General features: G+C 41.4%; 4 protein-coding genes across 4 annotated transcripts in view; 2 read left to right on the top strand and 2 right to left on the bottom strand.

Moving 5' to 3' along the window:
• lrp2a (low density lipoprotein receptor-related protein 2a) overlaps positions 1-16,890 on the bottom strand; it is a 46,034-nt gene extending 29,144 nt beyond the window's left edge. The window contains exons 1-31 of the mRNA XM_029459377.1: positions 16,872-16,890; positions 16,133-16,240; positions 15,717-15,839; positions 15,362-15,478; positions 14,858-14,968; positions 14,624-14,737; positions 14,422-14,538; positions 13,752-13,895; positions 13,533-13,652; positions 13,003-13,131; positions 12,329-12,498; positions 10,635-10,858; positions 10,052-10,258; positions 9,702-9,904; positions 9,124-9,264; positions 8,750-8,953; positions 7,847-8,039; positions 6,928-7,053; positions 6,691-6,821; positions 6,334-6,471; positions 5,953-6,234; positions 5,596-5,835; positions 4,567-4,686; positions 4,027-4,143; positions 3,529-3,909; positions 3,168-3,182; positions 2,544-2,792; positions 1,760-1,971; positions 864-1,048; positions 537-765; positions 210-387 (exon numbers count right to left, since the gene is read on the bottom strand). Of these exons, the coding sequence (XP_029315237.1) occupies positions 210-387; positions 537-765; positions 864-1,048; positions 1,760-1,971; positions 2,544-2,792; positions 3,168-3,182; positions 3,529-3,909; positions 4,027-4,143; positions 4,567-4,686; positions 5,596-5,835; positions 5,953-6,234; positions 6,334-6,471; positions 6,691-6,821; positions 6,928-7,053; positions 7,847-8,039; positions 8,750-8,953; positions 9,124-9,264; positions 9,702-9,904; positions 10,052-10,258; positions 10,635-10,858; positions 12,329-12,498; positions 13,003-13,131; positions 13,533-13,652; positions 13,752-13,895; positions 14,422-14,538; positions 14,624-14,737; positions 14,858-14,968; positions 15,362-15,478; positions 15,717-15,839; positions 16,133-16,240; positions 16,872-16,890 (5,047 nt within the window). The remainder of the gene's footprint in view (positions 1-209; positions 388-536; positions 766-863; positions 1,049-1,759; positions 1,972-2,543; positions 2,793-3,167; positions 3,183-3,528; positions 3,910-4,026; positions 4,144-4,566; positions 4,687-5,595; positions 5,836-5,952; positions 6,235-6,333; positions 6,472-6,690; positions 6,822-6,927; positions 7,054-7,846; positions 8,040-8,749; positions 8,954-9,123; positions 9,265-9,701; positions 9,905-10,051; positions 10,259-10,634; positions 10,859-12,328; positions 12,499-13,002; positions 13,132-13,532; positions 13,653-13,751; positions 13,896-14,421; positions 14,539-14,623; positions 14,738-14,857; positions 14,969-15,361; positions 15,479-15,716; positions 15,840-16,132; positions 16,241-16,871) is intronic.
• Positions 16,891-23,065: 6,175 nt separating this feature from the next.
• zgc:172182 (coiled-coil domain-containing protein 89) lies at positions 23,066-24,725 on the top strand. The gene is given in 7 exon segments (XM_029459485.1): positions 23,066-23,110; positions 23,112-23,536; positions 23,726-23,856; positions 23,940-24,085; positions 24,182-24,258; positions 24,344-24,443; positions 24,539-24,725. Coding segments are annotated over 7 exon segments (1,011 nt in total). The 3' UTR covers positions 24,626-24,725.
• Positions 24,726-26,883: 2,158 nt separating this feature from the next.
• On the top strand, positions 26,884-49,729 carry col28a2a (collagen, type XXVIII, alpha 2a). The gene is given in 37 exon segments (XM_029459376.1): positions 26,884-26,908; positions 28,936-29,082; positions 29,333-29,907; positions 30,436-30,456; positions 30,583-30,642; positions 32,296-32,349; positions 34,101-34,145; positions 34,236-34,262; positions 34,346-34,390; positions 34,506-34,550; positions 34,756-34,809; positions 37,212-37,280; positions 37,391-37,459; positions 37,622-37,690; positions 41,878-41,946; positions 43,171-43,239; positions 43,346-43,414; positions 43,529-43,597; positions 43,687-43,758; positions 44,198-44,266; positions 44,361-44,432; positions 44,606-44,674; positions 44,846-44,914; positions 45,079-45,147; positions 45,245-45,313; positions 45,388-45,456; positions 45,633-45,701; positions 45,942-46,010; positions 46,098-46,178; positions 46,298-46,333; positions 46,414-46,450; positions 47,208-47,765; positions 47,884-48,179; positions 48,287-48,412; positions 48,414-48,537; positions 48,881-49,069; positions 49,150-49,729. Coding segments are annotated over 37 exon segments (3,729 nt in total). The 3' UTR covers positions 49,155-49,729.
• A 1,199-nt stretch (positions 49,730-50,928) lies between these two features.
• Positions 50,929-68,342, bottom strand: map3k13 (mitogen-activated protein kinase kinase kinase 13). Its single transcript, XM_029459498.1, is given in 15 exon segments — positions 50,929-54,058; positions 54,180-54,471; positions 54,689-54,756; positions 54,964-55,732; positions 56,942-57,085; positions 57,610-57,726; positions 57,941-58,050; positions 58,209-58,317; positions 58,444-58,602; positions 58,745-58,903; positions 59,675-59,866; positions 60,031-60,214; positions 61,128-61,206; positions 61,208-61,838; positions 68,213-68,342. Coding segments are annotated over 14 exon segments (3,042 nt in total). The 5' UTR covers positions 61,766-61,838; positions 68,213-68,342; the 3' UTR covers positions 50,929-53,956.
• Positions 68,343-72,089: the final 3,747 nt, after the last annotated feature.

The following is a 72,089-nucleotide window of genomic DNA, read 5'->3' as shown; positions in this document are numbered from 1 at the left end:
TAAATGGCACTACAGGTAAGAGGACAAATATGTATTTTTGGCTTTTGGGGTGAACTGTCCCTTTAAATGTATTTACAAAAACAATAGACCTGCTGCATATTGGCATCATTATCAATATACAAGAACCACCACTATAGGGCACCAACACAATGGTCAACATCAGCTGTAATACTGATGCAGCTTGCTGATGTAGCATGTCTTTGCCATACCTGCCGGCTGCCTGGCTGGGTGCACTGCCACCAGACCCATGGGCTGAGGGAGGTTGAAAAGCATCACTGTCTGGTTCCCCCCGTGCCACTTATGGGCTCGCATCACACGGTTGATGTATCTGTCGGTCCAATACACAAAATCCTCAAAAACGGTAATTGCGTGGGGATGTTGCAGTACCTTTTCACAGAGAGTAGCAAAAGAAAGAAAGTGTGTCTTACACATGCTATTCAAAAGGAAATTGAATGTGCTTGTGTTCACTTTTAGATTATCAACATAAATCATATTTCTACAGATGATTCAGAAAATCTGCCTTGTCATACACTCACCAGGTCACTGGCCAGGACTTGCTTCCTGTTGTTGCCGTTATAGTCGCAGTAGTCAATGAAATCCAAGTAGGCATCAGCAAAGTACAACATATTGTTTGGATAGTCTATGGTTAGACCATTGGGCCAGTACAGCTTGTTGTTTATGATAACAGTCCTCAACTTGCCGTCCATGCTGGCCCTCTCAATGCGAGGGTTCCTGCCCCAGTCAGTCCAAAACATCAGGTGAGCGCTGCAAAATAAAAATGTCTTTATAGTGAAAAGCAGAAACCATAATGTGCATTACATTCCAAGCTTTAAAACCAACTTGTTTCTAAGTGCGTCACTTACCTGTCCCTCGGGTCCAGCACCAGGCCTCGGGGATTGGTGACATTTTCACTGACTAATACAGTGCGGTGAGTGCCATCCAGTTTAGACACTTCAATAGTCTCCAAGACGTAGTCAGTCCAGTACAGGTTCCTGCCCACCCAGTCCACAGAAAGGCTTTCTGTTACAGTCACTCCACTGTCAAATATCTGTCCACAAGACTCATTCTTAGTTAAATATGTTCACTGATTCAACAATTAAGCTGTGAATAAACACAAAATGTTGTGCAACAATATGTCCGTGGTGACAAAAAAGAACAAACCTAACACTTTCTCTGACCCCCATGTCTATAATGCATTATAAATGTTCTTATAATGCATTATAATCTGCTCTCATACATATTCATAATGCTTTGTAACAATAATTCTAAAACATTTTGTCATGACTTATAAGGTCTAGTATCATAATACTACATAATTGTCACTCATACACGGATCATAGTGCATTATAATTCCAATAGTTATAATACATTCTAATCTTTTTATAATGCATATATATATAATCACCGTTATAATGCATTATAATGTCATTATAAATTACTCCAAGTAGTCAATGGGTGATTTAAGTGAAGTATAGGCAGATATCATACATTACAAGCACGTTATAAGTCCCAGTTATAATAGGTCATTGTGTGCTATTGTTTGCTAAAATATCATTAAATCTAAAATGTCAGTGAGTGACCAGCAATCATGAAGTACTATGATACTTGACATTATAAGTCATTATGAAGTGCTTTTTAATGAGTGCTTATAACTATGATTATAGAGTTCTATAAGAAGATAATAATGCATTATAAGTATGTTTATAATGGGTTATATACACAGGCGTCATGGAAAGTGTTACAGAACAAACCAACTCACCACAGTCCTGTCACTGCCATTCCTGTTAGCACTCCAGATTCTGTCCTGGCTCGTGTCGGACCAGTACACACGGTCAGTGGCCGAGTCAAAGTCTAGGGCCACGATGTTGCGTCCGTCTCGAACCAGTGAGCGGACCACATTGGGCTGAGCGGTTATGTCATCTTGCACAATCTGATTCCGACTGGCTACTAGCAAGAACGCCTGACGAGAATCTGCAAACAGACATCAAATCTCCGTTACCTATTTTTCATGTCCATTCTCATGCTAATAAGGGCACTTATCAGCTTCTGCATGTCAACCACAACTACACACCAGGACTGTTTAATAGACCCTACTCAAATGGCAATCCTCGGGGAATGCACTTTTGTCCAAATAATGACCTATTGTATTGCAAAGCCTTTCAGCAGGTTATCTGTATGGGAGAGGAGCTCATGTCAGGCACGCTCCCCCATAAACAGCCCTTTGTTGCTGCTAATTACACCAGTGATGGTCAGTGAGTGACATATATGTTATTTGTGTTATCTAAAGTAATCAGAGCAGCAAGGAGAGACATGGGAGAAGAAAGATGGTGTGTCCGTCTCGTAGTCCGGTGGCCCAGCTCTCCCTTTATCGCAGCCCATTCATCCATAAAATATGCGCTCTATAGGCATCCATGTCACTGTTGGACTGATAATTAGCCCATTTCCTATTTTTATTACAATATGAACTTATAGGCTGTTATTTATAACTACCAGAAGAGCAATATGTTCCCTGCAAAGAAGGTTTAAGCCATATCCCTCCTCACCTGAGGCCTTGCAGGTACGCTGGTCTGCCTCGAGAGTGTAACCATCCTGGCAGTGGCAGCGGAAAGAGCCTCTCTCATTAAAGCAGTGCTGGCTACATAGTCCGGGGGGATTACACTCATCGATATCCTCACAGGTTTTGGAGTCATTGCTCAGCTGATAGCCCACAGGGCATGTGCACTGGGCGCCAAAGGGCCCTTGGATACAACCGTGGGTGCAGCCAGCGTTGTTGTCAGAACAGCTCTCCTGATCTGGATTGAAAGAAGGGAAAGCACAATTCAGAACCCAAAAATGGAAAATCAAACCAAGTAAATGATAACTCATACAACACAAATGCAAAATCTACCAAATAATGCAATTAATACTCATGTTCCAATTATAATTAATGAACAACAAAGCACTGATTACATCAGTACAGAACAGAAGTGCTACTCTGAGCCAGAACCTTTTTTTATGTTTTCGAAGATTATATTTACCACACACACTCTACTAACAACATTTGTTTTCTTTGATTATGTTTTGAAACAAATTTACAAATAAAATAGTTAATTAGGATACTGTGTTTTTTGAAAATGAATCAAAACTATGTCCAGCATTTCTACCAATGATTGAGAGTTTGTTCCTACCTGGCAAAGGCTCGTCTGAAAGTAGTGAGAAAGGCAAGGAAGGAAATCACAGATCATTTTCAGGTTAATACAGGACAAATCACACACATGCATGATTTTAACACAAAAATCCAGAGACAAACACAACCACAACAACAACAATGACATTTCTGTGAAATGACGGGCTTGTTTATAGAATATAAGAGGATTGTCAAACTAAATTCAAATCATCGGAGAGTTTGATCCTGTTTGTCAGGGGATGAGAAATCTTTATTGAATTTGAGGAGACCAGCAGACATGGACATTTAATAAAACAATCACGTATTTATGAAAGATGAAGAACATTTTCCTGGCTGACAAAGAAAGCAGAGATCAGACTTACTGCAGAGAGGAGACTCGTCAGCACCATTGGGGCAGTCGGGAGTGTTGTCACACACTGTGGTGAGGTTGATGCACAAACTGTGGCCGGGGCACTGCCACTGCCAGCTTGGACATCGGAAAGGCGGCGTGGGACAGTCTCTTTCATCGCTCATGTCCCTGCAGTCGTTGTCCCCATCACAGATCCAGCTACGCAACACACAGTTGCCGTTGTCACAGCGGAAGAGTGAGGAGGGGCAGGTGCGAGGTGGGCAGGCATGGTGTTCGTCGCTGCCGTCCTCACAGTCTGGATGACCATCGCACTCCCATGTAGACGGCACACAGCTCCCGTCTGACTGACACTGGAACTCACTCTCATGGTGGCACATCCCTGGGGGCCTAGTAGCTGAAATTAGAGAAAATGTAAATACAGTATATTATCAACCGTATACATAATTATGCATGACAGAGTAATGCTTCAGTAATGTGACCGATGACCAAAGGCCTTATTTAAAATACTTACGACAGCCTTGCTCATCTGAGCGATCGCTGCAATCGAAGACTCCATCACATCGGTAGTAGGAGTTGATACACTGGTGACCACTGGAGCACTTGAACTCAATTGCAGTGCAGTTGTAGACTGAAGAAAAATCCAGTAGAATATGTTAAAGCTGATATTCTATATAATATTTTTGCAGTTGTGTATGTATGCTGAGCTCAACTGTTGTGCAAAGTAATGAGATGAATAAACTAAGAGGATTGTTCAATTTTATAGAGCAATCAATTGACCTCTATAACTTCTTGAGCATGTTTAGCTAGTACAAACATGCGTGGGTGCTGAACACATGAATGAAGGAACAAAGGAATTCATTCTTTATTGGGAAGTGTCGGATGAAGCTTCAATTCACAATATCTAAAAGTGAGAGGCAGAAGCAACTCCTTTCAGTAGTTTTAAAACATATCAGCAGAACTTGTGTAAAAAGACTTGTGATATGTTATGTTAGAGAGCACCGGGCGACTAAGAGCATGTCCAGGGAAAACTGTAACCCAGAAAGATACTCACTGCAACCCTGCTCGTCCGTTCCATCCGCACAGTCCCTGTCCCCATCACAGACATAGTTGGGGTCTATGCAGCGGTGGTCTGGACACTGAAACTGTCCTGGATAGCATGTGTTTCCCAGATCTGTCAACACAAAGTGTTAAACACTATATGAGCAGTGGAGGAAAGTAACTAAGTACATTTAGTTAAGTGCTGTACACAAGACAATTTTGGGGCGCTTGCACTTTGCTTGATTATTTCCATTTTATGCAACTTTATACTTCTACTCCACAACATCTCAGAGGCAAATATTATACTTACATTCATTGGATAACTTAAGTTACTTTGCAGAAATATTATCATCAAATAAACGATGACATATTTCAGTTTAAGATACACGGCAGTACATAAAGTACCAGCTGCAATATTAAAGTTGATTATAATCAAGTTGTATAATACACATTAGTCTTCATAATGAGGTACTTTCATTTTTTATGCCAATACTTTTGTACTTTTTTGAGTCTACAAGCTAAAATGCTAGCCTTTCATTGTCTCCATATTGTCAGACTTTTCTTGATAAATATACGTTGAAGGTGACCATCTCTTTGGAACATGCGACTTGCATCACTACAATCATTATCTACATTATCGTTATAGAAAGAAAATCTTAAAATGAATCGTATTAGCAAAGATGTAAAACACTTGATGGCTTTCATTGTTACGTATCTCAACTTATAAACATGAACTTCTTGGTAAATTGCACATTTCTATCAATTTTGTTTTACCTTGAAACTTTGATGACTCATGCAATCTTTGTTTTTTATCATCTTTCTTTTAAGAACTATGACTATTGATATTAATCAGGAAGATATCTTCATAAGCCATTTTTGGTTTCTAACCTTTCCTGCATAATGTTTTAACTTTTTTCTTAAATTTTTCGGCCTTTTGTATATACATATGTATAAATATGAACTACACCAAACTATTAGGGAACCTAACATAGGTGGCGCATTCAACATATGCACATTGTCTAGCCTCAATAGGGATACTCACGGCAGTCAGCTTCATCTGAACTGTCCCCACAGTCATTATCAGTGTCACAACGCCAGGTATGTGGGATGCAGCGGTGGTTGGCACAGGTGAACTGATTAGCAGCGCACGTTCCAGGCACCTGCGTAGGGCAGTTGTACTCATCACTGTTATCAAAGCAGTCGTTGTGCCCATCACAGCGCCATTTCGTAGGCACACAGTGCTTATTGGCACAGGTGAATGCAGAGGGGGAGCAAGTGGTGTCTGAAAATAGAGATGATGATCTTGATTAAAATATAATATTAAACTGAATACAAATAAAGTCAGTTAGTCAGTTTGAGCAAGTATATTAGAGTACATTTACAAAACAAAAAGCATTACTGTTAATTCCACAGTTGACTTCATCACTGTTGTCATGGCAGTCGTCAACACCGTCGCATCTGTAGCTGTTTGGGACACATTTGCCGTTGCCACAGGAGAAGGAGTTGGCTCCGCACTGCAGTGTGGGGGGCTCACTGGAAGGGTCTTCCACACACGTCTGGTGGTTGGGCAAAAGCTTCATGCCGTACGGACAGCCACACACCCTCTGTGAGTCTGGGGCTGGGAAGCAGAAGTGGCTGCAGTCTCCATTAGGATTTGTCTGCCTGTTGCAGAGGTTGGAACCTGAGAAGGAAAGTGGAACGTAATTACCAGGAATATGACTGACAAGTGTGAGCCTCAGTCACGCATGAGTAGTGGAGTGGAGTGAATAAAGCTACGGACCAATCTGAGCGTTGGAGTTGAAAGACTTGACGTGCATGATGTGGCTGATTCCTCTTCTGATTATGACCATCTCCCCACCATCGGTCTTGCGCACACGTACAATGCCACCCAGGCGCCAGTCAGTGAAATATGCATAGCCTTCAAGGGACAGGAGCAAAAGAGCTCAGTTAGTTGATCTTTCATCACCTCCTGGTAACAGTGATTGCTCTTTTGAAATGACCATCATTAAAGCAAAACTTACAAACAACAGTTCAAGTGAAAGCCAGTGAAATAAACTCCCTCTTTATTTTTGATTATATACATGATCCTTTACTGGAACCTAATAGGCAGTTTGTTGTTTATGTCACGATGTATTACCTTCAAAAATGGTGAGACCAAATGGATGGGAGATCTGGGTTATGCGATCCAAAGAAATCCTGTTCTGTCCATCGAAATTGCTGTGCTCAATTTTGTCAAAGAAAGCATCCACCCAATACAGACGCATTAAGCTGGGTGGAAATCAAAGCAAAGAGCAAGAGTTTAAATAAGCACAGTCACAAAGGCTGTCAGGGAACCTGTGAGTTATGGGAAAACAATAACAAATGTTTGTCTCACCTCCAGTCAATAGCTAGGCCATTTGGCCAGCCGAGAGTAGTGTTTACAATAGACAGGGCATGTGACCCGTCACCCCAAGCCCTCATAATCTTCGCTGGCCGGTACCAGTCAGTCCAAAAAATATACCTGTGAAAGTCAGATAAACGACAAGCATCAATGTCACATTTCATTTAAAATGTACCTATTTTGAATTCTTTGAAACATCTTCTGTATCTTGGTGACATAAACCCTTTTTATGTTTTATTTGTGGATACTTCCACGTTATAGAGCTTTACTGTTTAAGCCAACTTCTTAGTGTTCACGACAATACTGCCCTTCACGCTGAACTAATCTGAGCTGTTGGACACAGAGGCCTTATGACTTTGAGGCAGCTTGTTCGAAATAAAGATTCCTTTTATCAGGTGGCAGGTTTCATTTGAGGACTCTTTTCAATGGCTGAGCACATCTTAAGGTGTCTTACCCGACATACATGGTTGATTTTTCAGAAACCGCAGAAAGCTATAAATAACGCGGTCACATGATCGACAGCTATATATATATTTACTATAATGTCAACACATACAATGAACATCTCTTGTATACTTTTAAGCTATTTGCTTATTTTAAATTTATTTGACAGATTTAAGTATATTCAATGTAGAACATTCAGTGCACGTGGGCTGTTTTATTCAGATACAATAGGGGAGTGTCATGACATAGTGAGCAGGAATATTGCCCTATAAAATTACATTGCTAAGGCTTTGCAGGCAAAGTCTGAGTCCCACTAAATCCCTACGAGCATTAAAAGTTTTTTTTATAGTTTTATAGTTGATCATGCATTATCAACAAAACCTCTCTGTGGAGGAGTTTTCAAAGAAATACTAATATTTGCTTCAAGTCACAAAAAAACTATCAATTCTATTGTCTTTTATTGATTTACCCAATGGGAGGATGCACCACGATGGCCCGAGGGTTGTTGAGGTTACGTATGATGGTTCTCCTGGATTTATCTGCTAGCTTCATGACAGATATGCTCCTGTATCGCGGGTCTGTCCAGTAGAGGTTTTTTGAAATCCAGTCGTAAGCCAGGTCCTCCACTCCATCCACTCTATTGGCAGCCAGTACCTCCCTGCCTGTGCAGATCAAAGCAGTCAGACCACCGTTTAACACAGAGATGAAAGAGGAACACATTCAAATAAATAGGCTGTCAGCTTGCATTTTCCTCATGTGGACGGGACGGAAAGAACTAGAGCAGCTCCAAAAACAACATCACTGATCAGAGCAGTGGCGTTTCTTTTCTTTTTGTGTGTGTGTGTGTGTGTGTGTGTGTGTGTGTGTGTGTGTGTGTGTGTGTGTGTGTGTGTGTGTGTGTGTGTGTGTGTGTGTGTGTGTGTGGTGGGACTCCTTGCTGACATTAGTAACTACTTTCCACAGTTTAGGTGATAGATTTGAAACTACATGTCAAAACTGCTTGGTAAAACATTTTAGATTAGTCTGCCCTACTTATTTTCAGGTCATTAGTTTAAGATGTAAGTTGATTTTATGTTTCTTTTCCACTGTCTATACTCCTGTCCACTCCCTCCCCCATAGTACCAGTCGGCCCCATCAGGCACTCCCTTAACTCCCTGTATAAGCCTGGCTGAATCACATGGTAGAGCTCTCTGCAAGGAAAGAAATTATCCAAGGATGTAAGCACAGGGGAAATACTGGAAACATATTAGCTGCTGATCGTTTTTTAACACTACACCATGTCTTTCCGTTTGCTATTATGCAATTGTTATGCTGTGAATGTGAGCAGGATATTCTGAACAAACAAAGCTAGAGTGACCGACAAGATGCTCACCAGTCCCATCCACTTTTTGTTTATAGATAATATCTTTGGCTGTGTCTGAGAAGAAGATGGCATCTTCTTCAGCACTAAAATCCACCCCGACAAAGTAGGACGGTGATCCAGTGATGGGCAGGATGACGTCTTCTTGAGTAGAGAGGTTAAAGGGGATCCCTCTCACGGCCAGCTGGCTGGAGAACAACAGAAACTGCCTCACAGCTGGAGATAGGAAATCAGAAAACAAGAAAGATACTCAGCCTCACAAAAACATCATAGCACAAAAGAAAGGGTTAAACAAGATAGAGGTGAGTTTCGGGTGAAGCATAACTTCTTTAGGATGTTAAGTATAATTTTCACTTCAGCTATAAGAAACTCTTGTTTTCTCTTACCAAAACATTGCTTGCCATCAGCATGGAGGTCGTAGCCCATGCGACATTTGCAGCGGTAACCCAGTCCTCCATTGTCACTCCTGTGACTCAGAACACAGATCTGCTCACATCCACCTCTGTCTACACCACAAGGGTTTAGGACTGGAGAAAAAAACAAAAACAATTCAGTAACTGGCAAAGTTGTAGGAAATTTATAACAGATTCAGATTTTCTTTAACTATAGCTTTTTAAAAAAGATCTTTGTTTTGCATGTTACCTTTATTTGACAGTGTATAGACAGAAATCAGGGGAAAAGAAAGGCGTATGACTTGCAACAAAGGTCCCAAGGACCGTAATTGAACCTGGGACGATTAATTGCTGTAACCAACTATAGCTAGTAATGGCTCTGAGAATCTGGGTTAATTTAAGTTTATTTAAAAAATATATATAATTAAAAAATACACAAAGATAACAAATAATATTCAGTGCAGGAAGAGGTAGACAACCCACTGGGCTGATTTGAAGCCTCTATCTATTGACATTATACTGTGAGCTGCTACACTCTGAAGAAGACACATTTGTCTCATTGATGGATTTACCATATGGCTGTTTCAGATGATGTATCACTGCTACTCCGTGTGGAGTCTGAGATGTATTGAAAACAACTTGAGTACTGCTGTCAGCGAACTTGTTGGCTTTCATCACGGCCATCTTGGTCCAGTCCGTGAAATAGACATAGTGCTCAAACAGACTGATGCCAAATGGGTGTGGGATCACTGCTCCTCCATGGACCACAGTTTTTCTATACAAAACAAATGTTGAGAACATTGATTTATTAAAATATAAATGCATGGGCCTTTCTACTTGTTTACCCCACAGAATTCTTGGAGATGTGCTTTTATGTTTTACGCTGTGTTATTTCTGCGGAATAACACACAACATAATTTACCTATGAAGGCCATCATATGTTGCCGTTTCAATGTAGTCGTAGCGACTGTCAACCCAATAGATGCGCTTGGCTTCTATGTCCAGTGTGATACCAGCTGGCCAGCCTAATTTACTCCCAATAATCCCATAACGGTTAGTGCCATCCATGAAGGCCCGCTCCAGGCCTGGTTGTCCATTCACTGCCTCCCAATCTGAGAAGAACATATACCTGTGAAAGACAGTGAAAACATTACACATATTCTCTTGAGAAAAAAGACATTCCTCTCGTTAATTAAGTCTAGCATCCACATTGTCACATTATGTTCCCAGGTGGGTGGCTGCGCATCTCACCAAATACAAGCACATTCATTTCCGATAAGCAATTTATCTGTAGCCACCTGGCTCTCCTCCCCCTCTTGAACTATACTATTGGATTACAATGAGGGTCATCACTTACATTGCTCCTCACTAATCCACCCAGGGCAATCTGCTAATCTCACACACACCCCCCATTATTCCACGCCAATGGAGCACTACAGATACTGTATGTGGGGTTTGGGAATGCATGCTTAGATGAATGGATGGAAACTGGGAGATGTGCTTACCCGGCAGTGGGGTCCACCGCCAGTCCTCTTGGGTTTCCAAGGTTTTCAGTGATGAGTGTGACCCGGTTACTTCCATCAAAGTCCACCATGTCGATCCTGTTGACGCTGGACTCCACCACATACAGTTTATTGTTCACCCAATCCACCGCCAAGTTCTCGGGGTAGTCAACTGATACATTTAAAACCACCTGCATATTGGAACCGTCCATATCCACAGAAAACACCTGTACACAGAAGACACCATTGTTGTCAGGAAATTAGCTCTTAGGTGGTCGCTGCTTCAAGAAAATCGAGGGAAGATATTAAAAGATAAGTTCACATTTTTTCAAGTGTATCCTAATACAATACTCACATTCCTGTAGGTACATTTAAAGTGTAATTGGTTAATGTAATTGTTCCCTCTGTTCATGCTGGCCACAAAGAGATCCCTTCTTAAATCGTTTTCAATGTAAGTATTAAACTTACTTCTTAAATGTAGCTTTAGAAGGCTTTTAGGCTTCAATCGTCCCAGTAAAAAAAATAATGAGGGCATCTTTCCAAAGTTTAACAGACAGTGCTTCCTTACTGAGCCACTGCAAATGGACAGCAACGCAACAAGGGAATTTTGCACAAAAAGAATACATTTTTGAAATACAGCAACTTCATTTGTTTCACTCAGACTGCTGAAATCTTATATTAGCCTTGGTTGAATTTTGGAATAAATATTTACACATCACATAGACCCCCAGGATTTTGTCCCCCATCGCTTAAATTGAAACTGCTTTAAAAGGGGATTTGTGGCAGGAAAAGCATCAAGAAAGAGGATGAATTGAAAGGCATTCAACAGCTGTCACAGGCATGAATGTAAAAATAACAATGAGAAACACATTTTAGGAAGTAGAAAAAGGCTGATAGAGAGATTATTTGCTGTATTATGGCAATAGTTTCTCAGACTGGAAGCCTTGGCACCATGCAGCTGGTTAGGGAGTTAATGCTTGTAAGAGCTCTGCTTCTTTTGAAACAAGATCCAGACGTCTAAAAAGCAGGATTTTCAACTGACCTGTTTAAAGAGAAACTGAAGATGTGGAAATAGCCTGATAGTTTAGCCTTTCTGGTGCCATTCACATGCCCTGTTTGTGCTTTCCCTACTTTTAATTGAACATGCTGCCATGGAGGTGGCTGATACACACAGATGCCCAGTAAGAGATACGTCCTAGCCTTTCAGCTCTGTGGCTGCAGTTCAAACATTCGAGGAGCCAAAGCATAGGCTGAACAAAGAGTTTTTAGCTGGCCAAAGAATGCATATAGATGGACGGTGCTACAGAAAATAAATACTGCATGATTACTACGAACAAGATCGAGTTACAAAAATTGCACCCTGGTATGTGAACATCATACCAGCCTATCGGACAGGTTTCAAGATTAGGCCATTTGGATTCCATTCCACATCTACTTCCCTTCATTATGACCCAGCCGCGAAGGAGCCAGCAGGTATCCCATTATTATAGTATCAACATTGCTGATATTTTACAGGATAACTGAAAGAATTCCATCCTGGCCAGCTCCAGACTAACTCAAGTATTTCCTCAAACAAGAAAGTATTCTACTCCCGGAAACTCCTACCCAGGCATGACAATATTTCATCAAAGGTAATGCTTTAGGACAAACACTGCGGTCACATTTATTGGATATATTGGATTAAGTAAATACAGTACCTTATTCTGAATGGTATCAGTCCAGAAGATCCTATGGAGATTATAATGGAAGTCCACTCCCACTGCAACCCCTCTGTTCTGTGAATGAACCAAAGTGCGCAGACTGTTGCCGTGGATGTCACCTATTAGCAGGTCTCTGCCATTAGAAAATATCAAGGAAGGGACTCCAGCTGTAGCAGAAAACAAAATACAGCTAATTAAAGACCCAGCATAAAAAAAACATTTAAAATTGTCAGGTTAGAACTAAAAACCTCATTTGCATTACAGCAGAAATCAATTCGGTAGTACGCATGCTCAACTAGAATATCAGTGGAAATTTACAGAATGTAGCACATTAATTCAGATCCCTGAGTCAGACTAATGAAGGTAGAGTACTTTCTAGCCACTATCATTACACACTCTTTTCACTAAAGCTAAAGGCAGAGAGGTCAGCCTCTCAGTCAACACTCTTTCTATGTTCCACAAAGGCAAGCGACTAACTAAAACAACATTCGGTACGCAACAATGCACCAGAAAGAAGTGCAGACGCTCAGAAAAGGAGCCACAGTGGTTGGCAAACGGGAAAAGGGGGCTATGCTAATGGCCCTCATTTAGATGGATCGTTCACACATCTCAAATCTGAGCATACATGTATGTAAGGGAATCTGTTCAAACAGAGAGGAAATGACACTCACTTGAGACATCAGCTCTGCAGTATCTGTGCTGCTCCAGGAAGTAGCCCTCTCGACAGCTGCAGCGATGGGAGCCGATGCGGTCCTCACACAGCTGGTCACACACGCCCCACATCGAACAGTCGTCAAAGTCTTCAGCATGAAATCAAAATCACAGTGGATGAGGATTAAACACTGATTTGTTTAGTTTGCACATTTTGACAACAAACCGCTGTAATAAGGTGTGAATCAACAAAACGTTCTTATCCTTCCCCCTCATTTCTTTTAAAATGTAGCTATGATTCAAAACTATATGTGCACTGTACTAAAACAGCTTTTATGTGCACTTCAAGATCTAGTCAAACCACAAAAAAAAGGGGGGTCCAGTATATAGAACCGAAAAGGTTTCTAGCACAAGCTACTGCTTATCTCATGTATGAGCCAAAGTAGACTTTCTATTACATGGACAAGCATTTGACATCTCAATTTATTATAAGAAACAATCTCAATCGTTGGGCAAAGGTAGGTAAATTAAGTAATTGAAGGATATATACCTATACATGAGCGACTATTGTTGATATTGACAATATATCCAGAAGGACAAGAACAGGTTCCTCCATCAGGGGAAGCATGACAACGATGCTCACAGCTCAGAGAGGCACATCTCCAGATACCTGATCAATACAGAAACCACAATAATGAACGAATATACTTCAATAGCTACAGTTTCTGTGATATTAGATGTCCTCATGTGTAGTTGTGATTGCACTGACTGCAGTTGCGTCCAGCAGTGGTGTTAGTTTCATCCTCTCCGTCGGGACAGTGAGCCGTCCCATCACACAGCTGATCCATGGGGATACACAGGCCAGAGGATGGACAGGGCCATTCTCCTGGGTAACAGTCCTGCGGTACATTATCTGCAGACAAAACAAATTCTTTGTTTAGGCTAACACATAAAAAATGGGAGAAAAAAGTTTTCCTGACAGAGTGTTGAGAATTAAAAGATAATTTATGTGTGAGGCAGCCGTGTCTTGACAGGAATGTGGTGCTGATCTGAAGAAAATTGTGACTAAGACTTTATTGTCGGGGAAATTACTGTCACTTTAAATCGATGCAGGGGAGTGGAGCTTTGAGGGGGTCACATGGGGGCTCAGAGGGCTACTGCAGCCCATCCTCTAAAAACACACACTCTTCACAGCCGTGTGGAGGAATTCTAAAGCCCTTTGGGGGGCTGCGTGATCTTGTGCCACAAAGAGGCATTTGAATAACACACTTAAAGGAGCACAGGCATAGCGTCTTGCTAGCACAAACAAACCATGGAGACTGGGGATGAATCAGGTTCACAGTGTGCTTGAGCTGTAGTGTTCTGACGTAATGTTTATGGTCCTTACAGCAAAAAAAACATGATTCAAGACAACTGGTTTCCATCTGCTGCATACATACCACAGCCTTTTTCATCTGCGTTGTCCTCACAGTCATCCTCTCCATCACAAACCCAAATTTGGTGGATACAGCGGCCACTGGGGCAGGTGAAGTAGTTCCCTTTGCATGTAGGATATGCTGCAGGTGAAGTGGAGAATATCAATACACTGAAAAGATCCGAGACCAAGAACATAGAGGCAGAAGGTAGAGAAAGGCTACATACTGCAGTTTAGCTCGTCACTTCGGTCTCCACAGTCATCGTCGTGGTCACAGACATAGCGTTGAGGAACACACACCCCGTTATGACACGGGAACAGGCCGGTATTGCAGTGCTGTGCTAAAGAAAACACAACAGAAAAAGACAAAAAAGATCTATTTGGTGATGACGTCATGCAATGGATGGTATTGCTTTTCCCCTTGCATTTTTCTGAAGTCTCAACAATGTCTTGCTTCTTACTGCAATTTGCCTCATCAGAGCCATCACGGCAGTCAAGTATCAGGTCACATCTCTGGGTCCGGTTGTAGCAGGCCCCATTGGCACACCTCAGCTGTGTACACTCGGGGTAATCTGAAAGATTAAATCATCATCAGCCTGACAACTGTGTTCTTTGTAGCTTTTAAAATGTAAAAAGCTCTGCAAAGGGGAAGGATAAGCGTCGAAAATTTAACGCCACCACCATAACAACAGCAGTCGCCACAGCATTCTTCATGCAATTGTGAGATTACCACAGTGTGTAGTGCTGTGAGTCTAACCATGTCGGCACAATAATAGCATAGCAGCTGAACTTCAGCTTGACTAATCCACCAAGGAATCTGCAATCAACCTCTGACAACAAGAAGCATATTGTGGCCCATTCTGTCAGTCAGCGAGCCTCTTAATCTGAACAAATTGATTAAAATGCCACCGGAGTCTGAGATACAAAAAAAAAAAAGGGGGGAAACAACCCCGGAGAAGACTTACGGCAGTCTCTCTCATCAGAGCCATCCGAGCAGTCTGCCAGACGGTCACATCGGTATTCTCCTGGGATGCATGCCCCGTTACTACAGCTGAACTGGCCACTGGTGCACGTTCTTCCAGCTGGGGACAGATTTGAGAGTGACTTACTGTAGCAGCACATAGGGAGGTTATTATCGTTCTAATTTGCCCTTAAAATGTTATCTTCTTATACTGTAGATGTAGGTACTGGACAGGTATCTCATTCCTTAACTTCCACAGACACTTTGGTCCTTTACATCGTATAGATCCTGGAATGATATCATTTCCACAAAACATTTAGAAGTTCCCTAAATTGCTAATAATGAATAAAGGTACTTACGGCAGTGTTGCCTCTCATCTGAGCCATCCTCACAGTCCTCCTCATCATCACACACCCACACATCAGGGATACATTCGCCGTCACTCAAACACTCGAAGTGACTGCCATCACATGTTACCTGAGCTGTGGGAATACACACAGAGCATTTCAATGTTTACAACAGTTGACTGTAATCCAGCGGGGGAAAGTTACTTCTTGCCTTTGCTCAAGTACTGTACTTTAGTACAATTTTGAGTTTGAGTATAATATGCTGATAATATTTCTGCTTTTTAAGTAAATATTTTGAAAGCAGGGCTTCCAGTAAAGGATCTGAGTATTTCTAATGCAGGTTGGAACATCCAACAAACATTATGCTAAAGATCCCAACCCTCTCAGGTGCTATGTTGAGCTACAGTGCGATATAATGAGTAACTCACGGCAGTTGCGTTCATCAGAGTCATCCACACAGTCCGATGTGCCGTCACAGTGCCAGTCATCTGGTATACATCGACCCGTCCCACAGCGGAACTGCCCCAACTCGCATCCTAAACACAATTCAAATGTTGCATGAGTCAGTGCTTGATTAAAAGCTTTTTCCGTACATGCCATTAGAACTTTTATCCACATTTATCCATCAATATTTTTGCCATTTTAATGTTAATTACATTACAAGTGTTAATAATGATATTATCATTATTTAATTATGTCCAAAACTTGTCATTCTGTCCATCATGGAGCCTAAAAAAACTATGAACAATTTGGTCCCAATAAGATGATTGATACACTTTTAAATACTCTATATTTAATTTAACAAACATAGCGTAAGGGGGAAGGGGTGCCGTCCACTGATGAAGCATGTTGTTAACAGATTTGACAAGCCTTGGAGACAAGCGTGCCAGCCATCCCTCCGACAGTTACACAATCTTCTCAGTCCGCACTCATCCCGAGCCTCCTTTTGATGTTTTCACTGAGTGGCATCTGTAGAGATAAGGTACCACCACTCTACCTTCCCTGACGTTTTCCAGGAGGGATTGATTCAGGCAGCATAGTTCAGTGGCAGAGCACTCCATCAAACAGGTCCAAATAGGAATGTGCAATTCTGATTGTCTCTCTGACAGCCTGATTTATGGTGCATGCTGCTCCTGACTGAAATGTAATTGGAATAAATAGTGGTACTGGGTGGTACCGCAACCATTTCATCCCAAATTCTTTGTGAGAAGAGCTGTGGGCTGGTGATTGGTGGTGCTCGCTTGGGGTTGGTGGTCTATCTCTGTCCTGTCTTATCCAGCATTCTGTAAACATTCTTTCTTCTAAATCAAATAGCTTTCTACATTGCAAACTATAAGGGTTACTTATCTAAAATCAAATGCTGCACTTCCCCATAGCTATATCTCTGCAATTCCACTATAATGGCTTGCAGTTAGTAGTTGTTAAGATTTATAAGACACATGTCACACAAACAAAGTATGTCTACATGTGTGTTTAACTGAACAAAGGTAAACTACCAAAAATAAATGGCCTTACTGGCTCGATACTGTGTGAATAAGACGTTGTATTAAGAGTCAGAGGTTTGTCATCTCCTTTATGTAATGTTCTCTTTTAAAGATGGATCACTGCCACAACAGTTGTGGGGTCACTGCATGTGCTCCTGCAATAAAAGCCTTGCATACGCTTCGATCAGAATTCTTGTCTCAGATTTAATAGCCGGCAAAACACCAAACTGCTTTACGACCAACCCAGCAGAAACAAGCTGCATATTTAACTCCTGCAGCAGCTATCCAGGAAGCAAACCTTTTTTTCCTGCTCAGTTTACTAATGATAAAATTGCTCACAATCTGCTCAAAGGGAGCCTTTGTTGCAAGGCAGTGATCCCAGAGGTTTCAGCATCATCTATAGCATGGAAGTAGAGGCAAGTGTTGCATACAGTGTACAAACTGTAGAGAGATGCGCTCTATTTAACAAAAATACAACAGTTCCTCCGACGATGAAGGGCGGACTCAATACATTTAAGTCTTGAGTCTGTACTGGGCCACACATTTTTAAAAACAGAAATAACATTTAGTTATTAAACTAAACAAATATGTATATAGGAAAAGAATGAATGAAATAACACTATCAAGATCTGAAAGATGTTTAGCTGCCATACATTCAGACCGAGGTTGATCACTTAAAACCTTGTATGCCAAGGAGAAACCAATCTGCTGGAGGCTTTCAAATGCAGCCAGTGTTTCCTGACAGTATTACTTCTGGGAAAGGTGACAGATACACTGAAGCTGAACCTTTCAACAGCACTATCTTGTGCAAGGGCTCTTCTTACATTCTGAAAAGAACGTCTTTGTAACTTTTCCTTAATCCTCAAATTTCTACGTCTTCATCCTGAGAGTCACAATTTCCCTATGTCAATCAATATTAGAGAAGGTAAAAGCCAAGGTGAAATGTGCAAATCTGCTCTTAAGAATGTTTAATCTGAGTCTGCTGATGAGTGCTTTTTTATTAGTTTTTCATTTGAGTGTTTTTGTGTAATTTAATGTTTTCCTTTCCCTTCTTTCTAGCCTTGTCTTTCCTAATTAGCAACTTAAACCCACAGCAGGAGAGAGCACCGCACTATCCATGCAGGAAGATAAGGAAGCCCTAGTATTGGCCAACAAAGAAGAGTAGTCGAGGAATTTTCATTAGAATGAAGCCCCCCATACGCCTTAAACCCCACTGTGAAATTACAATGGCACAAAAGAGGTGCCAGCAGGGATGCAAACTCATAACTGGTGTCACCCTAAAAAAGTAGTCAACAGAAAGGATAGTACAGTGAGGCTTACTTCCTGCGATAAGGTAAAACAAAAGTGGAACATAAGCTCCCTTGTCATGGCCACCCATTAAGAAAACACCTGTCCACACTACCACTAAAATCTCTTTTTTGTCATGTGGGGCGCCTGAAAGATGTCTCAAAGCTTTCATCAATACCGCCTTGTTTTGGCACAGCCCTCTGCACTCACTGAATGTGTGTGGAGAAAAGTGGAGAAAAAGGCCGCTGGCAGCATGAAACGCTGGACCCATCCATGCTGTCAGAGCGGAGTGCTGCTGCCTATTTCATATGGAAATCAATGCAGCAGAATGCAGTCAATTGCCAAACAAGTGACTTTGGCTCTTACTGCTACAAACAAAACAGTGAAAAAACGAGGGGCTTTGGCAGTGGCATGGGAGCAAGGGGGAGGAATAAATAGAGTGTGGAATAAAGCCTTGGTCTGGCTAAAATTGAGGAATACCCAACATGGTTTTTGGTACGTGCCTTAACAAAAGCATGAGTGAAAAGAATCATAAATGAAGTTGTCACAATGCAATGAGACAGCCACAGGACAACTTATTTTTCTTCTGTACAGTGAGTCACAGCTCACCAACTGTTTATCCTCTGTCTGTAACCTCGACTGAGAGGGCTGCAGGAAAAGAAAGGATTTGCTCTCGATTTGTGCCAAATGTGTCCCTGTTTCTAACGCAGTGTAACTGTTGCACAAGGGTTTCGGCTCCTACACCGGAAAGACGCTGGCATGCGTAAGGATTAACATGCACGTGCAGGCCAAGTTTGTGTGTCTTAAAAAGTTTAAACACAACAGAAGACTTTTTTTTTTCAGTTATTACAGACTCAAACTAAAAATAGGCATAATCAAATCAAAGCAGTAGCCCCGGCCGCATGTGACCAAAATACTAGTAGACTACAATTACATTAACAATCCGTTTTTATTATTCTGTTTCATATACCTCCTATTAAATAAATAAGAATTAATTTGTAACACCATAAAGTTCTTAGTCTGCACTTAATATGTCATTGAGATTTCACTGGACAATGATTTACAGAGAAAACAACTTAATGTGGTGACAAAAAATGTCTGGAACAGCAAAAATTGCAGAGAATAGTTTAAAAAGAACATCACCGTGAAATCCCCTCAAACTGTCACATTAGCTATTAATGCCAGTGTAAGCATTCTGCAGCAGTATCAAAGCCAAGGGCTGGATAATGTGTTACAGAAGGTCATGGAAGAAACAATTATCAAACTAAAGGATTGTTAAAGGAGGATCAGGCAGAGATTACAGAACGTATCCTGTCCCCTAATCGTCAATAAATAAATCATTCATCTTTCAGTCTGATTCACACGCCCCTCATAGGAAGCACCTGATAATATGGAATGGTTATTAAAAATTCAGATATAAATTACTGTGAATTTTAATAAAAGAGTCTACATCCATGTCTGTTTATAACAACAGATCCAAGCTAATGATCAACATGAACATGCTGACAAAGTCTACTGAGAGTCTCTGGTTTTAGTCAAGTCGTCATTTTGTACACCTCAGTTGTCATCTGCAGATGTCAGATACAAGTACTGTGAATGCTGTAATTCAAAGGAAATGCCAAGTAAATCTTTTAAATGGTACATTCTCACTGTCAACACTGTTATATTGTCTTTTGGCATGGAAAATCCATCTTTTCTTTCTCTTCTTTTGTTTGTCTGTGTGTCTGATATTTTATATAAATATATATAATAAAGCTGTAGCCATGACCTTTCTCTTGGTAGAGTTTTTACTCAACTCCAAACTGCTCCTTAGGTAGAAATGCTTCCATTCTGCAGCAGCTGCAGTGTAATTAGTTGCTTGATTCACACTAAGGAGCTTACATACTAAGGGTTGAGCAAAATGAAAGCAGATTACTATTTGAGACGTAGGATCTAGCTGGGCTACAAACACAGGGGACAAACACAAGACTGTCATGTGTAAAGAGCAGCATGTGATTGTTTTGTCTCTGTGCTGTCTTACATTAGAAAATAAAGTTGCTCTTCAAGCTGGAATCAAGTTTTGAAATTGGTGGTTCGCAGCGTAAAATCTGCTCCACTGAATGAGATTTGTACCCGTAGCTCTCAGTCCTCGCAGATTGTCTGTAAGTCACATGCTCTTTTCTGTTACCTAGCAACAGTAAAGCTCAGGCAAAAGTTCCTCAAGAGAACTTCCAATCTGTCTGAGGAAGGCTTTGTGCTCAACCTTTAAAGTAATACTATGTGGTAAAACATTTAGCCGCAGAGCCACGATAACATTACTCTGTGGCCACATCACAATTACTGGAGACGATTGTGTAGTGCCATTAAAACAGTGGCTTTTTAAATAATCAACAAGGTTATTCCCATGTGTTAAATTGATTTATTCTGTTTGATTCCCATCAAAATGTGAAGTTACTGAAAAGATGGATACTTTATTGCTCTGTCCTGAACAAAAATAATGAAAATAAATAAGTACAGGAGCATTTTAAATCAGCAACATTTTAATTGTCCCTGCACTGTTTTGTTTTGATGCGCAACAAGTGCACGAGTGAATCACTAGCACAACAACTCTGCAGGTCCTCAATGAATCATTCAGCTGACAGCCTGTGGGAACGGGGGGAAAATGTACTAGGAAAAATATAAATCACACTACATACCTTCAGAGTGGCACCATCTAACAGAGCATATGAAGACGAGAAAGAGTTGAAGTAGCAGTGCTCTCCACATTCTGGCTGGTCCGTCCAGCTCCGCTGTGCAGATGGAGGAGCTGTAAGGACTGGGGCTGGGATGCTGTTGCTTTCTTCTGTCTGTCTTTCTTGGCCCGTTAGTTGATGAAAAGGGGCGTGCACAAAAGGCCAGGACAGCCCAGCCGCTCCCCCCATGCCAGCCTCGGCCCTCTGGCCCTGGAATTTGCATAATACCACGCAGGCAGGTCCGACTTGTCCCGAGCATAGTGCCAGTGATTTTTCACTTACAGTCAGTGGGCTATCAACACTGTTTATTTGCCCCGCACTTGAGAGGTCACACACAGGAAAATAATGATGCGAGTAATACAAATGTAAAATAACGAACGAAAAGCTTTGAGTTAGAGTGTCCTGAATCCTGAAGGCCCAGACGTAATCCCAATGTCTCCGGTTCGAGTCCGAGCAAGGGACCTTCTGCATGTTTTACAATTAAACACATACAATAAGAGTATTGTAACTTATATTACACCAATACATGAGAAGTGAAAATGCCTTAAGTTGACATTGATTCCTTATCAGGCACCCTGGGCACACTTCAGGTTCAGTAGAAAAATAAATATTTCCCTAAGTGATTTATAAATAAAATAATTAGCGTAAGAAGAAGCTAAATTAACGGCAAAGTTAAAAATAGAAAAGTGACAAAACACTGCCACAGAAAATACGGTTGGCTAGCAAACTAAAAATGTACCAAGGTGAAATAGGATTTAACGGTTAAGCAGCATAAGAAAACTCACGTTACTGGTTCTTCCACCATGATTTTTGTATCCATTCCTTGAGCGGCTGATCAGAGGCCCAGCACCGCCATCATGCGGCCGAGCGGCGGCACCAGCAGCACCTGCCGCCCGCTGCTCCCAAATCACAGGAGGGCGGCTCAAAGAGTGTTGCCATTAGCGACTGAGCAACTGAAACTCCAGAAACTTTCGGGAAAATTAAGTGGTCGTCAATGTAAAACTGGGAGCAAGCGCTTTCTTCATTTATTTTACTCATTATGGCAACTCCACAGAGAAATGCAGACAACTTTTTAAGGTTGGAGGTATGTAAAAGTTATCGATGACCACGATAAATGCGTTGGGTCTTCCGTTGCTCTAAAACTAGCTAAACTGTTACTAGCTAGTTTAGCTTACTTGCAAGTTAGCCGTATCCTGAATACACTTCACGTTACTTTCGCAAAATTACAGGAAAATGTTGTGCTTTCTCCTCCACTAACGTTACATTTATTCGACAATTTTTCACAAAATATGAGCATATACTGTTAAATATAATGTATTGGTTAAAGTGAAACTACCCTAATGTCAAATCCAATTCGACCATTTTACACGTAAAGGCATCTCTAATTTAATAACGATCCAATGATTTATACAATTGTACCAATGACAGGAACCATTCTGCCTCCTAATGTGTACTTTTACTTTTGATTCGTAATATAATTGACTGATAATTCTTACATTTTTATATGATATGCATATTATTTTATTCATGTGTTTGGATTTTTAAATATTTTATTTTAAATATTAAAATGTATAGGACGACCCCTAGCCAATATGTTAGCTTAGTTTAGATGTATTGGCGTGTATGTCACCTGATAAGTGCAGTGTACAGTGTCATCATTACATAGTTTGTCTACCAGAGAGCACTTGTAATGTAAAATGTTTATCAGTTCATATCTTGACCACAAGTCCCTCCACCAATTATATATTGATATCAGTATCAGCCTCAAAAACAGTATTAATCAGGCCCTTGTCCAAAAACAGCATGACAAAGAAGATGCCAAAAGTGCTGCCTGTGTAATATGTTTTAACACAGGGCTTTCCCCCCTTGTCTCTAGCATATGGACAGTATTCAGAAGTCACTGGAGAAACCTCAAAGCTTTTCTGCAGGACAATGCAACAGAGACGGGGAAGCTGCGGTCTAGGATAGACGAACAGTCAGGTCTGATCTGCGTGCTGAAACAGAGAGCAGACGAGGTGCTTCTTCGATGTCTAGCCTTGCAAAAAATCAATACAGAGCTGGAGGGCGACGTAACAAACTACCAGAAAGAACTCAACAGTGAAAGAAAGAAAGCAGAGCTTATAGAGAAGAGATTTATGGATTTAGCTGCCAATAATCAAGCAATTATTGCTTTCATGGACGAGTACAAAAATCAAAATGTCCAGTTAAAGCAGGAAAACAAACAACTGCAGTCAGAAAATGAAACGCTTTTCTCCCAGAAATTGCAAGATAAAGAAGTGTTTGTTCAAAAACTGATGCAAGAAATCAAACAGCTGACAGAGAAATGCACGAATAAGGAAAATGAATATCGGTAAGAAGAATTATTGTCAGTTATTAATAGTGCTGAAAAGGTCAACCTATTGGTCCATTGACGGAAAATTAATCAACAGCAATTTTGATCATCTTTTGAGTAATTTATCTATCGAAACTGTCAAACATTCCCTGTTTTCAGCTTTTAAAATGTGAACATATATTGCTATATTTTACATCAATCTTTCAGGGAGACATTAGATGGATACCAGTCAAAGCTGCTGGAACGAATAACTCAGCACCAAGACAAGGAGGCATCGCTACTTGATCAACTGCATGATGCTCAGCAACATCAAAGAGATGCTGTAGAGATGCGCAGCGGTGGGTGGTTAATGTTTTATCATTGTCTGAAGTGCTCCAAAGCACAAGCGCTTGTAAAAGTGTGGCCTTCTCTCCACAATCAGATCTTAAGCTGAAGCTACAAAAGGCTGAAGAAGAGCATGCTTTGAAGGAAACCATAACAAGCCTCACAAAAGAAACCATAACAAGCCTCACAAAAGAAAAGGACAAATTACTGTATTTGTCTATGGAAAGAGGGAAAATAATACAGGTGATTAAAAAGAGTAATTGTTCTCCTCACTGAAATCAAAGCTCTGCACAGATGAACCAATCACTTCATGTGCACACGTATTGCTCTTATATACAGGAGAAACAACAGGAAATCCAGAAACTGGAGACAAAATGGAAAGAAGAGAAAAGAGCCCGGGCCAAAGCAGAGTACAGGTAAAATAAAAGAAATTGTGCATCGACACACTACTGCTTAAAGAAACATCCTGAATAACAAGTATTGTCCCTGGCCTTGCCTCAGGTTTGAACAGGAAGCAGAAGCTGTTAACGCAGATGTTAAAGTGAAGTCTCTCCTGTCTGCTCTTGATGAATCCACGACAAAATATGGGAAGCAGAGAAAGGTTTGCTGCAATATAGAAAAGTGTGATTGACAGACAGTAGCTCATATAGGGCTGCGAACACACTCAACATCTGTTCTTCTGCCCTTATTTTACAGGATTATGAAGCCTTCAAAGAACACAGCACCTACCTCCTTAAACAAGAAAGGGAGTTAAATAAGAAGCTACGCCACATGATGGGCTAAACTTTAGCATTACGTAGGTGTTCTTCCCAATATTTTCATTAAAACATAATCATTTTCACCAAGTCTGTTTGCTCACTGACTGTACCAACAATAAAAAAAAGGATAGTGACAAAAGAAAATGTGTATAACAATGTTATTTTTAATCTTTGCAGAAAAATGGAACCACAGCACAACATATTCAGCATGACTTGTTAGACGTTACCTTAAATAGAAATGATACTGTACAAATGTTTATCTCATAAAACCTTTATACACACGCGCGCATCACTTAAGAATGCTCCTCTGAAATGTTTCACCTTGTCGCAGCACCTCCTAGAATGCTGTGGAAGCCTTTGATTGTTTCCTTGAGAGCACAATGACATTAATGGCAACATATAAACAGTGACTTTACATACAACAGCAGCAACTCCAATGAATACATCTAAATGTCTTAAATATACTTAACAAGGATGAGCATATGCATATTAAATCAACAAAATCTCAAATATATTTCCATATTTCGGTGCTTCAGGATAGCATTGCCAATGGTTTGTTGCCAACTAAACTTGCAGGCTGAAAAGTTCAAACAGGCAGTGTGTGAGACAGACTTGTAGAATAATCCAAGAAATGACTGGATCTACAAAGTCTGATTTAAGTAACAATATGACCAAATAGCTGCTTTAATTCAATATCAATCCCTATTGATTGCAAATGAATGGCGACACGTTATGTTTAATTGGAGGACTGAGCCACTGAGAATGCATCAATGTGCGTTAAAGAAAAGCCAAAGGGACTTTTAATGCTGACAGTTGGTCCACGTTTTAAAGGTGTATTCACTCACTGCAAGAAAGAGTCGCATGTCTCCTACTGATTGTCTTTAATGAGTTCAACCCAGGTTTAACAGCCTGCAGAGCCCCGCTGCAGCACCGTCAGCCCCCAACAGAGTAAAGATGTCTGAAGGTGAACGTACGTACACACACAGCTACGAGTGTGAGCGAGTTTGAAACGCTTAATTTAACGGGTTGTCTGAGCATGCGCGGTCCGTCATGTTTTTATCCCCTCAATTACCGAAAGAGGGCAGCACAAACCCGGGTGCAGCAGTGTTCATTCATTTCATGAAAGAGTTACATGATCAGGACTGTGGTAGGAATAACCACCCTAATCACTCAAAATCAGTGCTGGAAGAAGTATTCAGATTCTTTACGTGATACTAATAACACACTGTGAAAATACTCCACTACAAGTTAAAGTCCTGCATGCAAAATTGAACTTAAGTAAAAGTAATCCTACGTAAGTAGCCTATTAGCTGAAAAAAATGTACTTAAAGTTTGAAAGGTAAAATTAGTCATTGTGCAGTAAAATGTTTCCTGTCAGTCTCGTGTTTTTGGATCAATATTTGGGTCTACTTCTGCATTAATGTGTAGGCTATGCTGCATTGTATGCTTGTATATATAAGGTTATGCTAATTTAGTTGATATACTGTTGAGAAGTAATAAGTATTTATCTTAGGAAGTTGGATAACTTTCTCTACACACAAAGGAACATGCCACCCTTCTGTTTATCACAAACATTGAAAATCACCAAATTCGAAAAGATGTCAAACAAATGTAGTGGAGTAAAAAGTTCCCTATTACCCTTACTTAGTTACATTCCACCAGTGCTCAAAATAACATTGTAATACAAATAAAATACTACACCTCTGTTTCAGAGCACCAGAATGTGTAGTTCCTGTGTTTTCTTACCCATCTCTCCTGTAATATTGTCACACAACATGCTCCATATTTTGGTCTACCTGCAAGTTATTTTCCCACCTCATTGTACAATTTGTAATATTGTTGCAGTTATTGTCTCTTCAGTACAGTGTTGTTTTTATCACAGGTTTAAAAAGTTACATTTGTCTAATCTTCTGTAATTACCACAAACATAATGTGGAACATAAACAAAAGCATTCAGTCAGTGACGGGCGCACATGAAAGACTTTGCAATAATTTCCACAACTGTTGCTGCAGCATATAGGAACGTTATATGGATGGATGTCATTCATCATATAGCAAAGTGATGGGGTGGATTTGCCAAGCTATCATTCAGTGCAACATTCCTTTGTGTCACAGAGTCTCCTCTAATTACTTCTTGCCTGGAGCTTTGCAATACAAAGCCTCTTCACCTTAAACACAACAGGGAGCCATGAATCCTCAGCCAGTCTGCACAGGACCAGCCCTATTTCTAAACCACACCAGGAGCAGTACGTTAAAAGGTCACCCCGACTACTGAATGGTCAGATGGTCATCTTTTATGGTCTGGAAGGTGAACTACCACCTACAGCTGCCAGTTATTGAGATATGCTTCATGTCACTTTGCATACTGGTTGCAACCCCCTTTTCACAGAAGTATAATTAGAGGAAACAAATCATAAACGCCAACAAAAGGTAAATCTAGAGCACTAAAATGAGTTGAGGTTTCTGTTGAGAATACTGTGATCATCCACAGTTTCTTAATTAAAACGACATCTTTTCTAACATCTTTACACAAGTTGACATTGCTTAGTAAATGTATTTGTTAAGGAAACCTCAGACCCTTTAATCCCTTTTCCTCAGGCATGGTCATTTAAAGTCCAGAGCGGAGACCAAAGGTGAGCAGGCCTTTGCCATTAAGGTCTCTACACATAAAAAAAAACCTTCCTGTGGAATTTATGCTGGCATCAATATCTCCTCTTAAAAAAGGCTTTTAACCCCATTTTATTTTTGCAATTTTGTCTTTATGCTATTTTATTCTGATGTAACCTTATTGTTGTTTATATTTAATACTTTTTTCTACAAGGTTTACTGACTTAACTGATTTAAAATAATCAAGACTTAAAAATAATCGAGATTAAAAAATATATATATATATATATATATATATATATATATATATATATATGGTTGACTCTCTGCCAGATTCTGAGAACAAACTGCTTCAAACCAATATTTTCTTAGGCTCACCTTAAAAAACTCAGTCTAAAAACAATCATGCATTCAATCGCAGGCATGTTGTCCTCTCACAGCAAATACTGTGAGATAGTTAGCAGAATTCAACAGTTAATATAACTATTTAACTGTTTTGTGAGTTGTTGGTTTTGTTGAAGTATACATGAGTACTGATGTATCTATCCACTGATGTTGCTGGCAGTAAAAGAGTTATGTAACCTTTCAATAAAAAAAGACAAATACACAATATGATAACTATATGTGTGTGGTATATAATAATTAGTTATCTCCTAGTAAACTTAACACATTTCAGTAAACACACAAGGTTGCTTCCCTTTTGCAAACATACCCCAGTTCCCCTGCCCTGAGGGCAGAGCAGGAGTCCTGGCATGGCTCAGTGGGATCCGGTCTGTTGGTGCTTATAAAGGAGGAGTGAGTGTCTCGGAGTCTCTCACTCTCTGCTCCACAGAATGACTGACACTGCTGCTACTGCTGTTCAATCAATGAGCTAACTGGAGCTCGCTGTGCACGCCGCTCCTCTGCTGTTCCTGCTACCTTCTTCGAGTCTGCGTTTTGAGCTGCACTCGAAATAGGACACTGAAAGACTAGAAATTGCAACTTTTCCAAAGGAGGTCAGACTGTGAGTTGACATGACAAGACAATTACTCAATTATGTTAAGGATACACTTTTACATCAAAATAATACTCAGCAAATGTTTGTTTGACTTTTAATTGCAAACTTCTGAAATGTTTTTAAATTTAGCAGATAAAATATAAAAATATAAAAACTTTTCCACTCTGATTTTATTTTCATTTCTTTAATTGGTGAAATAACGTGATACAAAACAAAAATAGTGAAATGTATACACAGTAGAATAAATAAGATAGATGCAATGGATAGACATACAGACAAAGCATAGAGCAGTTACCATGATGATGTATGTGATGAAATGATAAAAGTCCAGGGGTAAGTGTAATTGTGTGTGTGTGTGTGTGTGTGTGTGTGTGTGTGTGTGTGTGTGTGTGTGTGTGTGTGTGTGTGTGTGTGTGTGTGTGTGTGTTTATGTGTGCATGTTTGGTGTATGAGATGCAGTGATGTGTACACTGTATGTGTTTGGACAAGTTGGTGTGTGGAGTAGGCTATGGGATGTGCGGCAGAGAAAAGAGACAAGGACAAAAACATTGTGTTAATGTTGTAGTGACAGGAATAGAATACAATAATACATTAAAATGATAACAATATAACAATATTAGCATACACATCATTAAACAATACAATATAATGTAATAATAACATGATGAAACTACTTTTGTGGACTGTGAAATTGATTCATTTTGTTTAGTTGTTGCTATTTTTCTTCATAGTTGGGACAAGGATGTTCTCCTCCTCTTCGTTGGTGCTGCTGGTCACATCACTGACCATCATCTGGGCCCAGGACTTTAACGAAGAGAGGAAAACTAACAAGAAATCCAGGGCAAAACCTCTGGTTGCAAATATTCATGACGGACAAGGTAAGGTGAAAAATAAAATGAATGAAAAATATTTGTATTCTCTTTTTTTGTGCAGGACATTCAACATCATGTTTTTACAGTATTATAGTCAGGTGTTGTTCATGTCTTGCTGTGATTGTACTAGCCTGCACTCTGCCCCTGATAGAAAACAATGCATCATTTTGACATGATGTTAAATCAAAATGCAATCAATTACTTAGTGAAAGTAATAACACTTGTAATTCATTCATCCTGTTCTGTGTGCACACAGCCATCCTGGATGAGGACTGTAGCTTGGAGCTCTCCTTCTTGTTGGACAGCTCCGAGAGCGCCAAGGACAATCATGAGCAGGAAAAGCAGTTTACCATGAACCTGGTGAACAGACTCCAAGGGATGCAGCTGCAGACCGGCCGCAGCTTGGGTTTGAGAGTGGCTTTGCTGCAGTACAGCAGTCACGTTATCACAGAGCAAACCTTCAGAGACTGGAGGGGAGCAGAGAACTTCAAGACCCTCATAGCTCCCATCATCTACATTGGGCACGGCACCTACACCACCTACGCCATCACCAACATGACCAAGATCTACCTGGAGGAATCCAGCCCCGGCAGCATCAAAGTAGCCGTGCTTCTTACAGACGGTATTTCCCACCCGAGGAACCCAGACCTTTTCTCTGCTGTTGCTGATGCAAAGAACCAGGGCATCAAGTTCTTCACTTTGGGCATCACCCGGGAAGCCAACGAGCCAGCAAATGTAGCCCAGCTGCGTCTACTCGCCAGCTCCCCGGCATCCCACTTCCTCCATAATTTACAGGATGAAGACATTGTTGAAAGAATCGTCACTAAGATTGTGAGTGTGATACCTTGTCTTTCAGCAGACACCGCTGAGAAGAAAAGTGATGTATTTGCTTTGAATAAGGATCTATTCAGAGTTGACACATGGGCAGGTTTGTTCAGGTATTCCTCTAGACATGGAATGAGGACAATGCTCAGGAGAAACAAATGAAAGAATGATGTGACAGCTTTGGATTTGAAGCTTTTTGCACAGATTTAGTGAAATACTGTTTGAGATTATCGTCTAGGATTCCTAGAATTTCACACTTGACATGTATTTAGACATGTATTTCTCAATGGCATTAACTCATCATTCATTACAAGTTGCTCTAAATGTTGAGGTATTCAGGATTGATATTTGTATTTATATTTTGTTAGTATGAAGTTGTTTTATAGGCAATTATTGGGCTTTTAAATGATCAAATTAAATGATGATAACGAACAGGCATCACTAAGCAACAACTGAACAAATCACACTATGGACTACAATATTGCTTTAATTCAATCTCTGTCAGATATTCATCAACTTTTGTTTTCTTTGCAGACTAGCTTGGCTGATGAATCAGTAAGTATTATTACAATTACACAGCGCATATATGGAATTTTTAAAATGTTTATAATGTGTAATTCGGTGAGGGTTTGTAGAATTAAAGTTCATGACAGCTTACCAAACATGTCTCTTTTTCTGAAGTGCCCTCTGGCTCAGAGATGTGCTTGTGATAAAGGAGAGAGGGGACCAAGCGGGCCTGCGGTGAGTATTTAGACTTAAACCTTTAAAATATTCCACAAGCAAAGAGCAGTTTCCTTTGAAGTGTCACAAGTCAGAAGAAAAGATTCCTGAAAACTTGTGCAGAGAAATCTAACATCCTGATATTTTAGGAATGGTAATTGTGCCGTTTTGAACAATGAGGATAATTACTTGCTTTTTTTCTCCTCGGTATAGCTTGCAGGCATTTGCACAAGCAGAGGAAGTGGATATGTGTTCCTGCACCACATTCTAAAAGCAAATCTATGGCAACAAGAAAAGGAGATCAGACACTATGGTCTGCTATTCCCAGAGAAATATGTTTGTTGTTCCCCATCTCCGTCAGCTATTGTGCATTTCTCATCTAACATAAATTGTCCCCCATGGAAACCAGAGGCACCACATTTGGAGCTCCCCTCCCTATAAAACTGGACCTTTGGCCACCATAAATCTCCCATACAACCCCTACTGACATGGTCAGTTATTCATTTCTGTGTGATGATCTCTCACCAGCTCAAGACAAGACACCCAGTCACACTAAAAGACGGCTCAGATAATGTCTATCTTTCCAGCGACCTAGCAGATAATCACGTTGCTGACAGACAGCTGCATGGCTATTAACCAGGTGCTTTCACCTCAGAGAGATTCTTCAAATTCTTACAATCAAACGAAGAGGCTCTCAAAATTGCTCTTATTAGTTATATGACCACAAACTAGCGATTTCTGGTAAATAGCAATTGACACATGTTGTCCAGGTGCAGCTCAAGACAATGACCCCTGGCCCTTTGGACAAGACACCTCATGCCCTCCTGTTCATTCAGGCATCAGCCCAGTTACCATTTCCCCCTATGTTTTTCTCAAACAATGCCTGTAAAACAAAAAAGAACTTGCACTTTCACTTTGCATAGACATGGTCATGATAAACTTTATATTCAGGTTGTGGGTTATAGACCTGTTCATCATGTGTGACTTTAGTGATAAGATATGATAAGATGTACTTAATATTGACCCCCCAGGGAATTTTGTCTTGGGCTCCAAGCCGCTGCATCACACAACACACTTGCCAACAAAGTCACAATGCACACACATAAAACATCATATATATATCATATGAACATACATACATACACTCATGCATAAGCGTGCTTAAATTCACAAGTTGAGTGTGAGACAGTTTTTAAATAATAAAACTAGGTATTATAAAAACAAATCAGAAATAATCAAATCGCAATATCCTAAATTCTAATCATATAAAACTACCACTTATTTCAATTTGGCATCACAAAGCAACACAACTTAAATCTTGTTGTGGTTGGGTTGTTCACAATAATCAGTTCCTCCCTGAGCACAGATTTTTCATATAAAGGCTGAAGATAGGGATGTGTTTTTTTCCCCCTATGATCTTCATGGCCGTTTGAGTAAGTCGTGCAAGCTTAGACTTTAACTGTGATGTTACCATAACATACTTGTATGGCATATCGAATTACACTCTCTGAAATTGTTTGATAAAACAAGCCATGCCAAAAATCACATCCTCTGTTGTAGCTTATAACAAAGGTTTTCAACATGTACATGCCATGTGACGTGAGCGCACTGTCAATGTGTCAAGAGATGAGCAGAAATGAATCAACTTAACCCTGACTTTGTCTCATTCTCCAGGGGAAAAAAGGTCGCTCCGGAGATGATGGAACCCCAGGGCTTCGAGGGTTAAAGGTGCGTGCTTTTTGATGGACATGTGGACTACGCATGTCTTAACTGGTGGGCTCTTTCAGGTGTTACATAATATAATACATTATATAAACATAGAGATAGAAAACATCAACAACAGTTGACAAGCTTCCTTAACTGGTCCATCCAATGTAAAGTACTTGGTAAAACTTAAATAAATAAATCTAATTAATAAAAAGAAGAATGTTTAGAATAGTAGTGATATATATGGAACGTAGGACTTGTTAATAATTATTATCTATGATTATCATTGACATATTTGATTATTTGTAACAGATTTGTACATTTTTATTCATGAAATTAATTAAATATTTGTATTTAAAACTTTTCCAGAAGTTTATGAGGATAAAGAAACCATCATCTGTATCATGAATAAAACAATTCAGTCAGATATTGATCTGTTAAATATGTAAGTATTAGGATTTAGTCAAGAAACAAACTCTATAGTGCTCTTAAACCGTCTTATTTATACTTATAAAGCAAATCCAGGCACTTGTGTGTTATGAACTTAACTGCCATTATTATTTGTGATTACAAATAACAGTAAAGTTTATGCTGTGCAGTTGTTTGCCTCTTACTTATCCAGCACAGTTTCTACTAATACTAGTAACTGTTCTTCTTTCTTTTCACTTGTTTCCCGCGGAGTAACACAAGGCTCAATTTAAGGCCCCCTTTTATTCTCTTTTTGTGCTCCCATTGGGCTCTATTATTAGAAAAGACTTATCACTGTCAATCTGACGATATGTAGCTACACCTCCCCTTGAAAACAGGTAATGCCCATTGTTGACCAAGATCTTTGAGAGTCTTTTAGATATGATTAGATTGATGAACATGTTCTGATTTTCGCCCTTCAGACGGCAATAGTGATTTAACAAAATGTTTGGATCCTTGTCCTTTAGAGTGCATACTTTACACAGATATGTTTATTCAAATGTAAAAAAATGTTTACATCTTGTCTGTTGTACACAATTTATATGTGAGTTGCTAAGTCCGCCTTGACAGCCTGTATTAGCCTGTATTAGCCTTCATTCACTGGATACCAAGATTGATTTTAAGGTCCTGTCATTAGTTTCTTAAATACTGCATATTGTTGAACCTATTTATATTTCTTTACATTTTATATCCCGCCATTATTGCACGTACACACCTTTAATCTAACAGTGATTGAGCATTTGCCATTATTGCAAGAATGTTTTATACTGTAGTTTCCCTCACATCCATTTTTCAAGTCTGCACAATACTTACCTTTTTACCTCAGTATTTGTTTCTACACATGACATTTTATATCCTGTCCATTTTATCGCTTGTGTTTGTGTACTGTGGTTTTTTTTCTTTGGTATTTTTAGCATGTAATTGTTCTATACTGTAAGTAATATTGACTAGTTAATGATAATAATTGCTTCAGAATTATTAGGGTATGATTATTGAATTATGAATAATTATAAACAGCTAATTTATTTGACAAATTCTCAAATGAATTTTATGTTTGAGGATCATTGTGTTTATATGTATTCATTTTTAATAATGTTAAGTTTTCAGATCATTAATGTTGTTGTTATAGTAGGTGAGACATACATTTAAATGTAGGATGTTTCATTTTTTTCATCTCTTTTACCTTTTTGTTTCTCTTCTAAAACTATTTATACCTGCCATAGCAGACTGTTTAAGGACATTACTTTACAGTAGCTGTACCTCGTATTCATTGATATAAGTCAGTGAACTTTGTGTCATATCAGGGTGAAGCTGGACTAAGTGGTCTCCCCGGGCGAGAGGGTACTGAGGTAAATGCCGCCATTCATGACCAAAATGAAGAAAATATTCATTACTATCTCTGTAGTTTGTTCACACATAACATCTCATTCATTTTACAGGGGAAACCAGGTTACAAAGGAGAGATGGTATGTGATTTAGATTAATGACAATGATAACATTACATTTGGTTGGAAACGATCCCTGTGCAGTACTTGTCATTTCTACACAGGGTGAGAGGGGCGAGTGTGGCACTCCAGGAATCAAAGGAGACAGGGTACAACAGCATTGTTGACACTTCACATACTGAATATTATGTTTCCAGTTTGATAAGTCCTACTTACTGTACTTACTGTGTTTGGTCTTTCTTTTCCCTGTGTGATGTGCTTCAGGGCCCTGAGGGACCAGTTGGAACAAGAGGACTTAGAGGTCTGCAGGTCAGTCATATTTGTAAATGTGTTTATAGAGCTTGTATTTGATAGTCAACATGCTCACTCACATATCCAGACACACGTTGCGAAATCACATTACATTACTGTTCATTTATCTGATGCTTTTGTCCAAAGCAACTTACAATAAGTGCAAGAAATGTTTTTGGTTATTTCTTTATTAATGGCTGTCCTGTATGTTGTTTCTGTGCAGGGGTTACCAGGACCACATGGGGAGATTGGAGCAGAGGGCCCTCAGGGAAAGCAGGTCAGCCCCTTTAGAACAACTTTTACTTACCTCATCGAGCACATCTGCTGTGACCTTTACATTTCCCTTTATGTTTAGTTTAAACTAGAGGTTGGAGCTTTAACACCACAGTCTTTACAGCGCAGCACAGAGGCCTGTTTGTCTGGTAATAAACGCCTGTGTGAACACTTGGCAACGAGCCAAAGTATTCCCCATCATTACTGTTATTCACCAACATAGTGATGAGCCATCAGCAGAAAAATCACTAAAGGTTCTCCTAATGTTCTCCTTGTATCCTGTTACTAAATACAGACTAGGAAGTGCCTACAGCATTGTCAGCTTCTCAAATAAATAACACACATGGAAAGCCAGTACTCGGTGTCTCGCAATGTAAAGACAATGTAGGAAGCATTTGCAAATATTAACAGGTCTCTTGGTGGTCTCTATGTAGTATACATTTGAGCATATGTCCATAAAGACTCCTATAAGCCTTTTCTTTTAACTTATGAATTTTATGTATATATGATTCTAGAAGAAAAACATATTTAGGGTTAGGTTAGGGCTAGTGCACCGACAAAGTCGGAGTGTATGACCTATTGAAACTGAAAGGATTATTATTATTATTATAATTATTATTATTATTAATAATAGTACGCTTTGCCGTCTTTGAAGGACTTTTTGAGGTGTTTGGGATGCTCGAAAACTCATGAAATCTTGCACATGTGTAGGTAGTGGCAAAAATAGATATCTGACATGGGTCGTTGACATGGGCTTGAAAAATTGTGTAAGTTTTGTGTTGAAGTTTTCAACGTAAAAGCCACCACTTTTTCCATAAATTTCACGTAAATTTCATGTGGAGCCTTACAAAAAAAGCCTCTTGGTTGTGTACCATAACAGGACCCAACAGGAAGTCGGCCATTTTGAATTTCATGTGCAGTTTTAGGCAATTTTGCACCTTTGCAGGTCGTGAACTTGAAAAAAAAATCCTCATACAGATTGAATCATATCGACTTCAAATTTGGTCAGTACCATCTAAAAAATGTATCAAAATTATTTTTCACTGAACGACCTTGATGTGGTGTGGCGGCCATTTTGTGATATTTGCCAAGAAACAGGAACTTGTTATAACTGCAATATACAATGTCCGATTGGCCCCAAATTTCCATTAATGATAAGGGTCCAGTCCTGACAACATCTACATGCCCCTTTTCACTATGCGCTATCAAAGCAAGCTATTGAAAACCTATCACAATCGTGAGTTTTCATGGAATGACCTTGCCATGGTGAGGATTTTGATAGTCGCCATGACCAAAATGGCCGCTTTGCCACGAAACGTGATGATGTTCTTACTCCAATGCACCAAATTTCTCATGCTCGATAAGGATCTATGCCTGAGGATATTTACATGCCAGTTTCATGGAGTGACCCTACAGTGGCGTGGTGGACATTTTGGCCTTGGCGGCTTCAGCATAAAACACGACGATGTTGTAACTCTAACATACATGGTACAATCTGGTTTTCCCCGACCCCCACCCTCTTGTATAACTCATGAACCGTAGACTCTTGTGGGAGGCATCACTGTACTCAGCAGAGACTTCCTGTTTAGTTAGTGACAATTTCCCCACACCCTTCTCTTAAACCCTTCCCCCTTTCATAAGTCATTAACTGTTTGTCATAGACTCTTGTAGGAGGCATCACTGCACTCAGCATAGAGTTCCTGTTTCATTAGTGATGTTGTGCCCCTCCCATCTAACTTTAGCCTCGCCCAATTACATGACACATGAACAATTTGTCGTAGACTCTTGTGAAAGGCGTCATAGTACTCAGCAGATAATTCCACTTCCATTAGTGACGGTTTCCCCGCCACCTTCTTTTAAGCCCTGCCCCCTTCCATAACTCATGAACCATTTGTCATAAAAACTTGTGTGAGGCATCACTGCGCTCGGCAGTGAGTTCTTGTTTCATTATTGACAACTTGCTAAGGATTAATAGTTGTTTAAGAGCTTCCAGCAGTTATTTGTTAATTTGAGGCACTGTTGTTCAGGGTTTCTTCAACTTTGAGACATTACTTGAGCTCAAGTTAAGTTCTTATTTGTCCTGACGTGCAGGAAGAGATCAAATATCCCCACCACTAAACAAAAGATTTACATAATTATTTCAGCTTCAAATGGGCATGTTATCTGCATGTGTTTGCAGCATGCATTTATGACTGTATAAAACCAAATTGAGTTTTGAATTCAGCAGTAGTTATCAGAGATGCAACATAGCGTTTAATTACACAATAAATGACGGACATCATAGGTTTAAATGGAGGAAAGGATAACACCAAACTAATGGTTCAGGACCTATGTTCAGGACTCACGTCCTTTTGCTATATTGATAAATGATTGTGTTATTATGTGTTATTATGTTTGTGCTCACAGGGTGAACGTGGCCCAGCTGGTCCTTCAGGAATTCAGGGGGAAACTGGTACTGGACTTCCTGGACCAAAAGTAAATTATGTTATTGATGTTATCCTCTGGATACTTTGTGATTGTTTATTTGCTATCTGCATTTCTTCCAGTTTTCTTTTATTAAATGAAGTTACTATATAAATCTGCAGGGTGATATGGGATTCCAGGGCCGACCAGGTCCTCCAGGTCCCCATGGAGTGGGTGAACACGGGCTTCCCGTAAGTTAAGAAGAAACTATCCCAAAGTGATTAATGCTTTTGTGTTTGTGAAGTCCATATTTGTTTCAGTGGCAATTGTAATCTGTTGAGAAAAGCCTGTATAGGTACTTTGACCTGAGCACTGTTTGGGTGACATATTGTTCACTGTGGCTTTGTTTACAGGGACCTCAAGGACCACAAGGTGTTCAAGGGGGAAAAGGACCCCATGGCGAGGGGTTTCCCGGACCAAAGGTATTATTTCTAATATCATCAGAGAACTCATAAAAAAAATTGTAATCTTGTCTAGGTCAAAACAAAAAAATATCACAATGCTTTGTTAACATTGCCTATAGCAGTCTCTCAAAGAGTGGTCTGCGGACCACTGGTGGTCCCTGAGTATATTGGCAACATGCCACATTTGAAATCAATATATTATAAGTTTAAAGTGTCTCAAACTGTTTAAAAATTACTAGTATCCTATAGACTAGAGTGTAGCATAAATGTAGCTTAGCTACGTAGGTTTGTTTTACGATCTTATGTCATAAATGATCTGCACGGTCAATTTGAGCCGCGGTCAACTGACAAGATGGATCGATCGCTCAAGACAGGGTCAGTTAAAATTAAATTAAAAATGTGACGCAACAGTGAAGGTACATCGTCCTGATGCAGGTGATTCAGCAGCTACAAGTGGTTCAGCCGCAGTGACAACAAGTGGTTTTGTATGCGTTACTGAGTCCCAGGAGAGCGGTTCGCCGTACAACCTCCACCCGGCTGAAAGCTGTGAAACTCGGCTTGAACGCGAAAGTCCAGTGCTAAAGTGAAGAGAAAATATCACAGCGACTACATCAAATTTGGATTTTTTTGGACTGGAGATGAAGAGGATGAAGAGGTGTTTTGTGCTACGAGTCGTTGGCGAACGAGGCTATGAAACCCGCCGAGCTCAAGCGACATTTTGAGAGTAAACACAATGATTACTTTGGGAAACCTTCAGGAATTTTTGAGAGAACACGTGATGAATTTAAGAAACACATGACGAAGGCGCCCTAACAGCTTGCATTCTGCGTATGTCTCGGGAGCAAACGATCTTGCTGTGGGTAAGTGGCGGCTCTGTACGGACATAAACTCAATAATAAAAGTAGTCTACGTTTCATATGATGTGTAAAATCTATCAGCATTCACCGTTTAAATTGCATATGAACGAAATGCTTGTAGAATCAGTTGTTGTAGTTGTGTTAGGCTGTCATTTGCCGTGGTAAATTTAATTTAATTTTGATATATTTTTTCCACAAATATGTATTAAATTATTCCCCATAGTCTATTCTCTTCATTTCATAGCTTTCCTCTTGGTTGCGCTGCTTCCAGCCTCAGATGGAGATTTAGAGGTCTGGCCTTTATGTTAGAGCTTTTATCCAATCATATTTCAGCCATCATGTGTTGCCAGGGTCCACGAAATCTGCCCTTAGGCCTTCAGAATCAACAGTGCGGGCGCCTGTAGCTTAAAGTGAACGGAGACAAAACTGTGGCGTTAACCAATCAGATTTTGAGTTGGCGACACCGGGGCCAGCTAGCAGGCGTACGATAACGTCAGCACGTCCACAGTCTTTTGATTGGATACGCACTATTGAGAGGCAGAGCTATGCAGAGCTAGAAAACTTGAACGAGCTAATTTGTGTAGATTTCTACAAGCTGTTTTTTTTCAACCCACAATGGCTGAAGGAGGAGAAAAGATCGATTTGGTCGCAGATATATGTACAACGCCATTTTCAAGACAAACTTTTCAAGAAAAGATAGATATCGTGAGAAGAGAACGGCCTTGGCCGGGTTTGTCCGCCACTTTCAAATGACTAACTACGAGCGGTATCCCCGGCTCACAGCCTCCGAGAGGCACTGCACATTGTACTGCTGGGAATGCCTGCTATTTACAACTAAATTTTTCGTAAATATTAATATAACTCTGTTGTTAGGGTGATGCAACGCCTGGTTACACTGCGTTTCTGTCTAAATGTATAGTTTCTAGAGCCATGGCGTCATAATGATGGTATTAAGAGGTGGAATAATTCAGGTAGGACTGTGTAGGACATCACTGAAGGCCTAGGTGTGAAATACACGGCCCTTCACTGGTCATTTGTAATATATTGTTGGAGTGGTAAGCATGCCTATTGTTTTTGGATATTTGGGGAGTTAGGTGGTCCGTGAGTGTTATTTTTATTGGTTAAGTGGTCCTTGGTCTGAAAAAGTTTGAGAAACACTGGTCTATAGGGAAGACCAGAAAGACACAAAGGTCAGTTGTTGATGAAGTAATGCCTAAATGAGGAGAAAAATATTGATAAATGTTAAATTGTTGCAGAGAACTCTAAAGCTTTAGTCATTCATTGATAATGATATCTGAGCTATTGTATCTCATGTCTAAATGGTTCAATTTGTATGAACACATATCTTTGCCTTTAGCAACACTAGCCAGATAGAGATTCCAATCAATTACAGGGAGACAGATATCCAAAGCAAAGAGCCTGTTATCCCCTCCATCAATCACTCTGTTATGGTTCAGCAAAGCACTTAGCCCCCAGTGAAGCTGCTCAATAGTGTAAATATGTGAAGCTGCATGAATCTCCTGCACAGTGCGGCTGGAATAGTAAATAAAGCCTAAATTAAGCAGACAGTGTAATTAAAGAAGTCAGTAAATATCTGGAGAACCACAACTTGCTCCATTCTAACACTCCCTAATGTTATGGATCAATCATCTCATGTTGCATTTTCCCTATATTTAAAGCTGACAGGAAACATTGGGAGAGGAGGAAATGCAACAAACGTCCCCAGCTGGAAATTAACCAATCCTTTGATTTTGGCGTCGGCTTAAGCTGTATTTATGTTTCAGTTAAAATCAAAGGTTAACACTTATGTTGTTGCACTTCAAACTGGCTATTTGAAGACAGTGTTCACTTATAGGATTGTACCAATTTGAAGCTATTGTACTTACAAGATTCTTGCTGGTCGGAGTTGTATCTCCATGATTGTTTGCACTTTTTGTACGTTTAGCGTCAGCTAAATGAACTGTGATGTAATGTAATGTTAATTCCATTGAGTGCTGAATGTACGGTGGCCCTGAGAGCTCAATACACTGCATATGAAGAAAACACATGTTATTGAAGTTGGCTATGCATTAGTGGTGTTGGAAAATTACCTAAAATGTAACTTTTTAACATTTGTAATTTTCTTGTGTTGAGTTCTCAAGGCCACCGTATACATGGGATGTCGAGCTGATATACCTAGTATTAAATAAGGGGACGCAAATATTCTTTATTTGATGAGCAGAAAGCTATTTCTAATCATTTGTTTTAATTTTGACCAAGTTCAAAACCTACATGCATAAACATTGCATGAATCAGTTGTTAGATCCTTACAAAAACATAAGCTCTCATTAAATAATGTGTAGTCATGGAGGCTATTCTGCAGTTCATGGCCTGCATCTGTCAAAACCAGATCTCACTCTGTTCCAACTCACTGACTCACGACTCAGGTGTTCACTCTAGCGTTACTACTCACTCTGCTGTTGATGTGTTAAGCCTCTAAAATAAATATTTGTTTCACCCCCATGCTGCACTTTGGGACACATGTTTTACAATAGACTCTGGAAATACTCCATTCAAAAGGAGATCGCTGGGATTCAACCAAAGACATGCAAGACTAGGCCCAATGTTATATGGCTTACAGTATATACTATGCAAGTGGATTATTATTGCAGCAGGACAGAAAAAAGCCCACAATGAAGAGAGATTAAGGAATGGTATTCAAAAGAATTGCATCCCCTCACACAAGACAGAACATGTAGGTAAAATTGACAATAGGAGGAACGTATTTATGTGGAGGTAAACTTTTATTTGTTGAAGAAAGCTCTTGGAAACTGGAAATGTCCTCAAGCAACAACACATCTGTTTTACCAGACTTCCTAGCTGTTATAGATTTTACTCCTCTGCGGACTTCTACCTCTTGTAAAAAAAGGGATCAGAGTGATTCTGTCAGAGAGGATCAAACACTCTCTTCTCCACACACACACAAACACATGCACACATGCACACACACACACACACAAGCACGCACACGCACGCACACGCACACACACAAGCACACAAGCACACACACACACACAGGTCTGCATTTGATTGCATTTGAATGTTGCTCAGGCTTCTCCCATCAGCAACTTCTTCATTTCGTAATTCACTGGCACTGGAAAAGGTTCATGCAGTCTAGAAGTGCCATGAAGAAAAAACTGTTCCATTCTTTGTGCGTAGGATCATTTTGTATCAATCACAAGAGGATAACAGGAGCCAACATGCTCTCCTTCCATACTCTCTTTACTGAGAACGATGTGGGCTTGGCTGTGATCTAGAGGCAAGTGTCTGTGATATAACTGACAGAGATAACCTGATTTTGTCTTACAGGGGGAACGGGGGCTCGCTGGACCGAGGGGGCCAAGGGGACAGCAGGGGGCAGGAATCAAAGGAGAAAGGGTGGGTTATAAATGTATTATCTAACACAGAGAATATGCTGCAAACACAACAAAGGCTCAAATTAAATCCATAAGGGAGCCTAAAAGTCTCAGGATAGCTTATGGTTGCTTATGGTAGCTGGTTACACTTTATTCATACATTTCTCTTGAGTAAAGTACCTCAAGTGTGACAGTCCTGGTGTAAATTGTTTTGAGGACCCAAAAACATCCTGCAGAGGCATTTACTTGGTCTCTGTTCATAAACAAGATTCGAAACAGCATAGTGAATAAAGTTAAACAAGTTCAAAATCACACAGACATCATTAGTAGGCAAGCAAAGAAGATGTTAGTATTGACATCCATGAATAATGAGCAGAACATGTGAAAATGTGTTAACACAAAGCCGAACTCATGACATCAAAACTCAGTTTTGTGCGCATTGTTGTTCTGTACGATCTGCCCTCTGTCCCACACTACAGCCTTTTATTACCATTCTGTCATGTACTGACTACAGTGTTTACAGTGAAAATACTGTCTAACTGGGAAGATTATTTGGCCTTAGTGGAGATCTGCATTATACAGAAGCCCTGATGTGCACGTGAGAAAAAAGTCCGATCTAAACCGTTTTCTCTCATGAATCATACGTTTCCTAATTAGTTTTGCATCCTCTGTGAAATGGGTGGGGGAGTTTCTGGAGCGTCATTTTGAAAGTTATTTTTTCTGGCTTTTTATGCCTTTAATGATAGTGTGGGGAAGATTAGGAAAGGGGGATAGAGAAGGGGGACGACATACAGCAAATGGCCACGGGTCGGACTCGCTGTTGCAAGGACTCAGCCTTTATACATCGTTCGCCCGCTCTACCGGGTGAGCTACCGGGGCGCCTGTCATCATTTAATTTTTAAGTCCCTTTTATTCATCTATGAAAACAGGTCAAAGATGATTTATTTTGTCATGATCATTTTTTCTAAGTGTTTGTTGGTGTAATACTCATTTTGGCCAAAAGAGGCTTAAGTGTACCACTACCCCATCTTCTAAGACTAAAAGCGTTTCTTTTTATCTGTTCTTAAATCATAAACACAGGAGAGAAAACTATTTAGATCAGACTCTCACTTGCCACTCAGGGCTTCTGTAGCAGGCTTTGTTTTTCTTTTTATTAACATGCTATTGCTAGATATCGATTATATATGTACATCTATGTAGTCAAAGGGAGTCACAGAGAACTGAAACTGTGCTGTTTTACTTCCAGGGTGACTTGGGGCCTCTAGGTTTTCCAGGGCCGACTGGACTGACAGGAGCGGGCATACAGGGAGAGAAGGTCGGCAAGATGTCCTCATCTATATTTTCACAATCACACTGACTGTACGTACATAAAGTAGTAGGACACGCTACATCAAATGCCCTCTAACTTTTATTGTGCTCAGGGAGTCGAGGGTCCAAGAGGTCCACCAGGAGGCAGAGGACACAAAGGAGAAGGTTTACCTGGACCTAAGGTTTGATAAAACACCTGCTTTATGAAATGTAGCTACTGCGAGTCAAGTGTATGTAGGGTAAGGTTTTTAAGTTTTTTATAATAACCTATTTCCTCACGATATTTCTATTTCTAGGGAGACCAAGGTTTACCAGGAGAGCAGGGAGTCACGGGAGAGAGAGGCATTGGTGAGCCTGGTCACAAGGTAAACAAGTCACCTTAGTGATGTTAGCATATGGGGAGTGCCAATATTACCGAATCCATCAAAATCACATAATACTTGTACTGTTACAGGGAGATCCTGGAGCAGCTGGTTTGGGGGGTCTGCCTGGTCTTCCAGGAGAGGAAGGAACTCCAGGACAGAAGGTAAAGTACATTATGCCAACTCTGTGGAAAACTTCCACTTTGTATCCCGATTACTATAGTACTATCTAGGAGTTCATTCAGTCAATTTACCATTGAACTCTTTCTCAAATTCTATTATTACTTTTAAACTATAGAAATGTATTTACTAGTAGTTGATAATGCATTGCTGTGCACTTGAATTGTTGCCATAGCAATTTACACTTGCACAAAAGAGCTCTGGTCTCAGAATTATATCGGTATTGGCAGATATCCAAATTCAAGTATGGGGAAATGATCAGAAGTGAAAAAAGGTTGATCAGTGGAATCTCTAATCTGAACTCTACCTTCTTTCCTTTGTGCATTGGTTTACAATGAAAACAACTTGATTATTTCCAGAGTTATTTCTCACAACTGATTTGAGAAATGATTGCTTCTGTCTCATCTATCTTTTGTCTCTCAGGGGGAGGCTGGATTGTCTGGTTTAAGAGGTTCTGAAGGAGCTCAAGGAATTGGCATTCAAGGGGAGAAGGTATGCTTTTGATTATATATTCTTGTTCGGTTCAGAATTTATACGACAACAAATGTTACAGTAATCACATGATGTGTGCTGTAATCTCTCCCAGGGTGACCAGGGTCTGAGGGGCATCCGTGGGTTACATGGGCCTCCTGGGGTCTCAGGACCCTCTGGACCAAAGGTAAGAATTAATGGATCATGTATGTGTGATAGCTTCCATGATAAAGTAAGCCTCCTTCCACTTATTCCATGATGCCACACTAACCCAACCTTTGAATAGAGCCAGAAAACAAGTCCTCTGCAGGTTGCTGGCAGCAATGGATCTTAAGTATCTTGTCAACTCTCATCTTTCAGGGTGAACGTGGGATATCAGGCCAGCAGGGCATGCTGGGACAGCCAGGACGGTCCATATCAGGTCCAAAGGTAAATAAATAAAAACTCATCATCAAACTGTCTTTTAACACAGATCTTGGCTCCGAGGTAGAGGAGACAAGCCAGGAGAGCTGCCAGTTAGAGTCTGATGTGATGTAATGCATCAAAAACATTGTTGCAACCATTCATCACTATTACTTTATTGTCTTGTCTTGTCTCCAGGGCGATGTCGGCCCTGCTGGTTCACCTGGTCCTGTTGGGGAAACAGGCCATGGATTACCCGGTCCAAAGGTAATCACTGTCTTTTGTTTGTTAAAAGCATATTGTTCTAATAAGCACAATGTTTTCTTTTCGTTTTATTAGGTTTTTTTGTTTTGCAAGACAAAAGACAAAATATAATGTCAGTGATCAGAAAAATGTTGATGGTGTTCATCACTAAACTTTTGTTTCACCAGGGTGATCATGGTCATCTGGGTCCATCTGGTCCAGTTGGACCAAAAGGCGAAGGCATCCCCGGCCCTGTGGTTCGTATCATCAACATTTTGCACATAATACAATTCATTAAGCAATAAATCATGTGCAAGTTGGCACAATCTAAACTAATAAATGTATTTATTTCAGGGTCCTCCAGGTCTACAGGGCTTAGGGGGTGAGCCGGGCCCAGAAGGATTAGGAGTTCCTGGTCCCAAGGTTTGTCTCAACATGTTATTTGTATGTATTGGGATTCTCATTGTGCATATTTCATAATGTTATGTCTGTTTCAGGGTGATGTTGGCTTTCGAGGATTGCCAGGGTTGCCCGGCCCAGCTGGAGAGGGCTTAAAAGGACCGCCTGTAAGAAGATTAGCAAACAGCTTGATCAAACTATAATACATATACAAATATGAATCATAGCTAATAAATACACATATTAAACCTTTGACAATATGTCAGGTTAGAAGCATGTCCTATGATTATTTACCATGTGCAGGTTGTAAACCAGTGCTCTGATTCCTCTGATTTGTTTTAAGGGCAATGTAGGGAGGCAAGGACCTGCTGGTCCAACTGGACCTTCAGGACAAGGTACTCAAGGCCCAAAGGTAAGTGTTACCACTGTTTCACACCAGCATCCATCTTTCAAGCATTTACCAAGCTCTCCATAATCAGGATTAATTCACATTTTTCCATAGCAAGTAAGAGTGAAGCAATATGATGTACTTAATTGGTACTGACACAATAGAACTGCCTGAGAAACTAGCTCCAGGACAAAACCGTACAATAATTTATGATCTACCGAGAGTGTGGAAAGCTTCCATATGATTCAACAAATCTAATTTCAGGGTGAGCCAGGATCTCAAGGTATGACTGGGCCTAGAGGGCCTCATGGACAAGGTTTACTTGGAGCTAAGGTGACAGATTTACACATATCTTTTAAACATTTTATTGACATCTGATTTACTGGTTTCTGACTGACAAATGACTCTGTAATGTTACAGGGTGATCGTGGATCACAGGGTGAGAGGGGCACGAAAGGTACAAAAGGAGACTTAGGAGATGACGGAGTCTCTGGTGAAGCAGTAAGAAAAACACATCCCATTCCTCACTTCCTCAAATAAATAATCAAACTCATAATGTCGATTAAGCTATGCACTGGGCTGAAACAATAATAATGTTTTTAACTTTTCCCCAATCCCAGGGAAGGTCAGGAGCAAAAGGAGACCCAGGCCTTACAGTAAGTTCATCAACTAATGTTTGAACATTCAAGGAGTTTTAGGGATTTCCTTCTAATATAAATGTCCTTCTTGTTTTCAGAGAGAAGACATTATTAAGCTGATCAAAGAAATATGTGGTAAGACTACAAGTCTAGTTTATTGGTTTAACCGTTAATAAGGAGCTGGTATCTAAAGGGAAAGCATATGGCAATGAGATCTGATACATCTATTAGCACTTTGAACGGACGAGTGCTATGAATGTAAAGCCAAAGTATGAAAAAGTCTGAAATTAGTTTTATTGTCAAATGTTTGGTTCAGATTCTGATGGCACTTTTTTATATTATCTGCAGTGTTTCATAGCAGTAATAATTAAAGATTAAAGACTTTTAACACATATTCTAACCTTTAAAATTAATATTGTAAACATGTTAGCAAATAGTTGCACAATATATACACATCCAGCAGACATGGAGTGACATTAGCATTCATTTGGATTCACGTCAAGTCCAACATTCACTGTCCTTTTAGCTTTGTTTTGGTCTCTACCAACTCACAAATATCTGCTGTTTTAGTCGGTGTAACTGTGTGTGTGTGCTGTTTGGTGCTGGGTAGGTTCATAGTGACCTTTTAGAGCTTGTTATGACTGGAAACAATAAGAGCCGCGAGAGTGAACCAAAACAGTAAAGTTGCCCGTCATAAAATCAAAACAATGACCTGAAAGGCGCTAAAATACTCGATAGTCTAGTGATGATTCTCTGTGGCTTCATCATTGCGATGATCTTGCGAGGTATTTGATCAAATGTTACAATAAATATATTGATTACTGCAGCTTTAAAACTATCATTGGCTAAACTAGAGTATAGGACAGCAGTGACAGTATTTCATTGTTTTCAGGATGTGGCATCAAGTGCAAAGAAAGGCCAATGGAACTTGTGTTCGTCATCGACAGCTCGGAGAGTGTCGGTCCCGAGAACTTTGAAATCATAAAGGACTTCGTCACCAGGTTGGTCGACAGGACCACAGTCGGACGCAACGCCACCAGGATCGGACTGGTCCTCTACAGTCTGGATGTCCATTTGGAGTTCAACTTGGTTCGCTACATAAGCAAACAAGACGTTAAGCAGGCGATCAGAAAAATCCTTTACATGGGTGAGGGCACCTACACCGGCACCGCCATCAGAAAGACAACTCAGGAGGCTTTCTTCAGCGCTCGGCCTGGAGTCAGGAAAGTAGCCATCGTCATCACTGATGGTCAAACCGACAAACGAGAGTCTGTGAAACTTGACATAGCTGTGAGGGAAGCTCACGCTGCAAACATTGAGATGTACGCCTTGGGGATCGTCAATTCTTCTGATCCTACGCAGGCTGAGTTTCTGCGAGAACTCAACCTCATTGCCTCTGACCCCGACAGTGAACACATGTACCTTATTGATGACTTCAATACTCTACCAGGTGATTACCACAGTCAGATGTTCAGCAGTGTCTTTCATTATTAAAATATACAGCTTTAATAGCTTTCAGCTGAGAGGTTGTAAAGCGCCTAACTGATTTCTGAAATTCTTTTTTCCAGCACTGGAGTCTAAACTCGTCAGCCAGTTCTGTGAAGATGAGAATGGCGCCCTCATTTACAATCACATTACAAATGGACACTGGAATGGCAACAATGGCCATCGTCATGGTAATAATGGAAACAATGGACATAGTGAGAACACCAATGGATATAATGGCTATGGCAATAATGAATATGGGGAGACTGAAAATGTTCACAATAACCACGAGGAGATCCAAAATCAGAGACGCACCGACAGCCGAGGCCGTGGAGACACTTTCACGCTGCCCATCAGTGCCGATCCTCTCCCTTTCCAGGTCTGAAACTCACTCTGCATTGTTTTAATTAAAGTTTACTGTTGTCATCTTCTTCTCTGATGGTGCAGAATTCACTGATACATTTTTACGTTGTCGTCTTACTCCAGGCGGTGGAAGATGATGAAGGTGAAGATTTAGACTTCAGAGCCCAAACGCGGGGCGGTAATGCTGTAGCAACCAAAGCTGTAGTTAACAAAACAGCGTCTTTATCGCCTGTGAGAGAAAGCTCCGTTCTCCAATGATGCTGTCTTATCATCTTCTTCGTCTTCATCCTCATCTGCAACATCTGTGTCAACACTGGGCTCAGCTTCATCTTTAAACTCTAATCAGTTCCAGCCCAGTCCAGTCCTGCCTGAAGGTGAGTACTGCACTCCTGCTCAACAGGCCTTTTTCACAGAGGACATGTTGACATAGTAACAGATGGAAAAGCACAGGTGTTATTAATAAAACTAATGATGGCTGAATTGTATTTAGCTGCTTAGGTTTCAGGTTCCTGGTGATGTGCATGCTGGCTCACTGTCATGGCTTTCAGGGAGACTTGAATAGAACAGAGCCATCATTAATGTTATTAGTAACAGTTGTGCTTTTCCTACTATAACGAGTCAAATAAATCAAACATCTGCTGTGAAAAAGGTCTATTCTCATTGAGTACATAAATATTTCTGGAAAAATGTGCATCTCACTCACCATTTCTTCTTCAGCGGCCCCTGTTATTGATCCCCGCTGTAACCTCACCTTGGACCAAGGCACCTGCCGAAACTATACCATCCACTGGTACTATGACAAGCAGGCCAACGCCTGCGCACAGTTTTGGTATGGAGGCTGCGATGGAAATGACAACCGATATGAAACAGAGAATGAGTGCAAGAAGACTTGCGTATTCAGAACAGGTAACTTGGATTTCTAACAGCAAATGTGCACAGTTTTCTTTTTTTATTGTCTGAATATTATACTGTCTTATCCCCAGCAGGATAAAGGGAGAAGAAGCCATCGTAAAGTGAACTTTATTAATCTACAATCTACTGTTTGTTATTTGAATGAGATGCATTCTGTCAGTTGGGTTCAGAGAATAATTTCAAGCACTTTTGTCCTCACACACAAATGTAGTTTTTGATAAAATAGCAAGACAGTGCTAAAAGGGCATGACCAATTGAATCAAATCCTGGAAAACTGTTGACATGTTGCTGCATCATCCCAATGAATGACTGACTGACTTCGATAAGATTAACTTTTACAAAAACAGACTTTATTACCTCAAAGAAATTAATCTGTAGATCATTGTTATACATATGAGCCACTTGCTTTACCTTGTGTTGATATTATTTACTGAAATATGCTGAGTACTTGTGTGTGTTCTGTTTGTTGTTATTATAATGTGTGTAATTTCAGTATTCAAATTAACTGGCAGCTGTAAAAGAGGGCCATTTCTGTCTGGGTTGGTATTGCAGAGATTTAGGATTTCTGCAATCCATCCATTAAAGGCTTGTCTGTTTGGGCAGTGTGTGTGCGTATCTGAATACATTTGTTCATGTTTTTTAATAATAAAATGTAAAAAAATGGTGGTTTGCCTGTTTTTTATGTGTTTTAATAGGGAAAATAACCAGTGTCATTATTACCATTTTAACCATCGTCATCTGTTTGAATTATGAAAATTAACTAAATCTAAATGAAAAGTTTATTTTAATTTGATCTGGAACACACAGTTTCCCTCTTGCACATGTAAATTAAGTACGACTTGTTTGTCTCTGTGTGTTTTTAAACATCTTAATTGGTAGGTCTTTATAGCACACCTGCATTCAATACAGCCGTAATGAACTCTCTCTGGGGTTTAATAGTTGGCATGACTTTGGAGCATTCCATTCCACACTCACGATGGGGGGGGGGGCTTAATCACTTTTATAGCACACTATTATTTGAAGGGCATATGTTTCAAGGCAAAGGCCATTTTCTATTTATAAAAGACAAACATGTATCTATTATATACATTTTGTGCACCCCTGTTTTGAAACAGGCAGAGGTAGAATGTGTCATTTCATTGAGCTGCTTTGGTGCATGCCATCGTTAATGTCGTTAGTAACAGCTGTGCTTTTCCTGCTATGAGGAGGAAAAATGCCTGTACTTTTACAAGCTTGTTCATCGAGTACGCAACTGTGTTTTAATGTAAAATCAATTTCAAGGAGTTGCATGCATTCAGTGACGTGTAGACCTCAAGTCAATTAAAGATAGCAACATGTGGATTCATTTATTGTTTTAGTTTTTTTAACGAGGTTTTGCAAAGTAACACGTCTTATTTATCAAAAATAAATGCCTCTATTCTGTACGTTTATCAAGCTTTGTGTCATTCATTGCACAGAATTGTCTATTGAATTGTTTTTCCTCAGAAACATTTTTTTCATGATAATTTAACATGATCAAATTTACGACGGAGTTGATTACTTGGTCATCCTACGTTACTGTTTGGAAGCTAAACTCATTTACTGTCGACCACTCTCTATAATGCACCATACCCTACCATCAAGTTTTCTTTGTATATACTTCAGAACACGTCTAATACTCTTGCCTAGCAAAAGTTATAGTAATATCTTTTAGACCCGTTACTATAGCTTCTATGACTACACATGAAAGGTGCATGAAATTGATCTCTCCAACTCACTAAGTCTATCAATAACTATAATATAATATAAATTCTGGGTATATTTAAAGAGATGAAAATCAACAAGCAGAAAAGACGCACCACACTGTGTTGGGTACAGTACATCAGCATTTATTCCATGCAGTTGTTTGCTCTGATTTTATTTCTCCCAGATGCCCATTGCACTGTACACTGGATAATACAGGAAACGGACAGGATTGGTTGATCGTAATGCCATTCAACAGGAAAGGGAGTTGGAAATGAGAGCAACAAAGAAACAGATGTTTGATACATGGGATGAGGCAAAATGATGTCTACAGTTAGAGACAATTTCACAGAAATTCAGATGTAAGTAACTGGAATTTTGATTAAAAAGGAAAGGAAGGGATCTCTGCAGAAGTACAGAAGTTGGCATCACACATGCCTTCAGGCTTAACGTCTCATTTACCCTGCTGTGACATTGCACTGACTCGAAGTGATTCCTCAGCACCTATTTTGAAATAAAAAAGCTTTAGGAACGCCTGATGTTTCGAATTACTGACGTAAAGTCTGCTAAATCAATACTTCATGATGTAAATGATGAATAGACCCCTGCAGGGTCACAAAGACAAAAACTATGGCCGTGATATGACAATGCTTTTTGTTCTCCCATACAAACACTGTCCTCTTCCCATACCAATTCATTGTGCTTCCTTTAAATAATACTTTTCAAAATAAATCATAGGTCATGACATTTCTAAAGCTGCCTAAAATTAAAGAACACCTTACCAGTCATTCATAATACATTAATTCAATAATCATGTAGGCCAGCTACAAATAAAAATAAAACAAGAATCAAAATTAAATTAAACCTTTACAACAATCATACTTCACAGGATATATGCCAGAAAGACAATGTTATAAACAGCTTGATCGGATTACCCAGTCATTACAATACACTAGGTTATTTCACAAAAACGTAAACAGAGTGAAGATGGTTGAAGGAGCCTTGAGGAAAGGCAGCGGTTGCTTTCGGAGCTAGGTGTAAGCCTTTCCGAAGCTTTCAAGCAAAAAAAAAAAGGTAATAGATCCATCAGTACAGTTTTAGATTCACCTTGTGCTACTCGGTCCTCATGACTCACACAGTGATCAATACTGATACAATACAGATGGAAGCATTTCCTGCTCGGGCTGGTCATCAGTGACACAAGGCTCTGTCGGAGCTGTGAGATACGTTATAGAGAGAGAGGACAAAAACAGATTACATTACATTTACAGATGTTTATATACAACAGGAGGAGCTAACACTGAGATGAGGTTGTTGAAAACCAAGAGCAGCTTTTTTTGCTCTGTGGCCTCGTCTCTGGCTTTTATTTCCTAACTCTGAATCTCAGCCGTCTGCGTACACTTGAGCTGACATCTTGACATCATTATTGTTAAAATTCAACCCTGGCTGGCTATTTTTCATTAAGGTGGATAACAAACACTCTAATAGGGAGTTTAAAAAATATGTTAAAAAGCTCTCACAGATGCAGTATCCCTTTTCAAAGACAACAAGATAAAAATAGTAATATTGCTGGGTTTCTAGGATATGGATGGTGATGGGAAACTTCAGATAAATTACCTTGGTTAGAAAAATAAAGAATGGAGCCAGGACAAAACACAAGGTGAAGAAAGTAATTGTGACTGCCGCCATCTAGTGGCTGTTGATATATTGCTCCTGCTTTCAGCAACACAAAACCTGAGCATCAAACAACCGGAAAAGCAAGTTCCTAAAAATGGGCCAATTTAAAAACATAGCATCTATGCTACGCTGATTCACCCTGCTCTCCTCTAGCCACCAGTCACTGTGTTGTGTCTAGCCTGCTAGACGCCCCGGATCCTGAGCAAGCAACTTTCTCACCTGAGCGACAACCTACATTATTGCTGTTTAACTCACTACAGCACAGAAAGCAATTATTGTTTTTGGACATTGCTTATCAGACAGTAGAAATTACCCTGTTGGAAAATGGTAAATGGGAGCTGCACCTATTGATTTCAAGAAATGGGATACTGCGCCTGGATAGCAACTAAAACGCTCTACATGTCTACATAACCTTAACATCTGTTACAACAATTAAGGGTTGAACATCAAGGTTATCTGTAGGACCCTTTTTAATATTCCTATATGGTCCATATTATGTGTCGCACAAAAAAAAGATTCCTACATACAATAATTGGTCCAGTCCAGTTTCTCACAGTCCTCGAACAATCCTGAGATGAGACTTGAATGTCTAATGGAGAGGAAAGGGCTTTGTTTTCATACACACACTGATAACTTCCTAAACAACTCATGACATCTGATTGATGATGACGACTTTGGCATGTCTCGGAGAAGGATGAGCTGGGTCACAGAGGAAGAGTTATTTTTTTATTTTTTTTATCCTCCCCTGAGCAGTCAGCTGAGTCTTCATTGCTCTGCTAGCGTGTCCACTTCATGCAGTCTTCTGACAGCGTTTTTGCATTTTTCGAGCTGCACAGGCATGCTTGGACAGTTTAGCGGGGATCCCCCGATGACTGACGAGACACATGTGGCTTTTTCAAGGGAGGAAAGGGAGTCCGGTTGTTCATGCTGGTGGTTTTATAAGCTCCCTGTTCCTCACTCACCATTGTGGGGACGGGATGGAAGTTGGGGAAGGCATGGTACAGCGGCTCATGATAAAGCAGGGTGGTCTTACTTTGGTAAAGGGGTCCATGTTGGTTGGGTATTTTAGTCTAATTGCAGTGATGTAACTCCACACTGCTAGATGTCATCATCATCATCATCATCATCATCATCATCATCATCATCACACACGAAGCCCATGCTCAGTTTCAAAAACAATTCTCTGCTCAGATCAGAGAATTTACAGATGTCCTGAATATTCCTTCAAAATAAATTATGACTGTTGCACAATCTACTGTACAATATCATTCAAAAGGGAATCCCTGCCATGGGTTGCCTGGATGCTGTGCTAGAGATGGGGGGTGGGGGTTATGAAGGGAAGAGTTCTGGGAGAGATTGCATGGGGCTTTGATATAAGGAGCTTTGTTTACAATGTCGTCTTCTTATTGCTGTATTTTCTGCAGGGCAGAGTGGGACACGGTGGCCTCCAGGCAAAAACAGAACGGAGCCCAGGGGCGCGTTTCACCACGAGGAAGGAGCCCCGATTTTGTTGTTTCTGATGGTGGCATCGGAGCACTCGGCTTCGGACGTATCACAGTCTGAGTCCCCAAACTGTAGTGGATTCTGGGAGGAAAACGAGAGAAAAGACAGATTTGGTGTTAGGCAACTGCTTTAAAATATATATTTTTTATATTTTAGTCGTTGCGAGCATAGCTAAAATTAACAGATCATCCACAGCACTGACCTCGTAGCTGTGTTCGTCAGAGCACAGTTTCCCCAGTGAGATCTGGGTCTTCACCCTGCGGACGGCGCACTCCTTGTCAGAGAGGCCGTCTGACTGGGTGGAGATGTCGATGGGGATGTCCGGTGTGTGTGACAGCAGCTCATCCAGGTGCTCCTCCTGACTGGTGCTCAGCCTCTCCAGGGGCCCGCTGTGAGAGTGATCGCTGGTGTTTCCCTCCTCCCCGTCAGACACCGACAGGTTCTCTGAGCTGAAGGTGGAGTAGGACTGGAAGCTGCTCATACAGCGATGAGGTCTGTGAGGGAGCAGAGGAAGAACAAAAAGATGTTGATGCTCTTTTACTCCAGTTGTTACCTTTAAAACGGGTTCATCCCCGGCTCCAACAAACAAGTCCTACAAACCATAATCATTATTTTGGTTATGACTTTTCTTTTGTTACAGCACATGATGTAACAGTGTTACAACACAGTGAAGGTCAATGTAGCAAACTTAGCAACCAACTGTATTTTTACCTCTGTCTCCTTGGAAACTCCACTTCACTATCAACCTCCCCCTCCTCCTCTTCAGACGACTCATCGCCCTGGAAGAGAAGCAATAACAGCTGTTAATCCATCATCTTTCACACACACGCACGCACACACGCACACGCACACACACACACACACACACACACACACACACACACACACACACACACACACACACACACACACACACACACACACACACACACACACACACACACACAGGCTAAGGCATAAGGCATAAGGCTACCAGCTTTGCTCACCTTCCTGAGAGGTCTGAGAGAGCGGGGCAGTGCAGTGAGCAGGGTGTGAGAGCGTTGGGAAGCCGCTTGTTCCTGTGGTTCAGCCTTCTTTGTGGCCTCTCCGTCTGAGGCTGGACCTTTGCCAGGAGCACCTAAAGAAGATGCAGTGCCTTCCTGGGTGTTGAGCAGGGAGTATTGGGGCAATTCTGGGTGGCTTGAAGCAGGAGGGGTCTCCTGACAGTGTAGGCAGCCGGGGAAGGGGTGAGCCTGGCAGCAGGGACACAAAGAACCAGCACCAGCGCCAGCGCCAGCACCTGCAACAAGACTGCCGCTGGTGGATGAAGTCCGCTGTCGCGTGTCTGCATCCACAGCAGTGGATATGAGGTCAGGGCTGGAGCCAGAAACGCGGCGCTGCAGGTGGTCTGTCTGAGGGCTACGGAGGGCAGCTGCGGGGCCGAAGTAACGCAGGTTGTTGGCACAGTTGACAACGGCCTCCTCGCGGCCCTTCAAGGGGAGGAGGGGCCCCACGGTTGGTGGTGGGTGGTGGTGGTGGTGATGGAGGAACGGCTGCTCCTGGAGAGACTGGGCGTCTTCTAACACCCCAGCAAGAGGCTTCAACAACCCGGGGAACTCGCTGTGGCTTCCTTTACTGTTGGCCCGGCGGTGACGAGGCTTGCTTCGGTAGCGGGCTTTGCCAGGAGGCGTGGAGATCTTCGGGCTGGCAGAGAGAGGCGAGGGGGAGGGGAAAGGGTCGAGGCCGGGGATACCATCAGAGCGAAGCAAGTCTGGCCTGAAAGAAATGCATTCGGCAACATTAACGTAATGAATCTGAATTCATTTATTTTCATCAACACTTTATGTCCGATGTCTTCTAATGACACTTCTGGCTTCACCAGAACATAATATATATAGTATAAAATATATTCAGAGAATATCCAAGTTTTGTTTCGTAAATTTACAAATGTAATCTTAAAATTTTAATTGTTTTTCTCAAATATTACACGTCTCCCCAGACCCTAATACCCTTGTAGAATTGTCACTTTTTAATGGATACATTTTCTAACTAATCATCTAGAGCAGGGGTGGGGAACCTTTTTCCTATCAAGGGCCATTTTCTTTTTTTACAACATCTTTCGAGGGCCATACTAATTATTGAACTCATAACCTCTGCAAAGTTGAAAAGTCCATTCATTTCACCTTTTTTTATGCTGTGCAAAAAAGCAACTTTTTTCTCCATGTATCTTTCTGTTTTATCAGAAATCCTTTATTAGTCCCACAACGGGGAAATGTATCTTGTCACAGCAAAAGAACATATGAAGTAAAAAGGCAGTACACAATAATTAAATAGAATAAAAAATAATATAAGTACCAAGAGGTTGATAGAAAATAAAGTGAGTATTGTAAATGGCAGTGATAATTGCACAGCAGTGGTGGAACAGTCTGTTCTTGGTGTGGTGGTCTACCTCTCTATCTGTCCATGTTTGTATGTTCCGCTCTGCAGAGAGCTGCTTGTTGGGCCAAACTCCGCCGAAGAGCGTTAACTTTATCCAAACGCACTCGTCCTTTCAGCTCGTGCAGTTCGACATGTTTCGTGCAGTAATGACGCTCGAGATTATTTTTAATCACCGCAAGTACATCCGCACAAACTAGACACACTGGCCTTTTACTTCCACAAATAAATAATCGTTTGTCCAATTTCTCCTGGAAAGTGTGACATTCCGCTCGTGTAGTGTTTAAGGACCCTGACCTTGGCCGGGAAAAACAGTTAGTCGCCAGTTTAAAATATTGCCGTCTAGTTGTTTTTGCTAGTGGATTTATTTTGCGTGCGTTTTACGAATCACCTCGAGGGCCGGATCAAATGGTCTCACGGGCTGTATATGGCCCAGAGGCCGGAGGTTTCCCACCCCTGATCTAGTGGCTGTACAGTATAGCAGCTGCAACAGGAAGTTACAGTTGTTTTTCTTTTACAATTAGCTGCTCAATTTGCTACGGTTCAGACCTTTTAGTGGGGGGCATCCCAGGTTTGTGGGACATGCTGCTCTTCTTCTTGATGAGCTTCTCAACAGCGTTGGACCTGACGATGGGTCTGACCAGGTGGCGCTTATAGGTCCCGGGATATTTCTTCTCCACTGCCTGCTCTCTCCTACAGGGATGGCAAAATTAGTTTGGAGTTATTTTACAGTGCACAGCAATCACATTCAGTTTGACTTTTATTACTATAAACTCTAGAACACAAAACTCATGTAAGGTGTACACATCTATATAAATGTACATGAAACCAATACAGATTCTCCTACTTCTGTGACAACATACACAGGAATTATTCAGAAGAGGAAGAAAATCCAGATGGAGGAAAAAATAGGTCAAGGAATTGGCAACAAATCAAGGGAGCAAAAACAAGTAAATGCCTAAAAGAATTCAGGCGGAAATGTGAAAAACGCCCTGTTGCTGCAAAACAATGACTTTTTATCCATTCTTCTCACGAGATGAATATACATTTAATTCTCTTGCCAGGCCATTGTAATAATTTCAAATAACTCATTACTGGAATTGCCTTAGAGGAAAGAGGAAATAGTAATACACAGATTTAAGGCCCGATAATGAGGAAAGGAAAGACAGCGGTAAAGCTAGCGGATGACTACTGTGGTATAGGATTTATTGACATACTTCATTAGTTCCTTCTCTCGGACCTCCAGCTGCAGCATGATGGCACTGAGCTCCATATAGAGGTTGTTGGCTCTCTCCAGCTTCCTCTCATAGTGCTCCCGGATGTCCAGTGCGTGCCTGACAGAGTTTGGGAAATGCAGACAAATATTCACGTCCACCAACTTCAATTTCCAAACTATATCCTTAACAAGAAGAGATAAATCCATGCAAAAGTAATTACATATAATACAGAAGTACTTTTGAAATCAGGAGGAGCTACAACATGTTTACTGTTGCTTTCTTTTTCTGTAAATGTGGACATGTCTCCTTCTGGCTCTCCTTTCTTACACACCTGAGTTCATCCCTCCTGCGTCGGATCAGCTCCTCATCCAGCCTGTGGATACAGGTGCCTTCACTTTTGATCTTCTCAAAATGTTTCTTTACTTCCTCCCTCCATTCTACCTGTAAGATGGAACGACACAGTCAAATAGCTGACAACAAAAGCCATCGGGTGGTTTTACCTCAGAGCTGTACCTGAGAGTATAATATTCCCTAGACCAAAGCAAATACTGTCTGTGTACAAAGTGAAGGTTATTGTGTTCTGCAGTTATATTGCCGACCTGAGACTGGAAGTAGGTCTCCTGAGGAGCTCCTAGGACATCAGCGGCGGCAATGTCGAGGTGTAGGAGGATCTGACGAAACGAAGGCCGATTCCTCGGCTTTCCTTGCCTGGAATCAACAAATAACAGGGAGAGGAGATGTGATTATATGAGAACCGTGAGAATGCACTTATTCTAACAGACGTGCTGGACAAAGATGCTATTAAACATAATATACAGTATGATTCACACGCACCATGTTTGTTTCATGAGGATCTTGAAGCCATCCGGGCAGGTGGAGGGGACAGGAAGGTGAAGACTGTTGCTGCCAACACCCCAAATAATGGCAGAGGAGTCCACGTCTTTGTAGGGAATCTCTCCGGTCAGAAGTTCCCACAACACAACTCCAAATGACCTTCAGCAGAAAAGCAAAGAGAGTCAGATCTCACTACAGCAACATCAACAGATGACAAACATATATATACTGTAACTCTAATGCCTTTCTTATTTCTTAATATAATGTATTGTTTTAAAATGTGTATCATTTTAGTACTCACCAGATGTCTACTTTTTCAGACACAGGCTCATTTCTTATCACTTCTGGGGCCATCCAGGCCACTGTACCCGCAAATGACATCTTTGTACTTTTGTCACTGAGCTCTTTGGACGTTCCAAAGTCGGAGATTTTCACAGTGTCGTTGTAGGTGACCAGAACACTAAAGAAAAACACAAAACACAAAACACATAGACTTGTTAGCAACGTCAGACCGTTTGATTAAGAGGACCAAAAAAGACAAGTTTACAGTAGTCTTATACTAATATAGATCACCTGTAAAGTCATTCTAAAAACATATTGAAGCCAAGCCGTGTCAGACCGACATTAATCCAAGTCAGATTAACCTGGGTCAAACCATTCAGACTGAGGAAAACCTTTTACTGTGACATGTCTACTGGTTTTAAAGGGGTATGACTTTCTGTTTGTAACATTTCAATCCTCAAGCCAAAAAGATGGTTCCAGAAGCACATTTCTGGATTATATCACCCCATTAGCCAAATGAGACTGACCTTTCCAGCACATTCAGCCTGCTATCATTCTGCTGACTAAAACAGTGTTTGGCACTGCAGCAGCAAGATGATATTGATTTGAGAGAAACAGGACTACAGTGTACAGGAGGAGGAGGAGGAGCAGGATGAGACAGGACACTGTGTCTTGACTCTTATGTCAAGGCAAATAGCTTTTATTAATTCTGAGAATGGCATTTGAGTTAACGTCAAGACGACTCACAGCTGAAAGGATGAATTGTTGTTGCTGCTCTGGGCAAAGAAATGGTGAACATGCTGATCAGCTTTAGGAATATGCCCGCTCTCTTCTTCTTCTTCTTCTTCTTCTTCTAAATACTACATAATCATATAAACTTCTCATTTATCATGCTTCCCAACAAACATGATACTCTCATCTTACAACACCAGCAACAGTGGAAACTTACTTGGGAGACTTGAGATCTCTGTGGATGATCTTGTGCAGGTGTAGGTAGTTCATGCCGCTGGCGATGCCTGTAGCCCAGTCCACCAGCATCCTGGGGGTCACTTTCCTCCCTGCCCTCAGCACCTCATACAGCTGGCCCTGGGCACAGTACTCCATGATGATGCAGTAACAAGGCGCCTGGGTACACACACCCCTAAGTTGGACAAAACACAAGAAACACATTTATAGACTTACGGATCCCGATAATGATAAACCCCAATATGTTTCAACCGTGCACATTTGGACACCATCAGAAAATAACAAGACGACATCGTGCGACATCCGGTAACATGCCAGCTCAAGTGGTCGTAGACTTACTTGAAGCTGATGATATTTGGATGCTTGAGTTTTCTCAAGGGTTTGATGTCTGTCTCCTTCTGCTCATGCACCTTCTTGATGGCCACCTCCTCAGAGCGGAACTTGCCCAAGAAGACAGCTCCCTGTGCACCGCTGCCCAGCCACTGCAACTCGGAGATTTCCTCAAATGGGACCTCCCACATGTCTGGAAACAAGTACATTCCATTTTGTCAAAATAAAATATTGAGTGATATAAGATTGTTTGGTATTTAATGTTGTTTTTCGTCTTGTTTTCATCTGTGCTCTTTGTGCGGTCACATTTGCACTTCAAAGGAATAGTTTGACATTTTAAAAAATAGGCCTAGTCGCTTTTTGCTGAGAGTTTGATCAGCAGATTGATACCACTCTCTTCTCTGAACGGTAAATTTGAAGCTACTAGCAGCCAGTTAGCTTAGCTTAGCACAAAGACTGGAAAAAGGGGCTTTGCCTAAAAGTAATAAAAATCCAAGTAGCAGTACAGCTTAAGGTCACTAATTAAGAACATATATCTTGTTTTTTAAATTTGTAAAATGTGCCATTACACTGAGGGTTATGTGCTGAAAGAAGTATTGGCTGAGTAAAGTTGCTTCCATGTGAAATGTCAAACTAGTCCTCTAAAATATGAACCCAAAATAAATGTCATGTACTTTAAATTTCCTTCAACCATCCTCATCGAAACAGCTCAGAGTTACAGCACAAGAAAAAGACGCCCAACATGGTTTCCACCTTGTACACAACAGCTATAACTGTCAAACAGTGAGTCATGTGCTGTCCCATCCTCGCTATGTGGTTTTGAAAGCAGCGCAGAAGAGAAGCTGATGAAATCTCCAGCCCATTACATTCGGACATTAGCTGACCAACCACGGGACCCAGCCCAGTTCTGTCTGACCTCGACTCGTATCCTGCAGCAAGGCGGGTCTACCTTAACCATGACCTCAATTTAAGCTGACAGCTGTACCGCTTCACCCACAACAGAAATATGGTGGAGTGGTTAGTCAATTACAGTTTCAGACTACATCATGAGAACCGGGAGGGAATCTAAATTGATGACATGCAGAAAGATACAAAACAGAACTAACCTTGCTGTTGTAGCTTGTATTCTGTAGAGTAAGTCTTCCCTATGATGTTCCAGACAGGCCGAAGACAGCCGAACAAGCCCCTCTAAGAACCCGCCCGAGCCAGGCCCCGCTCTGTGGAAGTGCAGCTTGATGTCATCAGGGTGATGATGAGGGTGGCTCTGCCTCCCCTCTCCACCGTGGTCCATGGGACAGTCCCCTTCTCCCATCTGCTCCTCCATGCCACTTCCACAACCATGCTCACAGGAGGCCGGCGATCCGGCTTCCTCGTGGCTCTGCTCCTGCAGCTGGAGCACGCTGTTGTCAAAGTGCCCGCCCTCGCTCCGTGTTGAGTCCACACTTAGGGCTGTGTTTGGGGGAGTTATACCCCCCAGCACTGAGTCCTCGTCCTGGCCGGGCGTCTGCAGCGTCTGCAGGGGGACGGGCAGGTGCGTCGGCGGGGCCAGGTCTGTGATAATCTGAGGAGGTAGGTTGGGTGGAGGGGACTGAGGAGGCTGAGGTTGGGAATTGGGCACATTTGATTTCTTCACGTTGTCCCCAACCACGGTGAGTTTGAGCTCCTCCTTCAGTTTACCCACCAGCAGACTGGGGCAGGACGTCCACGAGAGCACCTCGGGGGAGCTACCCATGGTTTCGTGCATGTGTATGGGCTACACAGTGACAATGAGCGGGACGCGTCCTAACACACTGGTTTGTCTGAATGATGAAAATCACCTACAGAGTGGAGCGACACAGAACAAGAAAGAGAGAGGTTATCTACATTATTTAGTCCATGGGAAATGAAATGCAGATTACAATGAAAAAGCTGATACAACATAAACACTAACTGTTGCCATGGGGCCTTTTTACTTCCACCAAGAGAAATTAAATTCTCTCATTTCCTCTCATAGATCTGGGATTGAGAGAGTTTACAGTAATGATGATTATTTTTACTACAGAGTGCAAACACTGCAGGGTGGAGGAGATCAGAAATATAAGAAAGGCTTTAAATCAATGCACAAGAGACAGAATTGTTGAATGAAAGACATTGCAGAGTAGATACAAATAATGTAATTCTGGGAAATGTCTGGGAAATTTGTTGGATTTAACCAACAAAATAACACACAAACACACAGACACAGACACACAACCGGGGCTTTAATATTTTCTCTGTGTAGCACTAACAGTATAGCAGGGATTAAAAGTCTTTCTGTGTATTAGGACAGCTGAGAGCAAAACATCTGGCACGCACATCCCATTCTCACTGCTTAATAACCAGCAGAGCCACCAAAGGCCCGTAGCCAGCTGCAGAACAGTTCACTTCAGTCACTGCATCACCGGAAGTCAAATCCATACCATGCTAACCTGCTTATTAGTGTAAGTATTGATAGATATTGTGATACAGATAGAAAAGCTAATTGAGAAACTGTGGTCAGATGTGAGTGTGTGATGTGTATCGGATGTGCAATACTGTCTGCCACGGTGTCACAACTGGGACTTTCTAAAGTTAGAAATGTTCAAATCCTACACATGGTTGCTTTCATTTGTTGCAACTGTAACATTGCAACTGTGTTTTCAGACAAACAGATGGCCATTTAACCACAAAGCGACACAAAGCAGGGAATCAATTGCTTTGTAAATGACACTTGATTTTTCCCCCCCTCTTTAAACCGAGGAGGACATGCCCTTAGAAATCCAATCAAGTTTGAGGGGGCGGTAGGAAACAGAGAGAGAGGGAGATAGCGAGAGGCTGTACAGTGTGTACAGTCAGGAACAGGAGATCAAAGTCCAGGAGGGAGGAGACAGAGAGGCAGAGCAGTGAGCTGGCTCTGTGTTACGTGGAGGTTTCCTGAAAGGGACAGGTCGGTCAGGAGGTCCAACATAAACGCACTTTGTTTATGTTGCCCTCTGCAGGGCACACTGGCATGAAGGCACAGTTCTTCCTCTTGGCATAGGTCAAAGTACAATAAAGCTTTGATCCCTGTGATGCAGAAAACTTTGCATTGTGCCTTTATTATTTAGCATTTGACAATAAAAACATAAAAGATGGGGAAAGAGTAAGACGATTAAAAATCCTTGACATGACTCAAAGTGGAGATGCTCACAATTATATGATATGCGTCCTAGTCCATTGCTCCAAGCAGATACTGCTTACACGTTTGTGCAAATGCATGTACTGTATCTGTGTGTATCTATCGGAGGTAACCCGAGCGCTGTGAGAGTGTAGTGGCTGCCAGAAGCTCATCTATAATGCAGGCCTGTCTCTAAGCAGGTTGCTGAGAGTGCAGGGGAAGGAGAGAATGCTCTCTCAGGTATCCAATAAATCCGTCCACTCCACAGCCCGAGACAATCGAGCTGTGCGAGTAGAGGCCCGCGCTGTAATTCCACCCCACAGACAATTCTCGGCACTGGGCTTCTGACGTGTGCCGCAGTGGGTGGAAGTGGTCGGCTGGACAGAAACATGCACGTTAAGACACAAGACTGCACGCACAGTGACCCCTATAACCCAGCAAAAACGGCACTAAACTATCTTGTGTAAATAATGACTACAGAGCACAGTCTGACATACAACCATTACCAACATTTGTACTCTCTGAATCAGGACTGAGTCTATGCATCTATATCTGATGCCAACAATAGGAAACGGACCTCTCACTCTCTCCCATCTATCTCTAATGGAAGATCTCTATGTGCATAGAATCCCATGAATAATGTCTGCTTCTCATCAAGAAGGGCCCAGGGTTTCATTTACACAGTCATTTATTCACAGGACTTTTCAAAAGTGACCGTGACTGGGCAAAAGCACAGAAGGTAGGCTAGATATTGCTTCAGAAGAGGACACAATTCAGATGGTCAGCAGAGTGGATAAAAAGAAGAGAGCGAGAGAGAGAGAGAGAGAGAGAGAGAGAGAGAGAGAGAGAGAGAGAGAGAGAGAGAGAGAGAGAGAGAGAGAGAGAGAGAGAGATAAATTATCAGGGGCTGATCCTTTAATCCCTCTACAGGGCTCTAGAGACAAGCTTGTACAAACACAGACCCTATTCAGCCCTCCCCCTTCATATATCCTCTAAACACTTCCTTTCATTTCTTGCCTCTTTAAAGGCGACCTAATGTCAATAGCATCATGGTAAGTACATCCCTAGTATATGAACACCATCAGAGATGTGGAGCAGTATTGGCAGAAAAAGACCTTGCTGATATTGTATACGACACCACACTTTTTGTGAGTGTGTGTTGGTGTGTGTACATGGCAGCTGGCTGTGCAGGGGGATCAGATTCAGAGACCACACATGCTCGCGCACGCACACGCACACACACACACACACACACACACACACACACACACACACACACACACACACCCATGACCGGGACGTATCCGGCAGGATCCAATAATCCTACTACTCCAAGCAATTCTTTGGGGAATGGAGTTTTTGTGGACTCAGCAAACGCCAACATATTTGCTTCTATTGTGGTTTTGACATACTGTATCTTCACAGAAGCAGCTGGAGCGTCCACAATATATTAATGCAGCACCGGACAGACCTTTAACACACACAGAGGTGCACATTGCATTCATGCTCATGCTCACACTCACACAGCAGCAGCAGTGTCCTCTGTGTCTCTGTCACTCTGCTCCTCATTAAGGGAAGCCCTGCTGGGCCCCATAGAGGGAACCTCCCTTAAGGTGACAGCTGTGCCACCAACAAAGAACCAATTTAGCCGCTCTCCCACCTCATCTTTCACAAGTTACCATGTCAACACAGCATCCATCTTGACCTTCTGCTACCAGTCACACTCAATCTCGCCCAACACTCACACAGGGAGAGCAGAATAGCGTTGCTTATAAAGAACAACATAGTGGTCTTCACTATTTTTAAAGTGTGGGTAAACCATCCATGATAATACTTTACGTTTGTCAGAATATATTTTAACAACAAAGTACATGTTATAGCTCTTTACCCCAAGAGAACACGGGTACAAATGTCAGCCTCAAGAGATACAGCAGATTTATAATAAATCTGACTTTCATATCAATGCACAGCTAAGGCATACAGAGACATTAGACTGCAGCACACTGAAGCACACTGAGCCAGAGTCAATTCTTTTTTAACAGATTCTGTCCAGGGAAAGATAAATACCTGCTCCAGACCGTTTTTATCCGTCCTCTCTTAAAACAAACGGAGCAAAGGATGGCTCTTCTCCACTGAGAGCACCTCAAGTAACCAATAAAAGGAACGGTTTAGAGTATGAAAACTAAATAAACTGGACCAATACAAGAGTCTCTTATCATCAGTAGCTCTGGAGTCTCTATGGTCTGAACTACTCATGTGACTGTCTGTTATTCTGGGTCACAGTTGAACAGCTGAACTCTGGTATCTGTACTCCTTTCCCTTGTCAATGCAGACTATGGACCGTTGACGATGTTCGTCATGTCAGTAACAAATGTTACAAAACAGAAAATCTGGAAACATACTATTCATTGTCATTGGAAGCAGACAGAATTATAACCTATTTAGCAATATGAACATCAAATACAGAGACCTCTGAAACATGAATCCTGATTTGATAGTCGGATGTGTGCCGATGTCTAAATCAGCTTTCCCTCGCTACCATGGCCATGAGTCCTGCCAGAGGGGATTGGACAGCCTGCTGTAGGTGGGTGAAAGTAATAATCTGCTGTTGCGGGCACAGCGGTGGAGAAGGAAATAAACAAATTCTGGCACAGCGTTCAGGCATCTGCCGTCACATGGTAGACATTTCCCTATAATCCCTCTTTCTTCATCTTCTGATTCCCTCTGGTGACTCACCTGAGCCGAATTAAATACCTGGTGTAGGCCGTAGGGGAAAACCAGCCAAAGAGCAGTAATCCCTGTCGGTCTACCTAACTGACTGCTCGGGGTTTGACTTGTGTTGCATGGCAAACTGCACGTCTGCTGAGGCCCACAAGGAAAATGCCAGGTGGGATCACACTGGAATATGTCTGGTTTGTTGTGAGGGATATCTCAGAGGGAGGAGGAGCGCGGTCAAATGGGTGAATGAAACTGCCAGAGAGTTGACTGATAGGAGGATGAACGTGGAAAAACAAAACAGCGTCACCTCAGCTTCTTCTTCTAAAGTTCAGAACATCAACGTCTGACTGTGTGTTTGTCAGTGAGTACAACAAACAGAACCCAGCTGACCAACACGCTTTACAAGAATTACACTAAATTTCAGGGTTTCATTAGCACTCCAAACACACACATAACTTGTGCCTCAAAATAGCCTCAGCCGGTACGAGCCAGAATTGGAGAAAATAAATAACTGAAGAAAAGAGTGTGCGCCATCGACACGTCACACACTCTCCCTCCGGCTTCATTCTCCCAGCCTCTCAGTGGGGCTGCAGCCAGCACTGCAAACAGGACACACAACCTCTTAAAATCTGCAAGTATCACGCAAACTCTGCTCTGAAAAAGCTCACAGGGCTTCAATATCGGCCTTTTCAGTCAAGCATACTCTTTGTTACCGGCAATGCTTAACGGAAAAAGCTTTACAGAGCTCTATTTATGAACGCTAACCAGATCCATCCGGAGAGATGATGAATGCAAACAGACAGAAAGGGACGGTGGGGCCAAGGAGACAGTGGAGGGAGAGAATAGCTTAGAGAAAAGTAGAGGAAGAAAAGCAGATTAGCGAGACAGAAAAGGACATGGAAGGTTATGAATGAGGGAGATAGCAAAGGGCAATTTCGTGGCTGGAAACAAAAAAGGAGGAAAATCAATGAGGGACGGACACAAAATGAGAAAGAAAAAATGCTTTTCTGCTGCTGCTTTGGCTGCTTGCGGCATGATACTGTACCGACCACGATCCAATGGGAAAGACTCCCAGAGCGACAACAAAGGACACAAGAGGAGCCGGCTCCATGTAAACTGGGCCTGTCTGCCCTGCACGGCAGTACACACACACACACTCAGCACTGCACACCAGAGCAGCTGCTGCCACAACAATCCCCCTTGTGCTCTTTTAATAGGGACGGCCTGCCTAGCCCGCCAACAACAAGGGCCGAGGAGAGAGACAGACGCACACAAAAAGTGACACAACAGACAATCACCCATATTGCAGGAGACTGGCTGTGACTGACACCATTTTAAGGGCTGCAATATGAAAATACACAAAGCTGCAGAGCAACAAAAAGAAATGGGGCAGGTGAGTTTAACAAGAGGAAGTGGGTTTGTACTACACGTCCTTTCTTCTGCCTAAAGACAGACTTTACCACAGCAGAAAGCCAGGAAATCAATACACATTAGGGCTTCTATTAGCTCCGGGGTTCATACTAAGCCTGCAACATGCACTTCATCTCTGTTTTAATATTAAATCACTTAAAATTAAAACACTTTAGAATTAAAATGACATGAATATGTAGCCATTATTTTAAACACTCAGTGGAGAATGGATGCATGGATGGGAGTTCTCCCCTCCTCCTTCTCCTCTAAAGCCCGGCTGCCGGCTACTCATCCTGTGCAGTTACATAAACATGCTTAGTAGCAGAGGACAGAGGTGGGCATACACAGAGCGTTCCTGCTGCCAAGCCAAGTACAATAAAGAGATGGATGAAGATGCAAAGTGGGGGAGAAAAGTCAAAGATGATGGAACAGGAAAGGGAAGAAGAAGAAGAACATCTAGAAGAAAAGTGAATGTGATTTGTTTATGTGCACATACTGAAATGCCCTGTGGGCAATACACGTATGCCCCAGAAAAGCCTGTCATCTGCCCAGCGTTATAATGCCTCAGAGTATCATCTGGCTGCTCCATCAGGATATTGAGGTTCTGACTTTTTCTTACCTTTACCTACATCTCAACCTGTCCTTCAGAGGGCACAGAGAAGTACTGCATCAAAAAGCAGCAGCATCACCGCTGAGCCTTAAAATAGCCCCTGCACGCATCGACGCACAACCGCTCAACACACTCCTGCAGCACTGCTACTGAACAAACACTGACACAGCAGCTGATTCACACACAAACAGCACACACACTTGAATGTCTTCTTGCACACACACACACACACACACACATCAAATAAGTACAATCAATGAAAACAATATATAAGAGAAATATACAAGCAGGAGAAGTACCTCCACATCACACCGCTTCACGCAGATGTACGGCAAAGACGCAGCATCAGCAGATTACTCACAGCAGACAGAGCTCAGATTCATGGTCCTCTCTCAGCTCTGAGGCATTGGAAGGGAAGGGTAAAAAAAAAAAAAAGCCGGGGTAGAAAGGCTGAACTGACGGTCAAGATGGAGAAAAACGGCAAGAAAAGCAGGGAGAGAGGGAGAGTGACGGACATTCCTCTGACTCCCGCAGCACCTGGGATGTGAGTGGGTGGCTGGCAGCGTCACCGGGTCGCTGAAGACCTGCTCACGTCACACTTTTCATGAATGGAGCTGTCTGACGCAGAGAGGACGCGGCTCAAAGAGCAGGGGGGGGGGGGGGGGGAGCAGGAGGGGTGGAGCTTTCTGTACAGACTCAGAGAGGAGGAGTAAAGAGAGATGAAGAGGAGAAGAGAAGGAGGAGGGGGGGATGTATTTCAAAGCAGCACCAGCTGGGAACAGCAGGTTCGGCTGCAGTGGCGTCTCTGTACTGTAAGTAGGACAGACTGTTTCTGCACAAGAGAAAATCCCTTTGTGCAAAATCAGTAATCAGTTCCTTCCATCCAACATACGAGTGCACATTGGATCCTCTATTCTAGCATGGGTTTTCTATTTGTGACAAAACATTTCACACAGACACACACACACACACACACACACACACACACACACACACACACACACACAGCTAAAAATACACTCTGGATATGTGACTGTAGTCATCAAGTTATTATAATTAACCTACAGTTTCAGACCTACACAGCTGCGCTTTCTCTTAGTAAACTAAGAAGTATTCGACTGATAAACTAGACATTAGAAAATCCCATTTGATCATATGTGATCTCCATGTTAAACATGACTATATGTACTAATATCATATATGAATTTGCCAACTCTCTCATGAGGCGGTGCACAAACCACCGGACAGAAGTCCATACTCAGGAGGAATAGGAAAGTTCAGGCTACAGGGCTGAAAGGCTACGACAGTCAGAGAAGAAATCCAAAGGTCAGCTCCAGAATGTCAGAAGAGCCGTTCTTTTTAATGTCTCCAAAAGGTCATTTTGTGTCAATCAAAAATATGCTGCTGAAGTAAAACCACCTCATTCAGCCATTCAGCTTCTCAGCCCAGTTATGCATTTGTATCTCTCAGGATAACCGAGTGTGAGATGGGCTCAGGTTGGGCTCTGTCTTGCTTCTCACCTGCATACACACGCAGAGAGCTTCATATGACTGAGTGACATTTTGATCTTTGTACAGAGGACTGGTATGATGAAGATGTCCATAATGCATACTTGCAACATTTTCAGTGTTATTTTAAGATATTGACTGAACGGTTGAGTCACCAGATAATCAAAGGGTGTGCAGCTCAGAACGGGGAAGATAGATATATGTGCGTTTGTGAGTCTTGATGGCAGAGATTGAGACGGACTGCGACCAGAGGGGGTATATCAAAAGAGACTAATTGAGAGGGAGGGCCTGCGGGTCAAAGGAAAGGCTTGGGGAACAGATGCTCCACCCCATCCTCCCATTACAGGCCCAAACCTCTGGGGAAGATTAAGATGGAGGGAGTAGTAGGAATGAAATGATGCATGGTGTGTGGGGGGTTGGGAGATTGCAGCAGCATGGACAAACCTCCATTCTCAGGGCCACACCCCAGCAGGGGACACCGCCAGAGGGGGAGGTCTGGTATCCCGGGGCGAGGCTAGGGGAGACTTCCAAACACGGCCTTTAAATGGCGTGAAATGACAGCCAAATGAGTCACGGTACAGATGGCCGAGGAAGCTGGCTCCAATGAGACTGACATTAGGGAATGGTGAGCTGATTGTTGGTTGTGTAAAAACTATGAAGTGCAAAGTTAAACATTTGCAAAATGTCAAGCATTCTTCTGGCCCTGACGAGAACAACAGTGGGTGTAAGACAAAATTGCTATTCTCGCCATGCGCCTGAAAACTCCTGTAAACATACACAAAAACACAGCTGGGGTATTCCCAAAATGTACAGCAGTACAGCAGAGAGAGAGAGAGAGAGAGAGAGAGAGAGAGAGAGAGAGAGAGAGAGAGAGAGAGAGAGAGAGAGAAATTTGATATCCATAGGAGCATGGAACTGAAATGCCTGACCTGGGGTTGGGTTTGCTCAGCGAGAACATCTAGCTCTGCTCTATAGCCCAAATTCCAAAGGTCAGCAGATCACAAGCCTGTGTGCTCACGTGGAAACATGCAAAGCCACATTGTATTACCAAAACAACCCACAAAAACCCAACTAAGTATTCTTCAATATAAATGATACACTTTTAAAGCCATTCAAATGCAGTTGTGATAATAGAGTTTAGATTGTATGAGATATAGTGAAAGGATGCTCTGAGGAAAAAACAACAACTTTTCACCACACAAGTTTCGAAGAAATAAAAAGCACAGCACGTATTAAGATATCATATAAAAGATGAGCTACCACAGAAGTGTTAGTGATCCAGGGCTGTACGAGAGCTGGCTTTAATTTTGAAATTAGATGTCATTGTCTCATTGTATGTCCTCCGTCCTCAAATTTTGCTACACAGATGTCATTTAACTTTAATTAAAAGTTTCAAATAACTTTGGAGAGCGACAAGCAGGGACGCTGAAGGTGTACTCAGTTTCCCCTTTGATTATGGCTTACTCAGGTAGAAACTGCCTCTATCATGTCTGTTGATAAATGACGTTGTAGATCCATCGCAAGGAAAATCATTAAATAAAAGCAAAGATCACTATGCTAAGATTACAAAACAGTTATTTTGAGATCATGAGTAAATGGAAAAGTCATGGCCTCCCAACACATCTCTGCTGTGCCCACCATCTGCCATATAAAAACCTTCTGAAAAATGACTGAAACTATATATCCATTTTCAAAAATCATTCATTAGTTGATTCATTTCAGCGCTAATCTGCACAGTGTCTTACAGTCAATGTCAAATCTCAAAATATTTATAAATTATGAGTTCTAAATTGATCTTATTACATCCACCACTTGTCCACGAAACATAACCTAGACATTTTGAATCCAAACAATTATGTTTTACGTTTTACTTATTCCAAGCCCCTCAATAGACTGTCTGGTCTGAATGATGGCTATAAGCAGATAGTGACGTTTCTTACTTAGTTTTTAAATAAAACTTCCAAACTAAAGAGTCTGACCTCTCTATTAGCTTTTCTCCAGCGGTGGCCACAGCCTCCAGTTCCGTCTCCATCACCGGCACACAGACATGCTGCTCAGTCAGTCAGCGCTCCACGTGCCCTGGCCTCGCCTCTAAGTGCAACAGAGCTGTAAGACACACTGGCTCAGCTCTGTTATACACACTCATTACTATTTCACCAGCAGCGGAACAACAGCACTGACAGCTCCTGTGTCCTCCGCATTAATAAGAAAATAAGCACCGGCTTACAGTGGTTTACCTTTACAATCTGCCATCGCATACAGCGGCCAGGTATAGACACATGCTGGCCCACACACACACACACACACACACACACACACACACACACACACACACAGCAATGATTACACATGGATAGGACGTCCATGGAGGTCTGCTCAGTCGTACAGTAATGTTGCTCAGGTATGTAGCGATCGTACTATATCGCATGAAACTGGTGGAGGAAGTAATCAAATCTAGCAACATCCTCTCCAGTGCAAGGGATTAAAAAGGTCACTTAGATAAACAAGTAAAAACAACAGTATCAAAGATGAAAAGACTCACAGTGAAGGAAAGTATAGTTCACTTTGGTTTGATAGTGTGCTGTTAGCACTGTTTTAACACTTTCACCAAATGCTTTGTGGTACCATAACCGTTATTTGGTCTTTGTAAAGCATTTTGTAACTGTGT

This window comes from Cottoperca gobio, chromosome 21 (assembly GCF_900634415.1).
Source record: "Cottoperca gobio chromosome 21, fCotGob3.1, whole genome shotgun sequence".
NCBI lineage: Eukaryota > Metazoa > Chordata > Actinopteri > Perciformes > Bovichtidae > Cottoperca > Cottoperca gobio.
Note: the sequence above shows the minus strand (reverse complement) of the source record. Positions and strands in the feature narration are given on the sequence as shown.